This window comes from Camellia sinensis, chromosome 1 (genome assembly GCF_055761805.1).
Source record: "Camellia sinensis isolate YWXY chromosome 1, ASM5576180v1, whole genome shotgun sequence".
NCBI lineage: Eukaryota > Viridiplantae > Streptophyta > Magnoliopsida > Ericales > Theaceae > Camellia > Camellia sinensis.
In genome coordinates, this window is record NC_138961.1 from 67,295,851 (window position 1) to 67,367,939 (window position 72,089).

Genomic DNA, 72,089 nt, shown 5'->3' on the forward strand with positions numbered 1-72,089 from the left:
GGATACGGGTACAACCAACATACATTCGTAAAATATATATATAATTTTTAGTATTGTATTATATATAAACTCAAACCATTTTTGAGCCAATGGCCAACCACTTTATGCTTTTTTAGTAGGTTCTACACAAATTTCATTTCAATATCAAATCTACATTGTTTTTATTTTCCTTGTACATTTTGTTTTTATTCTTTATATGTCATATGCAATAGTGTTGTACACAAGTTTACTTGCTTGTTTAACTCCAATTTTAGTGTGAAACAAATAATAAATAAATAAAAAATATAAAATTTCTGAAACCTCAATAGCATCAGAAATTTCGAGAATTGCTGATAATTCCCCACCTACAACTTTGAGTGTAAAGTCCATGTTTTTCTGTGGCAGAATCATAGGGGGAATTGTAGTATCAAAAATCAAGTGCATAGTAATTTTTCAAAATTTTATATAATTCTTTTTATGATGACATGATAAATATATGAATATTTGCACAAATTTGCGTGATTTATCATGAAGATGACTTCCAAAATGTTGGAAACTAGACTAACATTCCAATAAACCTAGATGAAAATATATACGAAAAAATATTAAAGTGGCATCTTATGGTAAAATTCCAATAACCGAACATTCTTTACTTTATATCATGTTATCCAATTTTTTAGTCACCTATTATTCTTCAAAGAGAGTGAAAGAGAACACATTGATTATCTATAAAATAAGTATTAGAAGTACTATACACACAAAAAATAAATAAATAATATAAATAAATAAATAAAATGTGAAAATAAAATAAATTTGAGAATAGTTTTTAATAGTTTTGCTACTAGGAAAAGTTTTATTGATATGAGAAATAAGTTGAAGATCACCTGTATAGGTAATCCAATGCCGATTCTAGTTTTAACATCAAGTATGATACTTTTCCTATATGGTGAACTGCCAGTCTCCTTGCTGTACTGGTTTACTGTATGGTGAACTGTTCTGGGTTCTGATTTCACGTAGGCTCTGTTGTTTTGAACTGCCATTCTGGTGTTGCTGCTATTTGAGGTGTTTTGTTTGCCTCAGTTTTGGTGTGGCCTCAACTGTTGGCCTTGTCTGGTTCTGCTAATCCGACTTCTGCTTATTTTGGTTTCCTTATCTATACCTCCTCCATCCCTTCGTCTCTAGCGGTTGCATTAGCAGGTGTGTTTTTTAATTTATTTGCTTTTAATTAATAGCAGGGCACTAGCGGGTGTGCTATTTTATTTATTTGTGCTGTCTTTTTTTATAAATTTGTTTATTTTAATTGATAGCAGGGCATTGGCGGGTGTGCTATTTTATTTATTTGTGCTGTCTTTTTTTATTTATTTGTTTCTTTTAATTGATAGCAGGGCACTGGCGGGTGTGCTATTTTATTTATTTGTGCTGTCTTTTTTTATTTATTTGTTTCTTTTAATTGATAGCAGGGCACTGGCGGGTGTGCTACGTTATTTATTTGTGCTGTCTTTTTTTATTTATTTGTTTATTTTAATTGATAGCAGGGCACTGGTGGGTGTGCTATTGAATTTATTTGTGCTGTCTTTTTTATTTATTTGTTTATTTTAATTGATAGCAGGGCACTGGCAGGTGCGCTTTTATTTTGTTTGTTTATTTTAATTGATAGTAGGATATTTGCGAGTGTACTGTCTTTTTTTTAGAGGGAGATGATGTCACAAGAGAAAGATTGAATTCATTTTTGGTTGAACTCAAATTTGTTGAATGACATGTAAATGTTTGGAAATTCTGAACTGATACTTTTGCTTCCTACCCGCGACAAAAATAAACATAATTTTGAGGGACTAGAGAAATGTACATGTTTGAAAAGAAAGAACTCTAGGGCAAATACATCACAAGAGAGTCTGGTTCAAGTAAATTCATTAATTTTGCCAATAGTTGATGGCTTACATTTGTGATTTAGGATTTTTTTTGTGAGGTTAATCAATCCATATTTTTTTATTATAATTTCAGTTGGTGCATATGCAGGTGGGCTTTCACCTTCATGCCTGCACATTTGCAGCAGCATGAAGTCAAGAGAGGGAGATGTTAATAAGAGAACTTGGTTAGTTAGCAAATCTCCATGCTTGAATTGGGGTATGTTTAGTGTGTTTAGAAGATGATGGGGATGCCATCACTATGTTTAATAATCTTTTCCCCCCTGAATGTTTCTTCTAGAGCACATCATGTATCCCAAAGTTCACATTGCACTAAGAATGTCAGGTCATCTTCGACTGGGCGTTGTTCGGATATATTCAAAGAAAGTCAACTATCTGTACCAAGACTACAATTTTTTTCTGATAACCATGAGAAAAGCATTTGCTTCTGTAGAAGTTAATCTGCCAGAAGATGCAACTCATGCACCTTTTGACTCTGTCACTTTGCCAAAACGTTCAAACTTGATGCCTTGAATTTGGATGATGACTTCTCTTATGACGGGTAATTTTCTGGCTACGTATTGCACTTCCGCCTTTCTTTGAATCTATAGATAACACTCGATTTTTAATTCTCAGGGCTCGAGATAATCATCTCCGGAGCGAGGTGGAGATAACACTTACATGTGGTAGTATTTCACGTGCTTCCTTGAATTCATATTTTGTAAATTATTGCACTCTAGTTTATGATTTTTTTAGTTCAATAACACTTACTGGTGGTAGCATTACATGTGCTTCTATGTATTCATATTTTGATTTGATAGTTCAAATGGTAACTGATTGAACTGGAATTATCATATTGTAGATCAAATTTTGATTTGAAGAGACTTGTACATTACCGTTACTTTCTATTGCACTTGAATTATTTGGTTAGTAGTTAATAACCTCTACACTTCGTGATAAAAAGGTGTTGAATCCTTGGTAGGCGAAACAAAAAGAGGACAGTCAGTTAAATTTTCATTGTGATGAAATAAAAGTTACCAACTATTGTTGATTGCTATTTTTGTTAAAAGGTTTCCATTGATTGTTCGTCAATGATAACCTTGGTTTCCTTCTATTTGCTCAAAAATGCTCTTCATTTACTGGTTTATTAATCTGATATTTGAAATGGTTTTTATACAATCTCTAATGAATGAATTTTTTTAGTTGGGTAGCATGTAAGATTTGATTTAAATGTTGTGATTAAAAGGTATTCAGCACTGTTTGTAAGTTAAATTATAACTTTGGTTTGGTTTCCTTGTATTTGCTCATAAATACTATTCATTTACTGGTTTATTAATCTGATATTTGAAATGGTTTTGTACAATCTCTAATGAAAGAATTATTTTTGTTGGTTGGCATGTAAATATTTGATTTAAATGTAGTGATTAACACTGGTTGAAATTTATGGTTCAGGGAGCAATAATGGGACCGCTGATAACTACTGTTGTCATTGCTCTCAAGGATTTGTATGCTGAATTTGTTTTGGATGAACTGAAGAAGAGTGAGACGTAGAGCGCTGCTGGGCATGCTTTTAGTGCTTGCTTCCTGAGAAATGTTCATCGCTGCCTCAAAAACGCGTGTACATTATTGGTTGAGCTAATTAGAACCCAAAAAAGAAATATCAGAATTGTTTGTTTTAGAGTGGATGTGTTTTTACCAATCTGTTGACAGTGCATTTATCAAGTTTTGTTGGCTGCATTTTCTCTTTAGGACAATCTTTTTGTTTTTGTTTTTGTTTTTTTTTCTTCTATTTATGGTGTGAGCATGGTGTAAAAAGTAATCGATCAATCATGTACTCCCTTGGTTGTTGGTTGTGTGCTCAAAGAATTTTGTACAATTTCGATATATTTAATATATTTGTTGATGTAGAAAGCTTATTTGATCCCTTTTTTTTTTTTTGGTAATTTGGATAAAAAAAGGTTGGTACGTTTTTTGGGTTTACTTTTTTAAAATTATATTGAAATGTTTACTTTTTTTAAAATTATATAAAAAAAATATTTACTTTTTAAATCTATCTTGACTATACAATTTTTAAAAAAAAAATACTAAAAGCAAAAATAAGTCCATTTTTTAAACTCTCTTTTGACAACAATTGACTTGTGAATCTTTTAAAAATGTTAAATAACTAAAGATAAGGATAAGTCTAACTGAAAAAGCAACTACTATTTTTTAATATCAACTAACATGATCCTACAAAAAAATCTATTAAAAAAGAAATGAAAAAGAAAGCAAGAGGTAAAACCAACTTTTTAACCAACGATGTTCCAAAAGGTGAAACTCAATAGAGAGAATAAAGCAATTATTTTCCAATTTCACAGAACGAAACAACATTTAGCTATGGAATCTCATCACACAACAACTATTCACCAACAAAAATGATTGCTTTGCACCAAGGTAGAACACAGACATCAATCAATCAATTCTCGACAATTTCATGGAATGTTAACATATTACAATGGAATCTCAATTTCTTAAATCGTTTTCTTCACCTAATTCATACTTGCACGATCAAACTCTTTCTTAATAGTGAGCGCTACTAGATCTGATTCAATTCAACTGAACATGAAACTTAAAAGATGGCAAGTTCCTTCTTTATCTGTTCAAGTTCAAGCAAAAGAGCTTCTGTGTCATCCTCATCATCTTCATCATCGTCATCGTCACTAAACACAAAATAATGACACTTTCGTAATAACAAAATTCAAATAGTACATTTACACGTCAGTAATAACAAAATCAAGTGTTAGAAAAAACATTCAACTATATTCACATGCACATTTTGTAACGCCCTCAAAATAATAACATTAAACCCATCAGATAAGACATGCATTTACATATAAACTAACCACATTCCTTTATTATATTGAGTTTCATTACATAAGTATTACATGTTAACATCAAAACAAAATGCCCTACGGGCTTACAGCTTTCCAAGTTAACGCTTGGTTACAACAAAGAGTACTAACTCGTTTACACATTAAGCCCTTGGCTTGAAGTTACATGTAATACATCAAAAGTTAAACAACTACACTATGTCCGCCTCTAGCCTCCCAAGCTATGTCCTTGGAGGTGGCATGCTTCCTGTACCTGAAAATGATATTCCCATATAGGGTGAGCCACAGCCCAGTAGAAATACACTAAACCAACCATGGACAATGACTAAAACATTAGCAATTGATAGTTGGTCAACACTGATACAATCACATAAATTACATATTTATGTCAACGACTTACAAGTACCAATTACTTTTCATTTTCCCTTTTTCAACAGATAAGCATGCTAGCTCTATCATCATTTCCACAGATATGTATAAAAACTATATCTCACATTCAGATAAGCATAAAAACTATATCCACATTCTCAACAGATATGTATAACAACAATATCCACAGATAAGCATACAAGCTGTATCCACACTTCACAAAGATAAGCATATGAGCTCTATCTTCACTTCTCTAGACAAGCATATGAGCTGTGTCTACGGAGTTCATCCCCTATCTCCTCCCAATACCTATCCGGTTTAGAGGTACATCCCCTATCTTCCCCTAAACCGCGGAGTACATCCCCTATCTCCTCCTCTACACATAACGTATATAAACACATTGGTTCTATATACAATCACACAATACATACAATTAATGTATTCTATCAACCGTCAAGTTCCATGACACATTCCATTGATTAGTTTCCGTTTACCTAATCATCATGCATTGTCTACAACAATCTCGACTATCCCCCACCGATAGCCCAAAGCAGTTATTTCTAAAAACAGAAAATGAATGCACAAATGGATATTCAATCAACATTTCACTTCCTCATTTCTCACCAATTAATTATCCCAATTAATTAAACAATGTAATTAGGCCATTTTCCATAATTACCATTTCAACCCTTAGGTCCCATTTCCATCAATGAATTAACATCTATTCCATTTTTTCATGCCAAACATGCATCTAGGTTTATTATGAATAAAACCCCAACTTTTATAGAATTACACAAAAGCCCCAAACTTTCACAAAATTACCAAACCAAGCCCAACATCTCAAAATACCAAAATTTAAAGACAAAACCCATAGAGAGGAGTAGGATATCCCTACCTCAAATTCGGAGTTCCAAAGGAGAAGACGACAAAACCCAACGTGCTCCAAAACCCGTGATTTTCAGATTAAATGTAGCCCTCGACGATCAACAACTTTTTTGTAAAGGCCAAAGGTGAGCAAATCACTCCTACTAGATCAAAACCTAGAGAGAAGGTAGAGTCTAGAGCGAGAGGCTCAACAATGGTGTTTTTGGAAAAGTAAGTGAGAGAAGAAAAAGTGAAAAAGTGATTTGAAAAGTCACAATTTCGGGACTTTAACCCAGGTCTCCGCTCGAGCGTAAAACACCCCGCTCGAGCGGCCACTCACAGACTTCCGCTCGAGCGACCAACCTCCCGCTCGAGCGCAGAATGCACTCGCCCAGCACTTTTGCAGAACCAGGCCTCCGCTCGAGCTCCCAACCCTACGCTCGAGCGTACAACACTGCACAACAAATACTGGATGGGTGTATTCCCCGCTCGAGCGCCAAAACCTCCGCTCGAGTGGACAGACAAAAATCTGGGCAACTAGTTTTGGTTTCTAAACTCAACCAACCTGCAACACACCTGCCCAACACATCCTATAACTCAAATACTAAGTAAAAAGGATGCAAACAAGATAATAAACAACTACCAACATCCACGGACACATGTCCGGATCACGGTATAACAAGGGTAAACCCGGGATCGCTATAACCTCCCCCCCTTAAAGAATTTCGTCCCCGAAATTAAGCACAAGTTTTCAAAACAAGCTTTCCTCCATTTTAAACAATGTTACACTTGAACAGTCAACAATTCGACCCATTACCGGTCATCCCATCCCTTAAACAAGAGACATATCACAATATGTAAACAACATATGTACTTTCAACATGCATCAACATTATGCACTATCCTTCCAATTTCAACAATATATTCAACATAGGTAGTGTCACATACAACTTCCATATGAGGCAAGTTCCAAAACATACTTCCAATAATCAAAACATTCTCAATGTTTCACAACTTAAGACATATATAAAAGCTCTTAAGTTCAACAAAATGTAAAATTTAAATACAAGATTACATATCAACAAACAAGTCCGGATATTTCTCTCGGACTTCCAACTCACGTTCCCAAGTGGCTTCCTCCACTCCGTGATGTTTCCACAAGACTTTCACCAAAGGAATGGTCTTGCCACGCAGGACCTGATCCCGCCTATCCAAGACCCGAACCGGTCTCTCCTCATACGAGGCATCCTCATCTACCTCTAAATCGGTCCAATCCAGCACATGTGATGGATCTGGCTCATACTTCCGAAGCATACTCACATGAAACACGTCATGCACTCCGGACAACTGCGGCGGTAAGGCTAACCGATAAGCAACCTCACCTATCCTCTCAAGGATCTCAAAAGGTCCAATGAACCGAGGGGATAACTTCCCACTCTTCCCAAACCTCATCAGGCCTCGCCTAGGTGATATTTTCAAAAAGACATGATCACCTACCTCAAACGCCAAAGGTCTCCTCCTACGGTCAGCATAAGATTTCTGCCGACTCTGGGCTGTAACAAGCCTCCTACGGATAAGCTCAACTTTCTCCGTCGTCTCCCTAACCAACTCTGGACCCAACAAAGGTGCATCACCCACCTCGGCCCAACACACTGGAGATCTACACGGTCGGCCATACAAGGCCTCAAACGGTGCCATACCGATGCTAGACTGAAAACTGTTGTTGTAGGCAAACTCTACCAATGGCAAGTGCCTCTCCCACGTCCCACTGAAGTCCAGGACACAACCCCGAAGCATATCCTCGAGGATCTGAATAGTACGCTCGGACTGCCCGTCAGTCTGAGGATGATAAGCCGTACTAAAGGTCAACTTAGTGCCCAAGGCACTCTGCAAACTCTGCCACAACCTAGCAGTAAAACGAGGATCTCTATCTGAGACGATCGTCACTGGGACCCCGTGCAATCGCACTACGTCCCGAATATACAAATCGGCAAGATGATCTACCGAATCTCTCACGCGCATAGGAATAAAGTGCGCCGACTTAGTCAACCGGTCTACAACCACCCAAATAGCATCACTACCCCGCTGAGTCCTCGGAAGACCCACAACGAAGTCCATAGTGACATGCTCCCACTTCCACTCGGCAATAGGCAAGGGTTGCAACAAACCCGCTGGCCTCTGATGCTCGGCCTTCACTTGCTGGCAAGTAAGGCATTTCGATACGAAAACAGCCACATCTCTTTTCATACCCCGCCACCAAAACTGGCGACCCAAATCCTGATACATCTTAGTACCTCCCGGATGCACCGCAAGGCACGAATGGTGAAACTCTCGGAGTACTTCCTCTCGGCAAGACTCTGGTACAAACAAACGGTCTCGGTATCTCACACTCAGGTCGGGATACACCGTCAAACCCTTCTCAACTTTCCCACTGGAGATCTTCTCTCGGAGGGATTCTACCTCAAGGTCACCTCTCTGTGCCTCTAACACTCTAATCACAAGTGTAGGCTGTGCAACAACAGAAAACAAGGCCGCAGCCTCAACAGATTCGCCCAGTAGCAAATCAAACTCGCTAAGTGCTCCCAACATCTCCCATTCCCGGATGGCTATACAAGCTATATTACCTATGGTTTTCCTACTAAGGGCATCGGCCACAACATTGGCCTTTCCCGGATGATAATGCAACTCAAAATCATAATCCTCGATGAACTCCATCCATCTCCTCTGCCTCAAATTTAAGTCTCTCTGTGTAAACAGATACTTCAAACTCTTATGATCCGAGAATACCTCGAACTTCTCACCATAAAGGTAGTGCCTCCAGACTTTTAAGGCAAAGATCACTGCTGCTAACTCTAGGTCGTGTGTGGGGTAATTCTTCTCGTGTATTTTCAACTGACGTGAGCCATAAGCTACCACTTTCCCCTCTTGCATTAACACACAACCCAAACCCTCTCGTGAGGCATCACAATAAACTGCATAACCCAACCCTCTCTCCGGAATAATCAACACTGGAGCGGTGGTCAATCTAACTTTCAACTCTTGGAACGACTTTTCACAAGTCTCACTCCACACAAACTTGACTCCCTTCCGAGTCAGCCTAGTCAACGGTGACGCTAACCTGGAGAAATCTTTCACAAACCGACGGTAATACCCAGCTAATCCCAGAAAACTGCGGATCTCAAACACACTCTTAGGCTGTGCCCAATCTTGCACTGCCTCAACCTTGGATGTATCAACAGACACCCCTTCCCCGGATACCACGTGGCCTAAGAATTTAACTTCCCTCAGCCAAAACTCACACTTCCCAAACTTGGCATACAGCCTATGGGCTCTAAGTAACTCAAGCACCACTCTCAAGTGTGCCTCGTGCTCCTCCTCAGAAGACGAATAGATAAGGATATCGTCCACGAAAACAACCACAAATCGGTCTAAGAACTCCCGGAAAATCCGGTTCATCAAGTCCATAAAGACTGCCGGTGCATTGGTAAGTCCGAATGGCATCACCAGAAACTCATAATGGCCATACCGCGTACGGAATGCCGTCTTAGGAATATCTTCCTCCCTGACCCTCAACTGATGGTAACCCGATCTCAAGTCTATCTTAGAGAAACAACGGGAACCCTTCAACTGGTCAAACAAATCATCTATACGAGGCATAGGGTACTTATTCTTAATCGTAGCCCGATTCAACTTCCGGTAGTCTATACACAATCTCAAGGCACCATCTTTCTTTTTAACAAAGAGGGCCGGTGCTCCCCACGGTGAAACACTAGGGCGAACAAAGCCCTTATCGAGCAATTCCTGGAGCTGAACTTTCAACTCAACCAACTCTGCTGGAGCAAAACGGTAAGGTGCCATAGAAATCGGCGCCGTACCAGGCACTAAATCAATAGAGAACTCTATCTCTCGGTGAGGTGGCAAACTAACAAGATCTTCGGGAAAAACATCCGAATACTCACAAACCACCCTCGGTAACACAAGCTGGGTCTCACCACTCTCACCACTCTTAAAGCTGGCAAGTAGACTACTAAGCTCACTTCGCCCTCGCGAGTCATACCCCGGTGGCAAAACACTACCAACCCGGTCTCCCAAGAAATGGAACCACTCCCCGCTCAAGGTACATAATGTAACCCTCTGGCGGTAGCAATCAATAACAGCCCGGTATGACGATAGCCAGTCCATACCCAAAATAACATCAAAACCCTTCATGGGCATGACAACAAACGGAAAAGGAAGCCTATAATCGGTGACCTCAATATCACATCCTCTAACACCCTGCTTCAGGATCAACTCACCGCCCAAAGGCGATACCACACAAATAGGAGATGCTAACTGTGCTAACTCCAATTCCAAAACAGATGCAAATGCAGCAGATACAAAAGAATGAGATGCACCCGTGTCTATCAACACATTAGCAACTGAGTTGCAAAACAGAAAAGTATCTCTCACTACCGATGGAGCCGGTACTAAATCCTGCGCGGTAACAGCATACACGCGCCCCGTAGGCCCCTGGCCTACCTGCTCACCTCTCGGAGCAAAAGACTGCTGCACAGACTGGGATGACGAAACTCCCGGATTGGCCCTCGAGGCCTGCACAGACTGAGCTGGCTGAAAACCCTACGTCTGCCTAGAACCAGACGCTCCCGAAGTGGCACTCAACTGTGGGCAAAACCTCTTCAGGTGCCCAGGCTGTCCACACTGATAACAAGTCAAGGGCTGCCCCCTGCCCAAACTCTGACTCTGCGGTCTAGCTGAAGAAGAAGCAGCTTTCTGACCCCCACCCTTCTGCGGGCAAACTGAAACCTTGTGACCCAACTGGCCACACTTGTAACAGGTGAAATCCCCCTGACCACCTCTCCCGGAGCCTGCACTCGGCACTGGGAAGGTCGTTCTAGCAACACCACCCTGCGACTGCTGAGGGTTAGAACCCCTCTGCCTCCTGCCATCACCCTGACTATCCTGGCTCCTCTTGGAGCCTCTCTGCCCCTCATCCTCCTCCTGCATCATAAGCTCCATATGAGCTGCAGCATCCACTAGGTGTCTATACTCTCGAATATAAGACCCACCAACTCTCAACTTGAGGCCCCGCCTCAACTTCCGCTCAAACTCATAGCAACGGCGTTCCTCAGACGCCACCAGTTCAGGTGCAAACCTAGACAGACTGGTAAAAGTAGCCTCAAACTCGGCCACTGACAAGCCCTGCTGATTAAGCCAGCTAAACTGATCCCTCAGCTTCTCCCTAGCTGCTGCAGACAAAAACCTCTCCTGAAAAGCATTCACAAACGCCTCCCAAGTACCACCAACACGAGCTTTCTCGTACTTCCACCATTGACCCGCATCTCCTTTCAGCTGGAAGGATGCCAAAGTCACTTTCAGTGCTCCGTCCTCGATGCCAAGCATCTCAAACGTCTTCGTTGTCTGTTCGAGCCATTCATCTGCCTTAAGCGGCTCTTTAGGATCACCCACAAATTCATCCGGATTAGACCGGAAGAACTCCCTCTTCAGAAAGGATGGTCCTGCATCAGCAGCAACATCCCGAGCTTGATTCTCAGCTCTGAGGATGCCTACTGACTCCCTAAATGCCCCTGCTATCTCTCGAGCTAAAGCGCCCATAGCCTGCTGGCCTACTGGCTCGGCCACATTGGCCTGGCCAATTCCCTCCTGAACTACCGGAATCTCTTCTGGCACAGGCACCTCCTGCCTACCCGGCCTACCACGCCTACCGCGTCCTCGTCCTCGTCCTGACATCCTAATAAAGGCAACACAGAACGTTAGCACATTCATAAATGTGCCGCAACTAAACACTCACGTCCTAATACATGGACAACTGTAATTCACTCCACATAAGCACATAAACACATAAGCACTTACGAATTTCATTTCCGGATAATGATAGTCCCGAGACGTTACTAGAGTTCCGGTTAGAAACAGCATTGATCAAGTGCTTTTCCAACAAGACTCCCAGAAACTCAAGGATCCAATCAACATCCCAGAAATTAAATCCCATACCCACATAGTCACATAAGCATGTTAGCATTTAAGCACATAGCATATGATACTACATCTAAGTCTCTATCAAGCGAGACAAACCCATTGTGATACTAATCACTTCCCACGTACCCAAAGTATTCGAACCCGGCACGCTCTGATACCAAGTTGTAACGCCCTCAAAATAATAACATTAAACCCATCAGATAAGACATGCATTTACATATAAACTAACCACATTCCTTTATTATATTGAGTTTCATTACATAAGTATTACATGTTAACATCAAAACAAAATGCCCTACGGGCTTACAGCTTTCCAAGTTAACGCTTGGTTACAACAAAGAGTACTAACTCGTTTACACATTAAGCCCTTGGCTTGAAGTTACATGTAATACATCAAAAGTTAAACAACTACACTATGTCCGCCTCTAGCCTCCCAAGCTATGTCCTTGGAGGTGGCATGCTTCCTGTACCTGAAAATGATATTCCCATATAGGGTGAGCCACAGCCCAGTAGAAATACACTAAACCAACCATGGACAATGACTAAAACATTAGCAATTGATAGTTGGTCAACACTGATACAATCACATAAATTACATATTTATGTCAACGACTTACAAGTACCAATTACTTTTCATTTTCCCTTTTTCAACAGATAAGCATGCTAGCTCTATCATCATTTCCACAGATATGTATAAAAACTATATCTCACATTCAGATAAGCATAAAAACTATATCCACATTCTCAACAGATATGTATAACAACAATATCCACAGATAAGCATACAAGCTGTATCCACACTTCACAAAGATAAGCATATGAGCTCTATCTTCACTTCTCTAGACAAGCATATGAGCTGTGTCTACGGAGTTCATCCCCTATCTCCTCCCAATACCTATCCGGTTTAGAGGTACATCCCCTATCTTCCCCTAAACCGCGGAGTACATCCCCTATCTCCTCCTCTACACATAACGTATATAAACACATTGGTTCTATATACAATCACACAATACATACAATTAATGTATTCTATCAACCGTCAAGTTCCATGACACATTCCATTGATTAGTTTCCGTTTACCTAATCATCATGCATTGTCTACAACAATCTCGACTATCCCCCACCGATAGCCCAAAGCAGTTATTTCTAAAAACAGAAAATAAATGCACAAATGGATATTCAATCAACATTTCACTTCCTCATTTCTCACCAATTAATTATCCCAATTAATTAAACAATGTAATTAGGCCATTTTCCATAATTACCATTTCAACCCTTAGGTCCCATTTCCATCAATGAATTAACATCTATTCCATTTTTTCATGCCAAACATGCATCTAGGTTTATTATGAATAAAACCCCAACTTTTATAGAATTACACAAAAGCCCCAAACTTTCACAAAATTACCAAACCAAGCCCAACATCTCAAAATACCAAAATTTAAAGACAAAACCCATAGAGAGGAGTAGGATATCCCTACCTCAAATTCGGAGTTCCAAAGGAGAAGACGACAAAACCCAACGTGCTCCAAAACCCGTGATTTTCAGATTAAAATGTAGCCCTCGACGATCAACAACTTTTTTGTAAAGGCCAAAGTTGAGCAAATCACTCCTACTAGATCAAAACCTAGAGAGAAGGTAGAGTCTAGAGCGAGAGGCTCAACAATGGTGTTTTTGGAAAAGTAAGTGAGAGAAGAAAAAGTGAAAAAGTGATTTGAAAAGTCACAATTTCGGGACTTTAACCCAGGTCTCCGCTCGAGCGTAAAACACCCCGCTCGAGCGGCCACTCACAGACTTTCGCTCGAGCGGCCAACCTCCCGCTCGAGCGCAGAATGCACTCGCCCAGCACTTTTGCAGAACCAGGCCTCCGCTCGAGCTCCCAACCCTACGCTCGAGCGTACAACACTGCACAACAAATACTGGATGGGTGTATTCCCCGCTCGAGCGCCAAAACCTCCGCTCGAGCGGACAGGCAAAAATCTGGGCAACTAGTTTTGGTTTCTAAACTCAACCAACCTGCAACACACCTGCCCAACACATCCTATAACTCAAATACTAAGTAAAAAGGATGCAAACAAGATAATAAACAACTACCAACATCCATGGACACATGTCCGGATCACGGTATAACAAGGGTAAACCCGGGATCGCTATACATTTGCATATTGTCTTCAAGATTATACTTTAAAAACATTTCATCCTTTATAGTAACTGATTTGAAAAAAATGGAGCAGGTCTATCAAGTATAAATCGACAATCACACCACAAGTTGACAAATCAGGCCATTGGTATAAGCTTTTTGTTAACATATGAATTAATTCAGGTAAGTTTGCAATGAGTGACAACCTTCCATCACTGCTCTTAAGTTCCACATCAGCATCATCGGCATCTACACTGCGTGGAATGAGGCGATCTTCCACATCTCTCCTTGCCCCTGTAAAATAAGTAGGAAATCAGTTGAATAATTACGTATGCATAGCTAGTGTTTTTGGTACACAAAGCATGGAAGGTAGTACTCACCTTCCAATAGAAGGTGGCCTCCTTTTCTACGATCTCTATCGTCTGCACCCATAAATAATTTGATACAAAACAATTGGAAAATACTGTCCAACAACAAAACAACAACAATAGTAAAGGAAGAAACATATAGCCAAAAAGGTTGTCAAAAGCTTCTCTACCACTATAGGACTTATCCTTCAACAAGAAATGCCACCGTTCCCGCTCCTCCAACTCATCACGGAGATTCCTCTTCTGTAATTCCTCTTTAGTGTCTTGCCCATCCTTTCTGCAACAAATATTCCAATTAGTGAACAGTTTCTGTAGATAGGCGTTAGAAAGAAAAATAGCTGCATGCATATGCAGATGACATAGAAGTATTACCATGGCCGCATAAATAAAGAATTAAAAAAAGAAAAAATAAACAAGAACGGATAGGCCTGGTTTGAAGTACTACCAGAACCCAAACAAAAAATCACGACGCCTGGTATTTGAAATAGAGGGGCTCCCCATACCCCACATCAGTTGTCCACCACAATATTTTTGAAACTCTTTCAAATTCAATTTTAGAACACCCCCAGCTCCAGTTGTGTGTTCGTCTTTTGTGCTGGGAAACTAAACATGTGGCCCTTATATTCAAATATGTTTATCACTTCACTAAAAAATGTTTGCCAAATAATTATTTTCACAATCCCCCTGTTGGCAGAGAAAGGGACAAGGGGCGGAAATTGTAAAGAACCAGAAAGAAATTAAAGCCAAATTTCTTAGTTAAGTCCCATCCCTAAGTATCATGATTGGGTTGACAAGGCCAGACCATCACCGTCTTTATCAGCACATGGTTATTAAGCTTTCTTATTGTAGAAACTATCCTCAAATTTCAACTTCTCCTAAACAGAGATGTCATTGATTTGAACCTTTTGAGGGCATTCCCTCACTACAAGTGAAAATTTCAACTTCTAAGCAGAGGTGTCATTGATCTGAGTCTTTTGAGTGCATTTCCTCACAATGAGTGAAATAATGACTGTTCATGTTTCTGTTTGCTGTTGAATAAAGATTTCAAGTTATATCTTGATTTAACTGTTTTAAGTAAAAATTCTCCATACCAAGATCTGAAAATATTGCCATAATCAAAATAGTCTAGAGGTGGCAAATGGGCGTGTTTGGGCAGGTTGAAATGGGTAATGGATCAAAAGAGTGTTAGCCCAAAATCATCAATTTAGATAGCGGGTTGGATATGGGTGGGTCGGATACGGTCACTCTTTGGTTCAACTCAAGACGCAAGCAATGGAATTTACGGGTTATTACCTTTTTTGGCTGGGTGTCCAATGGGTTAACTTAGGCCTTGTTGGGAAAATGGCTAAATGACAAAAGTCAACTTTTAATCTATTTTTGATCATATCATCTCTCTATTTTTTTATATATTTCTTATTTTTTTTTTTAAAAAGTCAAAAAATCAGTTTTTAACCAACTTCCCAAAAACCCATTTAAGCCCAAATAAAAACAAGTATATTTGTAATAGGTCCTTCCCAAAAAATAGAGATGTAGCATCTATTTTAGGTTTCTATCCTAAGTGGCATACCAATTTCCTCAATTTCATGAGCGTCAATTTCTGAAAGCACATGCACAAATACCTTCTGGCTTTTCTGAGTAGCATTCTGCAAACATATCCAATTGTCTTCATAAATGTACATTTCTATAGAAATCATGACTTATAATGAACTATTAGTTTTGAAACTTCAAAACAATTCATAAAATACACAGCCCAGTGCAATCATTACTACATATTATGAGGAAGAGCACTATCAATTGATTAGAGAACATAGTTGCCAGAAAATGGATATAAGAGCATGCCTGGAGATTCAGTATGACTTGGCGAAAATTGCAACTTCCTCTGCTGGATTGCCCGTCATCAAGCATGTCTTTCTTCTACCTTTGGGCTGTTCAAAAGCAAACCAAAGAAGAAATGAAATAAGATTCAATGAATAAAATTCAACAAATGCTTCTCCAAATTAAACTCAGGAGTCAAAACTCCATTCTACATCACTTGTGAGTCAAGATTTCACACTTGAACTTAAAAAAAGCTATTTTTTATTTGTTTCTTGGGTGATGGAGCCAAGGTTGATATACTAATTTGTATGCAAACAATTAAACAAAAGCTAAATTTGTTCAATAAGGATTGAGAATATGTAAATTTTATACGAAAGGAAATTACAACAATAGTTAAAATTTCAAGTTGACCGGGTTCCTTACCCCCAACTCTCCCATACTTCCAATCCATTTTGTCCATGTATACAAGAGACTAATCAATAATAAGTAACACAATTGGTGGATGGAATATTTTAGTGTATATAGTAGACTAACCAATAAGCTAGCTTCCGATACACATGTTTGACAAATTAATAATAAAAAATATTACTAAATGTTAAAGTTGGGATGCAAAATACAATTTTCTATGTGGAATCAATTTAGAATTAAAGTAATAAACTTTAAGCATTTGGGAAGAAATAAAACCAATAAATGTTATTTTTCTTAGCAGTACCTATTAAATTAAATTGATGAGGTCCAGTAATGCTCTATAGCAACAAAAATCAATGTGGTTGTTGTGTACCTAATGGGTGATGATACATAGTTGTGTTTCTTATGAAACATACAATTGCAGAGAGAAGCTAATCGAAAAAAAGCATTCAAACCTCATATCCATAAAGATAACCCAAAGCATCATGATTCATGAACTTTCAAAGGGTATTACCTAGATTTTCACATGTTACTTAATCAGTAGCAACAGTTTAATAACATCAAAGACAATTCTACATTATTCGTTCACATTGCAACTACTATAAAATTCACCAAAGCCCCATAAAAAAAAAAAAAGAAAAAAGAAAAGAGAAAAAAAAGAAAAGAATTTAAATAAATTCTCTCACTAAGAACCCCAGGATGGCCTTAAGCACAACCAGAAGAATTTAGCCTATACACTAAAGATTTAGAGGAACTGAGAATAACCACCAACATAGAGGAACTAACACAATGGAGCCATATAATCTTTAAGCAATTCTAGAATATATGTACATCTACCTGCCATTATTGAGCCAATAGAGGAACTAACTTGTGAATGACCCTTATTCAATGGCAGGGAAAAGGTTTGTGAATGACAATTTGATATAATTAATTTATATATAAAAAAATCAGATATAATTAAAATAGCAAATGGAATAAAAAAATCTACCTCAATATCTCACCATATTGTGACCAGAAGTAACTGGATGAATTTCCTGCAAGCGACTGTCTTTAATTTTAAAAGCATTTGGTTTAGTGTTCAGTTTTAGAGTAAAACCACAACTAAATTTTAGAATCCAAAACTTGTATACAAAAAAATAAAAAATAACAAAATAAAAAAATAGAAGCCAAGTATGAAGGAGAAGATTAAGATTAGGTATAGGAAAACACACCACCAACCTTGGCCAATTATTATGTTTGCTCTATAATCCCTCTTTAAAATCAGTAATCTCCTTGGTAGCTTCCTTTGATATTCTAAATCAAGAGTTCAAAACTCAAATCTAAAGGTATGTGATAAAACAAAGTAGACAAACACATTTGAGTAAAAGAAAGTACTATTTAAGTACTATATATATTTTCTGTTAGGCTTATTGTTTCTAGGGTAATTCTTTTAGTGAATAAACATAATGCCCGAGTCAAGTTTCCTCATTGAATCTTAAGAGGACATTTTTTTTTCCATTCATAGTCGCATGAGTTGGCAAAAGCCAGGAGTACTTTGGCAAGAGAGGTCTTGAATCACAAACCCACCTAACCTTGTACTTACCCACCTTGCTGGTATGTGTCCACAGATGCAAGCTAGAATAACTATAGAACTCTTGAACAAAAATACTGGGGCTGGTGTGCGTTTATGTCAAGGGGTACTACGACATTCTTATCTCTATCATCAACATGGAGACATGGGACAATGGAAAACTTAAAGCACCCATACAAATTTTAAAGCAAATATAAGCTTAGAAAAGCCATCCATTTAAAAAGAAAGTTTTAAATTAAAATTAGCTCCCATGGAACACTTTCATATGGCAAGCCATGATGAACAACCTTCAATTGCGAGAGAGAGAGAGAGAAAACTATACCAAAGTGAATAAGATTATGACAAACATAGCAGCTAAGGAAAAATTATATGTTCACCGTTAAAAAGTAAACAGAAACAATAGTACCTATCAATTTGTTTTCTTCTTAAAAAGTAACTAGCACAACAATGTATGCGTTTTTTTCTCTAGAAAGATAGTTATTAAGTAACAAAATATATAAATAAAGCACGATTAGAATGTACCATACAACATTGATTACTTGGAGATTTCGGGAAATCCAGAAGGCACATTTCAAAAAAAGGCCATATGCTTTCAATGTTCAATGCATACAAAATACTATTTTAAAATGGAATCCAAAAGGCTTTGACTAAAAATTAAAATAAAACATTTCTACAACTTACACTAGAATGTTGAATTGGAGCACAAATTCCCATTAGTCCACATCCAAGATGCTCTATACCATCTTCAAATAATTGGACTATGTTATAAGTCAATTTTTACCTAGTTCTTTCAATAATCAAACAATAGCAACATGTTTTCTGTAAGAAAAAAGTACAAAATCTACAATAGCACAAATGAATAGAACATGCAAGTGATGCAGACATATTTTCCAAAACCATAATTAAATTTTTTTTTCTTGCCATACCTATTGAAAGGTTTTAATTTGCAATTGCAATCACTACCAAACTTCCAAAGCATGGGTAAGTTCTGTCAATTGCCTATTGGCATAATTGATGAGTCATAGGTACTAACATTTCAATAAGAATAGTTGAAAACAAAAGAAATAACAAATGGCATACTACCACAAAAGTTGCTATTTAAAAGCAACTTTAACTTAGAAGTCAAGAGAGAATGTCAAATAATGTTTCCCTGAAGAGTAGGTAACACAAAACCATTTACTAAGGGCTATTAGTCTTGGGTCCTCCAGGTACCACTCCTCATTTCCCCATTATGCTACCTAATTAGACACTGCAGATTCACTGTAAATCTAAAATTGGTAAAAAAAAAAAAATTAATACAAGAGATATAATAACTAATTTATTAAATATATGATTTCAAGGTCTAAAGACTGATACAAACAATCAAGAAAACTAATGGGTATAAGGGTAGATTATATGTATGCATATATACATACCTATATGCATATGATATGCTATCTCTATGTGTGTGTATATATATAAACAATCCCCAAATAGTACACATTAACATGTGTTAGGGAAGGAAAAGATTGGATACACACCTAACCTTTGACATAGTACACAGAGTGGCCACCTCGAGACTTAAACTCATAACTTCAAGGTTATTAGGCTAAGATTTTTACCATTGAACCAATGGTCACCCCTGTGTGTGTGCGCGGGCATACATATATATATATATATATGTATATCTTAAATATACAAATATGAGAAAGTAACATTTCTCATAGGAAAGTAAGTTTCCAGTAAACCAAAAAATGGGTAAACAAGAAGTATTCTCATTGAATCTGTAAACAATGTTCAAGATTATCATTATCAAAGGGTTCAATAAAATCACAATACACATACACACAATGAAATGATTTTCTAGATAATAATTTTTGAAGAATTCATCAAGAAAATTGGTTGCACCTGTCTTCAACTAGCCTAAGTTGAAAGAAAAGAATTCATCAAAAAAAAATTATTCATATTTTTTGGAAAATTTTGATAAAACTCTAATTTGAACAAGAGTGTTAAGATGAGTTGGGTTTTCCCATATCACACTAATCTTGCACACAACTTTCAAATCCAAAATTTCATATCAGGAAGTACTAAACAATCCAAGAAGGCTCTTTTGATTCCAACATATTAATCAGAAACTCAAACAAGGTCTACAATTTCTTACATATCTATTGGTTTTCATAACAAAATCATATGATCAAAACTAGACCCAGATAAATTATTCTATCAAACAACACCATTCAAGCTCGATCCACAGATCATTTTAAGATAAGTAAATACACCAATTAGATTATATTATTTTATTATAAATTTTCTTTTACACATTATTATGTTAAAATTAGTGTTTGTTTTATATGTCTAGATTTTTTATTTTACTTGTGTCTAATAAAAATTTGGATCTGCCAAACTTAAAAAAAAAAAAAACTAAAACTTAGAAGTAATTTTGTAGCTTAAAAACAGAGAAAATTTATTTTATATAAAAATTTACATTGTAAAAAAAACTCGTTTACATTTTTCTCTTTAGGTGAACTTTTAGATTTTCTCAAAAAAGCTTGAGCTGGGTCGCCTGTGTGTTTAATCAGCATGTAGACGTATAATGCTATAGCAAAGAGAAAGCAATTAAACAAATGCCAATATGATTGAGAACCAATGTTAATTTTGAATGTGAACAAAACTTAATATCATCAACTATTGATATAGAAATTCTAAATAAGTGGAGATGGTTTGAGAAAGATTTCTAAAACACGTAGAATATTTGTTAAGCAAGACACTGTTGTTGTAAATAGATCACATCACATGGATATGAAATTTGTCTATTAAATATTTTTATAACATTGGATAATTAACTTGGGCATCGGATGACTTTCAGCTATTCAATGGCTGGAGGTGTTATCTTGAAAATGGTGATCACGTGGTTCTAATCATTTTCTTCATTGAGTTTCTTCATCATCAAGTGTCACATTTTCTATGTCCATACAATATCAATCAGAAGGAAGTTCAAAAAAATAAAAAAGTGAAGTTTAGGAGAGTCAATATTCTAATTTACCACTAACTAAAGTTTAACACCTTAATTGATGTTTCGGGAGCTAATACTAATGCAAATTATTAGATTATAATGTTGCAGACAAAGTTGAATTCGATTTGGAGGACTTTGAACTTGGTAAAACAACAACAACAACAACAACAAAATAATAATAATAAAAAATTGGGACATTGTACTTAAAAAACCTATCAACATTTTTCTTATATAATAGATATTATTTAAACAAATATTATCTTAGAGTTGTTTTAGGAATATACTATTTTAGTTGATTTTTTAAATTTTTACAAAAAGACATAAAAAAAAAATAGAGATAATAGTTAATTTTTTAATAATAACTTTTTGATTTTTCAATTAAAATAACCTATTGCTAAACTTGCTAATAATCTTTAACAACTATGTACCTAAATATTCACCACTTTCCGTCAAAGCCTACCACTCTTAATTAATCACAGCCACCATTATGGGCTGCTTAATAATTACTATTAAATAAAATTTTCAAACCATTTGGTGTCACAATAATGTTACAATAATATTAGAGACACTAATTATTTTACCACATAATCTCATAGTGATGATGGGTCGACTTATTGTTTTTGTGTAAGAGAAAATTTATACAAAGAAATAGTTTGTATACTTAATTTTTGGCACCATCTAATCTTATATATGCTAAACTTATTATTTTGATATCATCTAATCTTATAATCTCCTGAAGTTTCTAATATCAACAATTACAAAGAATGATTAACAAAGAAAGAGTATGAATATCATTTCTTTATATAAAAATGTATATTTTTTGAGATACAAAATCAGTCATAGATGGTGCCAAAAATCACTTTTTAGGGTTAGGGTTTTGAAATCAAAGCCCTATCTTGGGTGATTACAGATGTTAATTTTGACTGAGAACAAACCTTAATATTAGATATTCAATAAGGGTTAGGGTTTTGAAATCAAAGCCCCAATGGCACAGCTATCTTGGGTGGCTGTAAATAGGAACATACCTGACCTACAGAAGAGAGCTCTTGTAAATTTTCAATTTGACTAGAAGGGAAAATATTTGCTGACAAACCCATGGTAGAGATGGGAACAGAGTGATGGCTTGTGAAGAAGATTTCAACAACGGTGGCGTGGATCGCCGACGGGGCTGGTGCTCTTTGGCCATCGCGGAAGCTTCGGCTATGGTGGAAGAGAAGAGAAAGGTGAAGAGCAAGAGAGAGAGGCCAATCGTTCTTCGCTCGCTATGGTGGAAGAGAAGAGAAAGGTGAAGAATGGTGGCCTCGACGCTTGACCGTTGGACTTCGACAACTATGGTGGAAGAGAGGAGGGAGGAGAAGAGGAGCAAGAGCACGAACCAGAGCAAGAGAGGAAGGCAACTGACTTGGGACTCTTGGAATTCTGATTACTTTGCTTGTTTGGCAACCGGTGAACGGTTGTCAATTCAAAATTAAATTATTAAATTAATTTAGTTATATGATAGTTATGAGATAATAGGGTATATATAAATAACTAAATATAACTAAGTGATGAGTTAATATGAGAATAGTTATGATTTATATGATATTAATTATGATCTCAAATCACATAATCTCATAACTGATGTATGGTACATCCAAATGTACCATAGCATCACCCTTGTCGGTTGAGTCTGATCAGAACAAGCTCTATTATCAAATTTGAGATTTACTCATCTGAGACCGGCTCCTGGAGGGCTTGTGGCGAACCTTTCACCGCTAATCGAAATTCTGAATTTCGTAGCGGGGTCTATTGGAACGGTGCGATTAACTGGTTCAACTCATTGGGGGACTCATGTATTTCAACATGGAGGACGAGCGTGTTAGAACTATTCCAATGCCTCTGATTCCTCACGGGGATTGGAAAAGGAGGCCATTTGGGTATTACGGGGAGTCGAACGATCATTTGCATTTTGTTGAGATATACGGTCCAAGGACTCAATTCGATGTTTATGAGATAGAGAGAGATTACTCTGGCTGTTTTGTGAAGTACCACGTTGATCTTGGTTCAGTTAGAGTTGCGTTTCCCCAGATGATGCAGAGGATCTCGCGGGACACAATGTATTACTTGTTCGCTATGCTTTCGATTGTAGGAGAGAAAAAAGATGACGAGGACTCGTTTATGGTGTTGCACATACCGGGTAAGATTTTACGGTACAATCTTGGTCATGAGAGTTTCGAGAAGATATGTGATGTTGGTGCAGAGCATTATGATGGTAATGGCATGGTTGAGGATTCTTTTATGTATTCCTGGTTTCATTCCTTCCAATACATTGAGTCTGTCTCTTGTATATGAATGTGGTTTTTTGCTTTAAGGCGATGCGGTACAGTTTTGAGGATAAGAGTTTGAAGAAGCTGTGTGATTTTGCTGCTTCAGCTCCACGTTGACCTGTGAGTTTTGGTGGATGGTCAATTTGTTTTCCATTTATTGAGTCTATTTTGTTGCGTTTGATATTGTTGAGACAAAACATGGATTGTAAATTAGAATTTGTATTTGTTCAAACAAGTTTTATGTTAATACAATATTTATATTTGTATATAGTTTTTGTCATGTGCCCATTTGCAAACTTGTTTGTTTGTGTTTGAAATTTTTCTTAACAGAGTATAAAATCTCATTCCCTAAAAAATAAAGTAGAAAGGAACAAATGTGATTTTTTTAATAAAATTGTCGGTTAAGGTAGAAGTACATGTAGTAATGACATTGGGCACATAATCGTTAACTCTAAGGAAAAAAAAAAAAATTGACGTAATTAATGCCATAACTCTGTTACGTAGCTCGAAAATGAGTTGGCTCGAATGGCTCGAGGTGTCAAAATGACGTCGTTTTGGCATTTTTTTTTTCTCTCTTGTCTTTGAAGCATGGGAGGTTTGGGAGAGAGAGAGAGAGAGAGAGGAGAGAGAATCCATTGATGAACAAAACCAAAAAAAACAACACAGAGAGAGAAGAAGAGAAGGAGACAGATCATACACACAAAGAAGGGTTGCGATCGACAGTGATGGTAGCTAAAATCGAGTTTCTCGTAGGTGGCGCCGTCACCGCAGATAGTCCCGCCTCCGCCGCCTAAAATCCCATCTTTCATGGCAGTTTTCAGATCCAAGACATCACACTTCACATCCCCATCTCTCCGACGACTAAATGGCTAATACATAGGCATTTTCACACACCCTTTTGTTGACAAAACTAGGAAAAGAAAAGGCTTATTAGAAGAGGAAAAAAAGAACCCAAAACAGAGCAACCCTTGAAAATCACTTACTCTGAACCAAGCAACAAAAAACAGTAGTATTCTTTGAGGCACATTAGGAAGAGTTTTACACTCTTTTATCTCTCTCTCTCTCTCTTTTTATTTCTCTCTCATTGACAATTACTGTACGGGAGCCAAATATTCGTTATCACCCGTATTCCTCACGTCCAAGTTGCGCCTTCCTCCGATCGACCTGCGAACACAATGAGGGTGAGCTACCCAGTGGTGCGTTGCCAGAAAACCCCTCCGACGATCAAGTCAGCTCACACTCAAAGAGAGAGAAGACAATGTGTTAGTGTTTTTCTCACCAAAAGATGTTCCATCCTCCGCATGGGGGGCGTAGTCACGTTTATATACTTTCTGCGCGTACCTCTGTGACCATTCGCTCTTTGACGCGGGGACCCACTCTCTCACGTGTCAGTGCAAATACAGCTAAACACCACCTAATCAAACTGCCAAACAACGTTGGCGAGAACGGACAGCTAGGCGGTGCTACCCCAGCTTCCTACCACCGTATTACTTTGTGAAACAGTGTTCCTAGCCGAGCTCCGTTATGACCGAGCTTAGTAGCCCTCCGTTGTGACCGAGCTCTTGCTCGGTTGGGCCGATCTGCAGAGGATCTTGCTCGCCGAACGAACAATACGAACCGGGCTGGCAGAGAATTATCCCAGCCAAATCGGGCCTGGACTTTAACCGAGCAAACTCCCCCTGGATCGGCCCAGCCCAGGTCGACCCAAACACGCTTGGACCAATTTTAGCCCGGCCATTACCACGGCCCAAAGCCAGATTATGAAATCTCCCTCTCAATTGCCCCTTAATTCCGTTCGCACTAGCGTGACTGGGATTACATGCTCCGGCCGGGGTCGATCCTCTGCCCCGCCTTATACCGCAAGACATTAACCGCACTAATCCCCCTACTCGGTCTCTTGACTTGTTCGGTCGGTGCCTCGACTTGCCAACCTGTCTCTTTAGTACTGACGCTGCCATCATTACAAACACGCATCATTCATTCATTGGCCTCGAACAGCCAACCCCGCCGCCTCTTCACGTTCGAATTTTGGCACTTCTTTTTCCTTTTTATACTCATCATCCCTCATCTCATTCCCTTTCTTATTCTGTTCGTCTTCACCTGCAAAACCACCCTATGATTGAGAGGTCTTGCTCCCACTCATCCTATGGAGATTAGAGCATCCACGCAAGTACATTCCACACCTTTGCTGTCGCTGAGGGCCCCCGTCTCACTGCTTCAAGCTACCATCCGATCCCCAGCCTGTAAGTCTTCGACTCTCCTCCGCTCTTCTTCTGTTACTCGTGTTCTTACTGTACAATTGGGCATGTGATTGTCATAGTTGAGTCTAGGGCTTGGTAATAGTAGGTTTTAGGACTTTGAATGAAGTTAACTTAGGATGTAGCCCCCCAAAACCAGCTCTGCCCCTTCTCCCTCAACTGTTCATCATCTTCTGTGATGAACACGCGAGGATCTAGGGCAGACCGGGCTCCAGGTCTTCATTTGATCCCAAAAAATACCAAAATCGAGCAAGTTGCAAGTTTGTGAGACTTGTGTAGGAACCAAGGTAACAGAATGCTAGACCGCTCGACTGGGCTAATATCTGGTCCGCTTGAGCGACCGAGCTTCTGGATATACCACTGTGACTGAGGTGGTGTGGCACTTCATGTGTCCGAGCTAAAGTCGAGCTCGTTTGCGCGATTGCGCTTCCACTTACACTTGACTTTTACTACAGAATCCTAGGGGACCAGACACCAACACCAGGGCTTTCAAAGGCCGAGCAGCCATCGTACGAAACTTTGTCAAACCAAAACCGCTATACTGAAACAAGCCAGATTCACATGGGGCATTACCGCTTCCTCGTTAACATGCCGGGAGCATTAGCCGTGTTCCAGGAGGAGTACGGCGTCCCTGAAGACGTCCACCTTGAGCTCGGTGTAGAAGACACCACACCTTGGGGTAGACTGGATCAATGCCCCTTCACTATGTTGTCCATAATCGAGGGAGGTTTATGCTTCCCTGTTCAGCCCCTAATATGTGAGTTCTTGAGGCGTACTGGGCTAGTGTCAACACAGGTTTCGACCAATACATACAGAATAATAAATGGGGTAGCTGAGCTGAACAACCAGCTTGGCTTAAACCTAGGGTTAGCCGAGATCTTGCGCCAGTACACCCTCGGGCACACAGCTGACGGGTTTAACTACTATTTGAAGATTATACTGGGCAAGGAAAAGCTGGTAACCGGCACCCGAGATAAAGATATGCATGATGACGACTTCTTTTAGGTGTTCGGGAATTTTGAGACGGCTGATGTGCCTGGCTGGTACATCAGTAAAAACTTCGGTTCAATATGTAAGCCGTGCTCACTGACCAGTCAAATTACTTTCGCTTAATATTTTGTACTAATTGCTCTTTTCCTTGCAGCTATCGAAGCCTTACAAGCGAATTACTTCAACCCAGATGAGGCCGTCCTTAGAGTCGTGCTATAGTGTCGTCACCGAGATTGCCACGACCTTCTCGGTTACGTACCGAGCTATCGATACACGACACCTTGCAGAAGTAGAGTCACCGACTTTCTGCGAGCACCATCCCCACTGCCTGATCCAATGCTTCCGGACGTACCTCTGATCTGGCTAACCGAGGAAGAGGAAATGGCCAAACGGAGCCGCATCAATAATCTCATCACTGCCACGTCAACCGAGTTACCAAGCATTCCCCCCCTCCGCACCTCAACGACCGGTCAAACATTTGGGACCGTGATTGCCATGGCGTCGACCACTACGGCGCTGACTAGCAAAGAAAATCGCTGAGCGGGAAAAAGGCCTCGTTTTGCCGACCCAACTACCGAGCTTGTGGCCGAGTTGAGCACCGAGCAACTGGCGGAGGGATCTGAGCCCACTCTCCTATGGCAGCCACAGTTGAAACACTGGGGTAAGGAGATCTCAGCCAACGCCTCGGTCAAAGGCGATAAAGAACATCTCCTGGCCTTTGACCTGACAAAAGCATTACTTCTGTTGAGCGATGTGACCGGCAGTGACCATGTGCCCGACACCCGGCTCGTCAAGTCCTAGGTTAAATCTATGACCCGGGTAGGAGCTCTGTACATTTACTCTAACACGTCCTCTTACAAGCTATCCAGAAGCAACATCTCTTGATGGACCGGATTCATAAACTCCGGCAAAAGGTGACCGATGCCACCAATCTGGTCACGAATCTGGAAACCGAGCTTGGGAGGTCTAAGGCTTCACTTGAAATGGCCAATGCTGACAACGCAAGACTCTTTAGCTAGCTTGGCAGGGCCGAGCAAGAGAGAGACGAGCTGAAAGCTCAACTCGCAGCCAAAAAAGAAGCGAAGAAGGCTGCCGTGGATGAGGCCAACAATCTCGGTTTCCAGGAGGCCGAGGACAACTACACCAAGCAAGTCGAAGCCACCAAGGACATTTATTTCAAGTCCGGTTGGAAGGCCGCTTGCGAAAAACTCAGCCAAGGATCCGAGACCGAGGTGTTTGCTTCTTCTTCCCCAGCCTTCCTACCGGTCTACCTGATTCCTTACGCCAACGAAGTCTTCAACGCTTTGCAAGAAGAGGTAGAAAAAGAAGCCGAGGACAAGGGTAGCCAGCAGGAGCTTGGCAAGAAGGAAAAGGCTACTGTTGTTGACCTAGAGGTCGCGACAGAAGGAGCTGGGGATGAGTTTGCCGACCTCTCCCCATTAGCATAGTTTAGACTTGTCTCTTTTAATTTTTGTTTGAATTTTGTAATCGGGCTACAAGCCCCACTGCATGTACCAAATTTTCCAATCAATGAAAAGTTCTCATTTTGCTTGTACTCTTGCAATGTTTTGCTGTTGTCCATCTTGCAACCGCGCTATTCTTGCCTGGCATGTGACAGTCGGATAGAGCGAGCAAAACATCTCAGCATAAATATGAGTTGTACAAAACATCAATTCTTTAGCCAGGATAAAATATCTCGGCTAAAATTCAAGAGTTGAGCAGATCTTCAATTCTTTAGCCAGGATAAAACATCTCGGCTAAGATTCTAGAGTTGAGCAGATCATCAACTCTTTAACCGGAATAAAACATCTCAACTAAAATTCTAGAGTTAAGCAGATCTTCAACTCTTTAGCCTGGATAAAACATCTCGGCTAAGATTCTAGAGTTGAGCAGATCATCAACTCTTTAACCGGGATAAAACATCTCGGCTAAAATTCTAGAGTTGAGAAAATCATCAACTCTGTAGCTGGGATAAAACATCGGCTAAGATTCTAGAGTTCAACAGATCATTAACTCTTTAACCGGGATAAAACATCTTGGCTAAAATTCTAGAGTTGAGCAAATCATCAACTCTTTAGTCGGGATAAAACATCTCGGCTAAGATTCTAGAGTTGAGCAATCATCAACTCGTTAGCCAGGATAAAACATCTCAGCCAAAACCTCAGAGTTGAACAAATCATCAACTCTTTTAGCCGGGGTAAATCATCTTCGCTAAAACCTCAGAGTTAAGCAAGTCATCAACTGTTTTAGCTGGGGTAAATCATCTCAGCTAAAACCTCAGAGTTGAGCAAATCATCAACTCTTTTAGCCAGGGTAAATCATCTCGGCTAAAACCTCAGAGTTGAGCAAATCATCAACTCTTTTAGTCGGGGTAAATCATCTCGGCTAAAACCTCAGAGTTGAGCAATTCATCAACTCGTTAGCCGGAATAAAACATCTCGGCTATGACCTCAGAGTTGAGCAAATCATCAACTCTTTTAGCCGAGGTAAATCATCTCGGCTAAAATCTCAGAGTTGAACAATTCATCAACTCGTTAGCCGGGATAAAACATCTCGGCTAAGACCTCAGAATTGAGCAAATCATCAACTCTTTTAGCCGGGGTAAATCATCTCGGCTAAAACTTCAAAGTTGAGCAATTCATCAACTCGTTAGCCGGGATAAAACATCTCGGCTATGACCTCAGAGTTGAGCAAATCATCAAGTCTTTTAGCCGGGGTAAATCATCTCGGCTAAAATCTCTGAGTTGAGCAATTCATCAACTCGTTAGCCGGGATAAAACATCTCGGCTAAGACCTCAGAATTGAGCAAATCATCAACTCTTTTAGCCGAGATAAATCATCTCAGCTAAAAGCTCAGAGTTGAGCAAATCATCAACTCTTTAGCCGGGATAAAATATCTCGGCTAAAATTCTAGAGTTGAGCAAATCATTAACTCTTTTAAATCATCTTGGCTTTAGAGGTAGTTACCCCTCGTTCACTACATTACTTTGAACACAACAAACTTCCTAAGCATAAATAATTCATTTCTATTACACTGGCATATGGAGTATTACATTCATAAATAAAGGGGAAACTTGTCCCTTCACAAAAAATTACACACAAAAGATAAAAACTAAAAATTATACAGTTTGAGGTTGGTCGTATTCCATGGCCGGGGTACGCTTTTTCCATCCAAGTCGTCTAAGTGGTATGCCCCCTTGCCTGCCAGACCGATTATCCTGTACAGCCCTTCCCAGTTTGCCGCTAGTTTGCCTTCACCCGGCACCAGTGTGTTGCCTATCACCTTCCTTAAAACCCAGTCCCCGACTTTAAACGGTCTGGGGTGCACTATTTTGTTGTATTTTCTGGACAATTCTTGTTGATATGTGGCCACGTGGATTAACGCATTTTCTTGGCGCTCGTCAGTTAGGTCCAATTCCAGGGTGATGGCTTCAGAGTTCAGTTCGGGCTCAAAATTTTCGCTGCGGATAGTGGGCATGCTGATCTCCAATGGAATGACCGCCTCCATGCCATATGCCAAGGCAAAAGGGGTCTCCCCGGTCGAGCATCTCGGGGTTGTCCGGTATGCCCAGAGGACACTAGGGAGTTCCTTGGCCCATTTGCCTTTGGCTTTCTCTCTTCTTCAACCTATCTAGAATGGTCTTGTTCGATGCTTCAGCTTGGTCATTGGACTGAGGGTAGGCCGGGGTGGAATTGTAGAATTCTATTTTCAATTCCTCACAAATCCTCTGAACAGCCGCCCGTCAAACTGGGTGCCATTATTAGATATCAAAGCCTTGAGGACGCCAACCCACGTGATCACGTTCTGCCAAACAAACCGTTTGACATAATTCTCTTTGATGGTCGCTAAGGGCTCGGCTTCAACCCATTTGGTGAAGTAATCTGTCACTGCAATGAAGAACTTTCGGTTGCCTGGCGTGGTTGGGAGTGGTCCCACTATGTCCAGCCCCCACATTGCGAAAGGCCAAGGACTTGTGAGGGAGAGAAGTTCTCTGGCCGGCTGATGAATTTAGTGGGTGAATTTTTGGATTTTTTGTATTTTCTAACATATTTTTGCGCGTCTGCATGCATGCACGACCACCAGTATCCTTGCGAAATAGTGCGGTAGGCCAAAGATCTCCCCCCGATGTGACTTCTGCACATGCCTTCATGGATCTCGTAAAGGAAAGCTTCCACGCTGTTTGGATAAACACACTTGAGGTACGGACTGGTGAATGACTTCTTATATAAAGCGCCAGATAGAGAGACCCAAAACCGCTCTAACTTTACCCGGACTTTATGTGCTTCTTTTTTATCAGCCGGAAGGGTCTGTTCTTTCAGGAAAATGATGATTGGGTCCATCCAAGAGGGACTAAGCTCGGTGCAAAATACTTCCGTCTGCTCCAAGTCCTTAATACTAGGTCTTGGAAGAAACTCGATTAGGAGAGGACTAGGAGTTAAACTGTCGAACATGGAAGCTAGACCAGCCAACTCATCCGCTCGGCCGTTTTCTTCACGACCAATTTGTTGGACCCTTATTGCTTGGAATTCCTTGATGTGTTTTCTTACTAGAGCTTGGTATTTGGCCATTCTGTCATCTTTGGCTTCGTACACTCCAAATACTTTGTTTACAATGAGTTGAGAGTCACTGTAGACCATCAGCTCGGATGCGTGCAATTGGAGCGCGCTTTTAAGTCCGACTAGCAGTGCTTCGTACTCAGCCTCGTTGTTAGATGCTGGAAATCCAAGTGTGATGGAATGTTCAATGGTTAGATCGTCCGGTGAGATCAAAACTATACCCAGCCCGGCGCTGTGCCGGTTCGAGGCGCCATCTACAAAAAGTTTCCAAATTTCACAAATGAAAAGTTTCTAACATTTTGGGGGATCCTGGGAGGCTTGAAGGTTGATGGGATCACGGTCGCTCTGCTGCTCGGCTATGTTTGCTACAAGCTCGCCTTTGATGATTTCAACAGACACGTCTTCGTCCCTCCTTGGCGATGCAGTGCCGGACCCAACAGGTTGATATGTTATTCCCAAGTCCATCGTCGTACTGCTGGGCTGAAGTACACTTCTGCCAGAAGGTTTTGTGGACGGGCGCGCAAGTTCCGCGTCGCCAACATCACTCTGCTGTGCAATCTCCGTTGGGCTTACACTCGCCTCCCCGGCTGCCACAGTAAGATCCACTGGGCATACCGGGTGAATTCCAGGTGAGAATTCAGCAACAAAGTCGGCCAATGCTTGGGATTTGATGGCGGTTCGGGGTTGAAACTTGACGTCGAATTGCCCCAGTTCGACTGCCCACTTCAGAATTTGACCGGAGAAATCCGCTCGCTCAAATAAGGCTTTCAGAGGGAATTCGGTCAACACCACGATTGTGTGTGCATGAAAGTAGTGCGCCAATTTCTTGGAGGCCATCATTAGCGCCAAAGCAAGTTTCTCCAGCGGCAAGTATCTCGACTCTGCTGGTAGCAAGGTTTTGCTCACGTAAAAGATAGGGAGATGTTGCTTCCTTTCAATTTTGCTCACGTAAAAGATAGGGAGATGTTACTCCCTCTCAATTTTTTTTAACAGAGTATAAAATCTCATTCCCTAAAAATAAAGTAGAAAGGAACAAATGTGATTTTTTTAATAAAATTGTCGGGTAAGGTAGAAGTACACGTAGTAATGACATTGGGCACAAAATCGTTAACTCTATAAAAAAAAAAAAAGTAAAATTTTGATGTAACTAATGCCACAACTCTGCTACGTAGCTCGAAAATGAGTTGGCTTGAATGGCTCGAGGTGCCAAAACGACGTCGTTTTTACATTTTTTTTCTCTCTCTCTTTTGTCTCTGAAGCATGAGAGGTTTGGGAGAGAGAGAGGAGAGAGAATCCATTGATGAACAAAACAAAAAAAAACAACATAGAGAGAGACGAAGAGAAGGAGACAGATCATACACACAGAGGAGGGTTGCGAGCGACGGTGATGGTAGCTAAAATCGAGTTTCTCGTCGGTGGCACCGCCGCCGCAGATAGTCTCGCCTCTGCCGCCTAAAATCCCATCTTTCATGGCGGTTTTCAGACCCAAGACATCACACTTCACATCCCCATCTCTCCGACGACTAAATGGCTGAACATAGGCATTTTCACACACCGTTTTGTTGACAAAACTAGGAAAAGGAAAGGCTTATCAGAAGAGGAAAAAAAAACCCAAAACAGAGCAAACCCTTGAAAATCACTTACTCTGAACCAAGCAACAAAAAATAGTAGTATTCTTTGAGACACATCAGGAAGAGTTTTATATTCTTTTATCTCTCTCTTTCTCTTTCGCTGTTTATTTCTCTCTCATTAACAATTACAATCAACAATAGACATCAAAAGGGACATCTTTTCTTCAAGACTACTTTTTATTTTTTTGCTTTACCTAATCACTTTATCTGGTCATTTGCATCATCATCACGACCTAACACATCATGAACATGTAATCTTCTTCTCTAATACCAAAGCTCACTTGCTCTTTGTCACGCCCCAAGTTCCGTGACAACGCCGCACACTCATTTAAGTGAGCATGCAAGGCTAAGAGTCCAATCACATAACCTACAATGTAAAATACTCAAATTAAATCCTTAATTATCATAATGCTAAAATCCATAAAAATAAATAATTCTTATCATATGAAATTGTCCACCAAGGCCACTAGTATAATCCACTAACAAAATAATAATCCAAGTACTTAAATCATAGTTCTACTCTCAACACTCCCACAAGTAAAAATCCCGCGCAGCTCTACTCCTCAGAATCTGAAAAAAAATAAAATAAAATAAGGATAAGGTAGACAGCCCAGTAAATAACCAACCATCACTGCTAACTGGATCAAGTATACCAAAAAAAATAGTCAATAACCAATAAATATATTTTTTGCTACCATTCAATAAATAAACAATTATTTTGTAAGATGGTTTCATAGCTGAAAATACACAATGTAGCAATACATTTTAATTGAAAAGACAATGAGGTAATTCGACGGAATTTCGTTGTTCAAAATTGATGGTTCGATACTCAATGGTTCAATGATGCAATTCACAAAACCCAAGTCTTGGTGACTACGGTCACTTAGCCCGTGACAAGGCCCAAAACCACATATAGGCCGGTGGTAAAGCCCCAAAAGAAACTAGTTTTTGTGCCAATAAATAACCCCCATTGGCTAGGGTCTAAATCATAGTCAGACAAGAGTGATGTTCCGCATTCAAACAATACATAACTTTTAAATAAAATATTCGAAATTTTCAAAATAAATATTTGGTACAATTTTCAGAATAGTTTCACCAAATATTCAAATAATTTTTGTAATAATATTCAATGTTGTTTTATACTTGACCCATATTTTATTTTAAGAGAACATGAAGGCTATAAATAAATATTTATGATTTTAAAAGATTCGATAGGAATAAAAATGAACCAACAGTGATAGAGGGTTACTTACACAAACGTTTAGAAATAATATTTCAACACCAACTTCAAACACCCAGCTCCACCACTTCAATCACACAAACCAAATAACAAAACCTCAAATAAATTAATATTTTTACGTGTTACATACACCCACAAAATCCCCACCATAATAGATTAATGTATTGCTTTAATATCCAAGTGATCAAACCATTCAACCCAACTTATAGCCAAACACACCCTTACCCATGATACAAAACTCCATTGTTTCTATTACCCACCCAAAGTTACACTTACACATTCCACCCAATTCTCAAAACCTAAGTAAGCACCTATAGATCTTCCAAATCCCCTCAATGCATTGCTTCTTAAATTCCTCAACATAAACTTAATAATTAACAGTAAAGACAGATTTTACCTTAACCAATGGGTGTCCCAAAATCACCAATGTGCTACCTTCAATCCCCATTGCAGCCTCACTTGAACCTCTCTTCTCTTTTTCTTTTCTTTTCTTTTCTTTTTTTTCTTTTACCTTCTCAAACCCTAGCTGCCTATGGAGCAATTCCCAGCCTCTGTTTTGTTTGTTTTCCAAGACTTAAAGCCACAATATGTGGGCTTATTAACCTAATTTCTCAAAGTTACAAAATAACCCATCTAAGTAATAGGAATTATAATGCCATCTCATAACTAATTCTTTGATATTAATAAATGACCCATATAAATTAATTTAATTACAAATCTATCCAATAAAATGATCCTACACACAAATTGGGTTTTACATCCTTTCCATCTTAAAAGAAATTTTGTCCTCGAAATTTGACATACCTGTAGTCTCAAAAAGTTGTGGATACTTTTGTCTCATTTCATCCTCAAGTTCCCAAGTAGCTTCTCTCTCCGAGTGATTACTCCATTGAACCTTAACGTAGTGGATGACTCAACGCCTCAAAACCTGCTCTTTCTTATCAACAATTCTTACAGGGTGTTCCTCATAGGTCAAATCCTCCTTAAACTGCAACGGTGCATGATCAATCACATGATTGGGATTCGGAATATACTTCCTCAACATCGAAACATAGAAGACATTATGAGCTCCAACTAGTGAAGGTGGTAGGGCAAGTCTGTAAGCTACCTCTCCAATTCGATCTAAAACCTCAAATGGTCCAACAAATCTAGGACTCAATTTACCCCGAACACCAAACCTCATTACTCTTTTCCATAGGAGACACCTTAAGGAACACATTGTCTCCAACCCCAAACACGTCTCCTATTATCTACATAACTTTTCTATCTACTCTGTGTAGTGTGAAGTTGCTTTCTAATAAGATTGATCTTGTCTACTGTTTGTTGCACAATCTTAGGCCCTAACAACTTCCTTTCGCCCACATCATCCCAACAAATAGGTGATCTACACTTTCGTCCACATAAAGCCTCATATGGTGCCATCTGAATGCTCGCATGATAACTATTATTATAAGAGAATTCCACTAGGGCCAAATGCTCATCCCAAGAACCTCCAAGATCAATAATACAGGCCCTCAACATATCTTCAAGAGTCTGAATAGTTCTCTCTGACTATCCATCAGTTTGAGGATGAAAGGCCGTGCTAAAATTCAAACTAGTACCCAAAGCTGTATGGAAACTCCTCCAAAACATAGATACAAAAATGCTATCTCTATCAAACACTATGGTTACCGGAATACCATGCAACTTCACAATCTCCTTGATATAAAATTTTGCAAACCTCTCTAAGGAGAACCCTACCTTAAAAGCTAGAAAGTGAGCGGATTTGGTCAATCGATCAACAATAACCCAAATAGCATTGTTACCACCTTGGGTCCTAGGCAACCCTGTCACAAAATCCATAGTAATATGTTCCCACTTCCACTCGGAAATAGGAAGAGGTTGCAACTTACCTGTAGGTCTCTGATGTTCAACTTTCACCTGTTGACATACCAAACATTGAGCAATACATTGAGCAATTTCCCTCTTCATATTATTCCACCAAAAGTTCCTCTTCAAGTCTTTATACATTTTAGTGTTCCCTGGATGTACAGTATACCCTGAACTGTGAGCTTCTCTCAGGATTTCTCTCTTGAGCTCTAAATCATTAGGCGCACACAATCTCTCTCCAAATCTCAAGTTTCCATCTTTATGCATACAAAATTCCATCTGTAGCCCTATTTCCATTTCAGCCTTAAGTTTTTGCAACTGAGGATCTCTTTCTTCAGTATCTTTAATTCTATCAATCAATGTGGGTTGAACTTTAAGGTTTTCCAATTGCACTCCATGGTTATGCCATCTAATCTCAATATTCAACCTTCACAAGTCCTCTAAGATATTCTTTTGGTCAGTGATCAAGGTAGCCAAATTACTTGGGGTCTTTCTACTCAAGGCATCAGCCATTGCATTAGCTTTTCCTGGATGATAATTGATAGTCAAATCATAGTCCTTTAATAGCTCCAACCATTACATTTGCCTCATATTCAATTCTTTTTGAGTGAAAATATACTTCAGACTTTTATGATCAGTGAATATCTCACATTTCACTCCATACAGGTAGTGCCTCCAGATTTTCAATGCAAACACCCCTGCAGCCAACTCTAAATCATGCGTAGAATAATTCTGCTCATATGGCTTCAATTGCCTAGACGTATATGCCACTACCTTATCATTCTGCATCAGGACACAACCCAAACCCATCTTCGATGCATCACTGTAGATGGTAAAACCTTCATCTCCGGACAGAACTATAAGTACTGGAGCACACACTAATCGACTCTTTAGATCCTGGAAACTCTTCACACAATCATCAGACCACTCAAACTTACCCATTTTTATGTTAAACGAGTCAAAGGCATAGAAATTCGGGAAAATCCCTTAACAAACCTTCTATAATATCCTGCTAAACCCAAGAAGCTAAGAATTTCAGTGACACTAGTAGGCCTATTCCACTCTACCACTGCCTCCACTTTCTTGGGGTCAACAGAAACCCCATCTCTAGATATCACATGACCCAAAAATGATACACTCTCCAGCCAAAATTCACGCTTCTTTAATTTAGCAAATAATTTCTTCTTCCTTAATATCTATAACACTATTCACAAATGTTCTTTGTGCTGCTCTTTACTCTTCGAGTACACAAGAATGTCATCAATAAAAACTACCACAAACTGATCTAAGAAGGGTTTAAATACTCTATTCATTAAATCCATAAAAGCTGCAGGCGCATTGGTCAACCCAAACGATATCACTAAGAATTTATAATGCCCATGCCTAGTTTGGAAGGCTATCTTAGGTATATCTTCCGCCTTAACCTTCAACTAATGATATCCAAAACGAAGGTCAATCTTAGAAAAGACTTGTGCTCCTTGCAACTGATCAAATAGGTCATTTATCCTAGGTAAAGGACATTTATTTCGAATTGTCACCTTGTTTAACTCTTGATAATCAATGCAAAGGCGAAAACTACCATCCTTCTTTTTCACCAATAAAATGGGCGCACCCCAGGGAGAAACACTAGACCTAATAAAGCCCTTATCTAGTAACTCTTGTAATTGTTCCTTAAACTCTTTTAACTCTGCTAGGGCCATCCGATCTGGTATCAATTCGATGGCAAACTCAATCTCTTTATCTGGTGGCAACCCCGGTAAGTCGTCAGGAAAAACATTGGGAAATTCATTTATAACTAGAATATCCTCTAACTTCAATTCAGCCTCACGAATATCTCTCACAGAAGCTAAATAACCCTCGCAACCATTCCTCAACAATCATCTAGCTTGCAAAGCTGAGATTACCAAAGGAGGAGTGTTAACTCCACTACCCACAAAACAAAATTCTGGTTGATTAGGAATCTGAAATACTACCATTTTGCCTCGGCAATCAACAGAAGCATAATTGGTTGCCAACCAATCCATTCCAAGAATTATGTCAAAGTCCCGTATATCTAAAACAGTTAAGTCTGCAAGCAATTTCCTGTCATCTATACTAACCACACGAGATTTGCAAATTAAGTCAGCAACCATAACCCCTCCTATCGGGGTTTCAACACATAAGTCGATCTCTCTAGAGACACATTTCCATCCATGTTTCTTAACAAATCCCATAGACGCAAATGAATTTGTAACGCTAGAATCAAATAGCACATGTGCATAAACAGAAGACACTAAAACAGTACCTGACACCACTATGTTGGAAGTCTGAACATCGTGTCGCGTGAGTGCGTACACTCGACCCTGAGTCTTTGGCTTATGACCTCCATTTTTCTTTTGACTTCCTAAAGACCCTTTGTCTGTTGATGCTCCTTTATTTGTCCATGTTTTCTGTTCAATCTCATGCCCCTTTTGGTTAGGGCAATCAGCTATCCTGTGACCCTATTTCCCGCAAGAGAAACAAGCCCTAGTATTCCAACGACACTCACTATCCCGATGGAATCCATTACACCTAGTGCACTGTACCCGACCGTTCTGCTTGACAACACTACCACCCACAGTTCGACTTCCCCAACTCCCAACGGAAGAAGTGTTTTGTCTCTTAGCATTGCCCTTCGAATTGTTGTTAGTTTGAAAGTTGGTAGAACTAAGTCTCTTCTTATAATTCTCTTCTTTCTCTTCTTGGGCTCTAGTGAGGCCACTCTCAACCAATAATGCCTTATTCAACACTGTTCCAAAAGTAGGTAACTCGAAAGGAACCACCTATTGTATAATGTTCGTTCTTAGCCCACCTTCAAACTTTCGTGCTCTGCTATCCTCATCTGCTTCAAATGCTAATGCAAATTTAGACAACTTCGTAAACTCAGCTTCATATTCTGCAGCCGTCTTATTCCCTTGCTCTAACTTTGAAAATTCCCTCTATTTTTGTAGACGAACACTCCTAGGGAATTATTTCTCATTGAACGCATTCTTAAACCTTTCCCATGTATAGGGGTTGGCATCATGCTCGTGTATGCGCTTCTCCATCTGCCACCAATCATTAGCTATCCCTTGTAGCATAAACATAGCATAGGTCACCTTCTGATCATTCGTACACTCAAAAATGGGAAATAACTTTTCCATTTCTGTCAACCATTTTTCAGCCTCCAAAGGGTCTGTGGCTCCGTCAAATGCCAAGGCTATCTTCTTAAACTCAGTAATGTTACAACGTGGCCTCGGTTGTGGCCCAACACCTGGCTACATCCGTTGTTGTTGCTCCATAAGTCTAGTCAAGTTATTCCCTATGGTGGTTTGTTGTTGCACCACCCCGGCCAAAGTCTGAAGCACTTGAACCATTCCAATTGGATTGGGGATTGCAGCTTGTTCTTGTTGTCCCAACTCTTGCCCCTGATTTCCTCCGACTACTTGAGAACCACTACCATTATTAGTCACGTTCCCTCGCCGATTGTTATTACCAGTCCCTCGATTCATTTGACCCTGGCGTGTATTCCTAGCCATATTTGCCAATGTCTCCTCATGTTCCATTGCAACCTAAATGCATCAATAATAAAACCTCATCTTATTCTATTCTCAAGTCCCTATAACATGTAAATAAAATTAACATTATATCAAAATATAAGCGTTCCCAATCCTATATCTACCCAATCTCACCACTATTCTATACCAGCCTTTAAAATTAAAACCTGGCTCTGATACCACAAAATTGTCACGCCCCAAGTTCTGTGACAACGCCGCACACTCATTTAAGTGAGCATGCAAGGCTAAGAGTCCAATCACATAACCCACAATGTAAAATACTCAAATTAAATCCTTAATTATCATAATGCTAAAATCCATAAAAATAAATAATTCTTATCATATGAAATTGTCCGCCAAGTCCACTAATATAATCCACTAACAAAATAATAATCCAAGTACTTAAATCATAGTCCTACTCTCAGCACTCCCACAAGTAAAAACCCCACGCAGCCCTACTCCTCAGAATCTAAAAAAAAATAAAATAAAATAAGGATAAGCTAGACAGCCCAGTAAATAACCAACTATCACTACTAGTTGGATCAAGTGTACAAAAAAAAAAAAAAAAAAAAAAAATAGTCGATAACCAATAAATATATTTTTTGCTACCATTCAATAAATAAACAATTATTTTGTAAGATGGTTTCATAGCTGAAAATAAACAGTGTAGCAATACATTTTAATTGAAAAGACAATGAGGTAATTCGACGAAATTTTGTTGTTCAAAATTGATGGTTCGATATTCAATAGTTCAATGATGCAATTCACAAAACCCAAGTCTTGGTGACTACGGTCACTTAGCCCGTGACAAGGCCCAAAACCACACATAGGCCGGTGGTAAAGCCCCAAAAGAAACTAGTTTTTGTGCCAATAAATAACCCCCATTTGCTAGGGTCCAAATCATACTCTGACTAGAGTGACGTTCCGCATTCAAACAATACACAACTTTTAAATAAAATATTCGATATTTTCAGAATTAACATTTGGTACAATTTTCAGAATAGTTTCACCAAATATTCAAATAATTTTCGTAATAATATTTGATGTTGTTTTATACTTGACCCATATTTTATTTTAAGAGGACATGAAGGCTATAAATAAATATTTATGATTTTAAACGATTCGATAGGAATAAAAATGAACCAACAGTGATAGGGGTTACTTACAAAAACATTTAGAAATAATATTTCAACACCAACTCCAAGCACCCAGCTCCACCACTTCAATCACACAAACCTAACAACAAAACCTCAAATAAATTAATATTTTTACGTGTTACATACACCCACAAAAACCCCACCATAATAGATTAATGTATTGCTTTAACATCCAAGTGATCAAACCATTCAACCCAACTTTATAGCCAAACACACCCTTACCCGTGATACAAAACTCCATTGTTTCTATTACCCACCCAAAGTTACACTTACACATTGCACCCAATTCTCAAAACCTAAGTAGGCACCTATAGATCTTCCAAATCCCCTTAATGCATTGCTTGTTAAATTCCTCAACATAAATTTAATAATTAACAGTAAAGACAGATTTTACCTTAACCAATGGGTGTCCCAAAATCGCCAATGTGCTGCCTCCAATCCCTATTGCAGCCTCCTTTGAACCTCTCTTCTCTTTTTCTTTTCTTTTTTTTTTTCTTTTACCTTCTCAAACCCTAGCCGCCTATAGAGCAATTCCCAGCCTCTGTTTTGTTTGTTTTCCAAGACTTAAAGCCACAATATGTGGGCTTATTAACCTAATTTCTCAAAGTTACAAAATTACCCATCTAAGTAATAGGAAATATAATGCCATCTCATAACTAATTCTTTGATATTAATAAATGGCCCATATAAATTAATTTAATTACAAATCTATCCAATAAAATGATCCTACACACAACTTGGGATTTACACTCTTGAAGCTCAAAAAGAGTGAAATCATTCAAACCCAGATTTAAAAAAAAAAAAAAGAAAAAAAAAATAGAGAGAGATCATCAAAAGGGAGTAGTAATCAAAAGTGAAAGAGAGAGAGAAGAAGAAATCATCACAATCCAAGCATTCAAAGATGAACAACGTACACTAAAATTAAAAAAGGATAATGAGGGAATTGTTATAACAAGAAAGAGATTAGGATGGTGTGTGAGAGAGAGAGAGAGATACCAGTGCTGGCTATAGAGAGAGAGAGGAGGTTAGAGTGCTTGAATGGAGAGGAGAGGAGAGAGAGCACTTTTCGAGCCATTCTAGCCTTAATAAATTGAGCTACGAGGCATTTTCCTTTTTGGAAATGGATTTGAGATAAGAAATTTTAGCTCGAATCCCTGATGAGGGAAGATGATAATAGGAGAAGTAGGTTGTGTTCAAGCTGATAAGAGTAAAAAAAATATAAATAAATAAAAAATTATTCAGTATGTTTAATTTTAGTTTTTTGAAAACTGAGTTATTTTTTCTTTTTCTTTTTTGTTTTTAATAAATATTTTTAAAATTTTAAGCAATTTTTTTCTAGATACACCGTACTTAGATGTATCTAAATATTAAAATATTTGTAGAAAAATATTTTTAAAAATTAATAAATACACAAAAATTCAAAAAATATACTGAATTTTCATATTTTTTTATATTTAGTGTTTTTTTTAAAGATTTTTTCACAAATATTATACTTTTTAAGTGTATTTATGTTTGGTGTGTCTAAAAATTGAAAACAAATTGTTTAAAATATTAAAAAAAATTAATTGAAAACATTAAAATACGAAAAATAAAAAAGTAGAATTTTCTGAAAATTATTTTTTGAAAACCAGAACCAATTTTCTGATGTACCCAAAAAATTAAAAAAAATAAAAATCATCTTAAAATTATTGCAAAGGATCATAGTCCGTGATCAATCACACCTAAAAGCATACTGTTTGGAATCTGCTATAAAAGTTATTTTTTAAACAACAATGGTAGGTGGTCCGAAAAATCGTGATTTGAATGGCTCGAAACACACAAAACAATGTCATTTTGGGTGAAAAATGACGTCGTTTTGATATATTCGAGCCATTCGAGCCACAAAAATTCGGTCCACCAAATATTTTCCTTTTTAAAAAAAATGTAAAACTTGGATAGAACTAAAAAAAAAGCAATAATAATTGGCTTATCCATGAAATTGTTTTTTTTAAATGCTTCTTAAATATTAATTTTAATTTTTTTTTTTTAAAAAAGCCAAAACTTTTAGAACTTTTGAAAAGTACATCTCGTGTCTGAATAATGATTTGGTGCTCTGAAGCACCAGATGACGGTACTCCTCACCAATCGCAATACACTATGTCCCGTAGTTTGACATGGGGAGATACAAAGATAATGCACTAAATTCTTATCCTCCCAATTTGTGTTGTTTGTACCACTCTGGTTGGTTTTACTTCATTATTTTAGTTTCACTAGTGATTGGGTACGTGCGTTGCACATGGTACGTGATTTTTCATCAACTATTAGTATTATAATTATATGTCTCTTAAATTGATATGTGATATATATATATATATATAAAATATGGAGACTTGTATGGGTAAATTAATCTGTATTTAAAATACAACTAAGTAAGAAATGAATACATACTCGGCTGAAGAATTTAAATGAAAAATGAAAAATTTTATAAACATAAATATTAATTTATAGTTAGATTGTTGAGATCACAATTTTATCTTAAACAATAGACGATAAAAAGTCCTTTAAATATATAGTATTACACAATTTTTTTTCTATCAACTTGCTACTTCAATTTTTCATATTCCGTACCTTTAATACAATTGAATGTATGAAATTAATTGCACAATTACACAATTTTGTTTAATAATTCATCTCATAGTACAAATTCATTGAACTCACTATTGCATGCTATTTGCATACTATTGGTGTGCCAAAAATATTTTGCATGATAAAAAATATAATATTAGTCATTAGTATATTTGCATTTATGTACAAAATGTGAAATAGTTTTTTTAGAAAATAAAGTACCTTAGTATTTCGATCGATATAGGAATTTCATAATTATTTTCATGATATTTATAGATCCATACTTATAAGTATTTGTAAGTTCACTTTCATGAAACTGTCAAGTTACATAATTTATTATATCATCTGTTAGTAATCAGCATATGACAAAAATCAATCGAAACTTTTCGCCATCTTCATATTTTTCTTCTTGCTCACCACTATAACTCATTGTAATAAAAATATTTTGATGAGTAAGAGTTTGAGGCGATATCATATTGTTATGAATTTTAAAATCCATTTGTCATCCATAATGTGATCTTTTCTGTGAAGAAAAAAGAAAAGTACAATTATTGTTGTGATAGAGGTATTTTACAAAGTCTTGGTTTGTTATTGAAAGTATTTGTTGTGGATACTTATTGATATGACATGTATGTATATATGTATTCCGTACTAAAGCAACATATATAATTATATTACTAAAGCAATACATATTAAAAAGTTAAAGTACTCGATGATAATATAGCATTACGGATTGACAATCTATGAATATAGTAATATATACATATATATATTTATATTTATATTTTTTTATATATATATTTATATATGTAGTCACTAACATATATAAGATATTACAAGTGAAACCTTTTGCAACAATATAATATAGGTAACAATGAAAATTAATTATTCATAATTAAATAGTTGGTCATAATGTAGATATTTAGTATTATATTTTTATTTTTGTCTGTATGCACTATTTTTTTAATTAGATTATTAAATTTACATAAAAATTGAAAGGAATTTGTGAATAATTTGTGTAAAATTAGAGATTAGTGAAAAAAAATATTTAAAAAAAGAGAAGTTTATAGTATTTGGTTTGGTTTGTTTTTTTCAAAATTTTATTTTGAATTTTTTAGTTTTAATATTTTTTTTCGTCTTTGACACTACTTTTTTTTTTAATAACCCTTTTATTTTCTTTTAGAATTACTTAATTTAATAGTACTTTTTTTTATTTTATTTTGAGTGAAGCACTAATAAATCCCAAATAATTATCGTATGAACTGTTTGGTCCTCTCTTTTTTCTTATAGACCCAAAGGTCCCATTGTAGTGTGAATTACATAAAGGGCCAACCATAAACACGCGTGTGTTATATGCTGAGAGACAAATGTGAGTTTTCTCGTAATATTGAAATTACTAAACGTAACACTTCAAAAAAAATTCCTTAGTGTATTTTTTCCAAATGTAATGTAACACACTTAAAAACTCCTTAATATACTTTTCTCAAGCATAACAATGTAACATGCCAAAAAAAATTTCTTAGTGTACTTTTTTTAAACGTAACATTCTAATTAATGTAACACACAAAAAAAATTTAGTGTGTTTTTCCCAAACATAACACTCTAATGTAACACGTTAAAAAATTCATTAGTATACTTTTATCAAACATAACAATGTAGCATTCTAAAAAAAACTCATTAGTGTACTTTTCCCAAACGTAATACTCTAATCAATGTAACACATAAAAACTCTTTAACGTATTTTTCTCAATGGTAACATTCCAATGTAACACACTAAAAACTCTTTAGTATAATTTTTTCAAACATAACAATGTAACATTTCAAAAAAACTCATTTGTGTAATTTTTTTTTTTTCCAAACATAACATTTCAATCAATGTAACATACAAAAGCTCCTTAGTGCATTTTTTCAAATGAAGAACTCAAATGTAACACTCCAATATAACAATAGAAATGCAGATTTTCATGTTCCACAACCAACACTTCAGCCACAAACCCCCCCAAAATAATCTTTCACACCACACCTCACATTTTTATTCCCATCCCAAAAAACAATCAGAAAATTAGAAAAATAAATCACAAAAAGGCATTTACTTAAACTCAAATGACACCAAATCAAATAAATACAACTTTTCAAAACAAAAATGACTAATTGGTTTATAAGAAAACTCTTAGGACTAAATGGATCAATATATCCACATAAGAGATTTATAGATAAATTTTCCTTTTATTTTTTAATTTTACTTTTAGATTTATATTCACTTAATTTAAATATACCTAGAAAATAATTTGTTGTTTATTCTCTTTGAAAAACGATTATTAATATTAAATAATAATAATAATAGTAATAATAATAATAACAACAACAACAAAAAATATAATAATAAGAAAGAGTAATTATTTTTTATTCTTCAATCATCGTCAACATAAAAAATAGGGAGATGCTTTTTTTTTTTTTTGGATAAGAAGATGGTATGTTTATATTTATATGAGACTCTTAGAAGCATATATATCGTATTTGAATTAAATATCTATTTTTCCTCAATAATTTGATTTTTTTCTGAGAGGGAAAGAAAGTACAATTATTGTCATAATGAATGTGTTTTGCAAAGTTTTGATTTGTTATTGAAAGTGTTTGTTGTGGACACTTGTTTATATGACATGTATGCATATATCTATAGAACATAAGTTCATAGGAGAAAAATACACAATTTAGCAATTTTTTCATAGCAAATATAACTATATTACTAAAGCGATATATATTAAAAAAATTAAAGTATCTGATAGCAATATAGCTTTACAAATTGACAATGTATAAATGCAGTAATATATAAAGTTACATATATATATATATATATATTGATATATATAAGATATCACAAAAGTAATATGTGAAATCTTTTGTAACAATATAATACAGGTAACAATGAGAAGTTAATTATTCACAATTAAATGGTTGGTCATAATGTAGATGTTTAGTATTACATTTTTGTGTGTATGCACTATTTTTTAATTAGATTATTAAATTCACAAAGAATTTGTGAATAATTTGTGAAAAATTAGATAATAGTGAAGAAAGATTTAAAAAAAGAGAAATTTATAGTGTTTGTTTTTTCAAATTTTTGTTTTGAATTTTTTCATTTTCAAATTTTTTGTCTTTGACACTGTTTTTTTTAATAACCCTTCTATGTTCATTTTAGAATCACTTAATTTAATAATACTTTTTATTTTTTAATTTTACTTTTAGATTTAGATTCACTTAATCTAAATATACTTAGAAAATAATTTGTTGTGTGTTCATTTTGAAAAAAAAAATATTAATATTAAATAATAATAATAATAATAATAATAATAATAATAATAATAATAATAATAATAATAATAATAATAATAATAATAATAATAATAATAATAACAAAAAAAATTATAATAAAAAAATCAGTACATGTTTGAATTTATAAAGTTTTTTTTTTGCCAATATTTTACTTTTAAATTTTATTTGGATTATTAGATATTATATTTTCATGTACAAGTATAATTTAAGTAAAAGTATAATTTAAATATAAAATATGAGAAAATTTTAGTATCTTTTATCATCAAAACTGAGAAAATATAAAATTCTAAAAATAAAGAGATGGTTTATATAGGATTCTTCATGTCTTTTAGAAAATATGGTAACTTTGAGAGGGTAAAATGGAGATTTAAAAAAAAGTAGAAAAGATATAGTATTTTAGTATCTTTTATCATCAAAACTGAGAAAATATAAAATTCTAAAAATAAAGATGGTTTATATAGGACTCTTCATGTCTTTTAGAAAATATGGTAGATTTGAGAGGGTAAAATGGAGTTTAAAAAAAAGTAGAAAACATATAGGTTCTTCACACTAACTGAAAAAATATAAAATTCTAAAAATAAATGGTTTATATAGGACTCTTCATGTCTTTTAGAAAATATGGTAACTTTGAGAGGGTAAAATGGAGATTTAAAAAAAGTAAAAAACATATCGGTTCTTACTTTTAAATTTTATTTAGATTATTAGATTATTAGATATTAGATTTTCGTGTACAAGTATAATTTAAGTAAAAGTATAATTTAAATATAAACTATGAGAAAATTTTAGTATCTTTTATCATCAAAATTGAGAAAATATAAAATTCTAAAAATAAAGAGATGGTTTATATTGGACTCTTCATGTCTTTTAGAAAATATGGTAACTTTGAGAGGGTAAAATGGAGATTTAAAAAAAAGTAGAAAACATATAGTATTTTAGTATCTTTTATCATCAAAACTAAGAAAATATAAAATTCTAAAAATAAAGAGATAGTTTATATAGGACTCTTCATGTTTTTTAGAAAATATGGTAACTTTGAGAGGGTAAAATGGAGATTTAAAAAAAAAAGTAGAAAACATATAGGTTCTTCACACTTTTATGATAGTAGTAGATTATTTGAGTGTTTTTTGGGATGATTTTTCTGGTTCGCTATCTCGGTTGGGATTAAACCAAGTTATGGAGGGATCCATATTTTGAATAATCTTAGTCTATCATTACACTTTTTATGTTTTAACTTTTGTGTTTTAGCATAAGTCTTGAACATTATATTAGGAGAATTTGGTATTGATGATTTTGTCTACATAATATTTGCACTTTTGATATGAACATATACCATATATTAGTGGGAATGAAAATCATTTGTATTAGACTAATTTTCGACACATATCAGTTTGTATTTGATTATTCTCAATGGATACAATCTGTTCACAATCGAAAGAATAGGTTCAATCAAAAAAAATTACAACTGTAGCACTCAATATTCCTGATATCACTTCATGCGACCAATACCAATTCATTTCCTGAAACTTAGCCATTAAGAATTGTAACACCCTCAAAAATATACATAAAACCCAACAATATTGACATGCATAGACATGAGTAAACAAAACTTAATTCCATTCATCGGAGTATTCCTTACAAATGTATTACATCAACTTTCCAAACCAACACTTGGTTACACAAAAAGAGAGTACTAACTCAAGACACATTAAGCCCTTGGCTTGAATTTACATGTAATACATAAAAGCTATCACAAAAAGTCTTTCAGCCTCTAGCCTTCCAAGTTACGTCCTTGGAGGTGGCATACCATTTGTACCTGAAAATGATGTCCCATATAGGGTGAGCCACAACCCGGTAGAGAGATGCTAAACCAAATATAAGCAATGACTAAAACAATAGCATTTGATAGATGGTTAACACTTATAAACCAGTTATATCGCAATACAGTCCCATGACAATTATGTCCATGTTACAATCCACTCTCCTTTACTTATCCAAATCATTTCATATACATGGCTCAGAACCTGGCCAAGCAATTCAATGAGACTATAACACATATACCAACACTTCCATATTCCACAATAGATACGCATATTTGATGCATCATTATCATATTAAAACACTTCCATACTTCACAGATTTGTTGTATCAATACTTCAATTTAATACACATATTTGCTGTATTAATGGAGTCCTTCCCCTATCTCCTCCCAAATAGGTTTGAGAGTCCATCCCCTATCTTCCCTCAAACCATGGAGTACATCCCCTATCTTCTCCCATACAATACACATATTCCAAGTATATGAACAATTATCATATACAAGAATAATTCAATACACACATTTGATGTATTATCCTAGCCGTCATATTCAATGACATATTCAATGTGATTAGTTTCATTTTTCTAACATACAGTGTTTACAACAATCAAGACTATCTTCCACCGATAGCCCAAAGCAGTTATCTCTAAACAGAAAATAAATACATTAAACAAATATAATATCAACATTCTCATAGGTGAGTGATAAACTAATCCAACTACACCATTTAATTCCATAATTTCTCAATTTCATTATCCTCAACTCAATTCCACATTTCCCCAAATTAATTATACAAATGAATTTATTACAACAATTAGGGCATTTTCCCCCTTTCTCAATATCAACCCTAAGGTTTGATTTCACCAATTTGACAACAATAATACCATTTTCCATTTTCTCACATACACATGGGTTTTAATATTTGAAAACCCCTCTTAGATAAATTACATAACAAATCCTAACTTTCCCCAAAATTACCCAACATCACTAACTAATCAAAATAGCCAAAATTAAAGACAAAACTCATAAGATGGAGTAGGGTATCCCTACCTCGAAATTAGAAGCCCAAAGAAGTAGATGAGGATAAACCAAAGTGCTCCAAATCCACTATTGTTCAGATTAAAACGTAGCCCAAACAACCCTCTATCTTTCTTACAAAGAACTTAGGGTAGAAACACACTAAAAATAGATGAAACCCTAGAGAGAAGGTGTGTAGAGAGAGAGAGAGAGCTCGGATTCAGGGTTTGAAAGAAAAAGAGAATGAAAAAGTGAAGTGTTTATCCGCTGCTGTCTACTGATATAACACAGTCTCGCTTGACCGAATGATTGGTTGCTCGAGTGACCAGACACAAAGAACCCTCGCTCGAGCATAGAAAGCCTCGCTCGAGCCAACAATGCGAAGCTTCAGGTCTGCAACCCAGAAGCACGCTCGAGCAACAGAATTCTCGCCCGAGCGAAGAAACCCAAAACATAGACCTCGCTCGCTCGAGCGATGGAAAGCTCGCTCGAGCCAAGAATTGCCACTCTCAGGTCCAGAACCAGACGCAGACGTAGGCTCGAGCGAAGACACCTTGGTTCGAGCCACCAGACACAAAACTCAACTCTCGCATTAGCGAAGGATCTAAAACACAGAGCTCCCTCGAGCGACAAAAGGCTCGGTCGAGCGAAGGACCAAAATTCTGGGCAGCAACCATTTGCTCCCAATCACACCTAACCTGTAACAAACCTGCCCAAAACATCCTATAACTCAAATACAAAGCATTGAAGGACGGAAACAAGATATATACAGCAACCAACATCCACGGAACCAAGTCCAGATTACACTAATCAATGGAGGGAAAACCAGGGTCGCTATAAGAATTGTGCTTCAATGTTTTCTTTATAGTCTCTTTCTGCTATACCCTGCTTTTTCGTGCTTGCCGAACAGAGAATGCAGAAATTTCCTGAGGAAGCTTGGGAAAAGTATACCCTGATGTAGAATTAAATTAATATGGAGCAAACACCACTGACCTTGTCAAAGGCCAATTGTCAACGACTAAAATATTCAACACAGAGCATTCATAGATACACAACACTCACAAAACCAAGTTCTATATACAATAGCTTAATCTGCTCGATCAAAAGTAATTCATACCACATACTGAGAGTTGAAGCAAGAATGAAACATACTCCCCCAAGCCCCTCATGTCTGTGCACTCATCCCCCATAGATAAAGTTGCCGCTAATGATGACATCTTAACCCAAATCCTGATAAAGTTACCAGTAAAATCTCTCATGTGATTCAAGTCCGTATCCAAACAGTGGCTCTCTCTCATCACCAAGTCTGTTTCCAGCCTATTCTTGTACTCCTCACATGAGACGCCGTAATCCAGAACTCAATTTCATCCCTCTTCAAAATAATGAAATCCTGAGCAACATCAATGATTATGTCTACTTGACACCTTTCACAACAATTCCAAGCCTATCAGGTAAAGGGATTTTGAGCTCGTGCCATGGATTATTATGTTGTTCTAGCTATTCCAACCTTGAAGGAGGCGACTATCAATTTTGATATCATATCCTCAATCCTACCACCAAGCAAATCAAGTCTTCCTTAACCCTATTGTAGACACTTAAATTTTTATGTGTTTTGATCACTGTCTGATTAATCAACAAATAAATTTTCTTGATTAATCAAAATTAAGATGGTCAAAATTTTCAAAAGGATGTAGGTCCTTGTAAAATTATGGATCTTAACTTATTTGAAATTATGGGTCATACTAAAAGAAAAGTGAATCTATTTTGACAATTGGATCAACCTAAATATGTGGGGCTCACGAAAATATTTTATAAAAATTTAGTGGAAAAATTCAAATTTAAATTTAAATTTGAATGCAAATCATGTCCATAAAATAAGAAAGAAATTGCTATTTTCTTGGAAATAAAAATTAATTTTGGAGTTTTCCAAAATTGATCATTGTCTCTTAAGCCTATAAATAGAGGCTCTCACCATGAGGATGGGGACATTTTTTTGGCACAAGGTCTTGCAAGCTCGTAAGTGACCTGAAGACTCTGTCAAATTCTCTTCTAAAAATTTTCTCTAAAGTTCCTCAAACTTGAAAGAAAGGATTATCAAACACTCCAAACTTGTGCCAATCCTTTCAAGTTACAAATACAAATTTGGTCTCTCTTTTCAAAAAGATCATTTCAAGACTCGTTCGAGATCAAGTCGTTCAAGCCCTCGATCAAGCATTTCTTCTCCAAGTTTCTCCATTCGAAGGCTTGAAGAAATTCATCAACTTGTCTAGTTCAACAACAAACTTTTACAGTCGTTGAATTATGCCCATTTTGGAGATCGAATTAGAGGATCCACTCTTTTGTAATAGAGGAAACTACAGAGGATTGTACCCATTTATTATAATCAAATAAAATTATTTTTTTGTGCATTTATTCCGTGTCTTAATTGCGGGATACGAAATTTGTGTTTACAAATTTTGGCACACCCAGTGGGACCTCTCTGCCTCTCATCTCTTTCTCCTAAAACATCTTCCCGGAGCCTTGTTTGATCAAGCATAATTGCTTCAAATAAAGTTCAAATTGTTCTGATCAATAAGAATGCCTGCAAAAATGCCGTTGTCATGAACAACAACAACAACACTTCTACGGGTCTGATCACCCGTAGCAAGACCAAGGCTACCATTACTCTTGCCACTCATGGGGTCATGCTGACCGCCAATGCAACAAAGCAAGCGCAAGGCAAGTCTCACAAATCTATCACAGTATCCACGTCCGGAGCTAAGCAAAAAGAATAGAGGGAATGGAAGAATTCCACTTCTGTCTCAAAGGATTCTCTACCAGATGGTTTCTTCCTACACCCAACACCTGTAGTTTCTGATGCAAACTCAAGTACAAGCTCACACTCAAGATCATCTCCTAGTAGTCCTTAAAGTTCAATCTCATCGAATCACTCAAATTTGTCTCGTTTAGTGGCTATGCAAGGCATGACCTTTGGTACCACTTCAGTGGAAGACCAATTGGCGACCATGGCTCGTGCCATTGACAAGCTCACCAAAACTGTGGAAGATAAAGATCTTTAGATTGCCACCTTGATGAACAAGTTGGAAGCACGAAATGTTGACGAGGCAAGTCAAGACAATTCTCATCCACCTAGCTTTACACCACAAGCCATGTTTCTTGAGAAGGTGAACCCTACATCTAAGTTGTTGGTGAAGAAACTTTCCATACATCTATTGTGAGGCAAGCGATTGGTACAAGTAGTCAACCAACATCTATTACTTCTTTTTACGTTCAACAACTCCAAGACAAGATTGCAAATACCATCCGATCACAATACAATGGGCCCTCGTGAAGCGCTTTCATGTACTGTAAGCCTTACACAAAGAGGATAAACATTCTTAGAATGCCTAATGGATACCAACCTCCCAAGTTTCAGTAGTTTGACGGAAACGGTAATCCTAAACAACATGTCACTCACTTTGTTAAGACTTACAAGAATGCCAGGACAGATAGAGATCTACTTGTCAAACAATTTGTTCGGTCACTCAAAGGAAATGCCTTTGACTGGTACATTGATTTGAAGGCTGAGTCAATCGACAGTTGGGAGCAAATGGAGCGTGAATTCCTTAATCGTTTCTATAACACCCATCGTATGGTAAGCATGATCGAATTAACTAGTACCAACCAATGGATGGATGAGCCTATGGTAAACTACATCAACTGTTGGCGAGCTCTAAGTCTAGATTGCAAAGACCGACTCTCTAAGATCTCAGCTGTGGAGATGTGCATGTAAGGCATGCACTAGGGGCTTCTTTACATCCTTCAAGAGATAAAACCACGAACATTTGAAGAGTTAGATGCGCGTTTGTAGACACCCCATTTTTGACTGCCGACAAGACTTGGGCGCTTTATTCTGGGCACTCGATGATGAAAGTACATTTTGTCATTGGTTTGAATTCTCAACGAAGGAATCCAAATTTGAGCTCTAAACAATCCCAACCTTCCATACCCACATTGTTTTTACCTCAGAAATTCATTTTTGAGCACTGTGCCAACCAACATTGAGCCTGAAACAGAGGAAGAATGGAGCCACATTGGGGCCTGGCCGTGCCTCATTTAGGGCCGGCCGTGACCATTAGAGCTCGCCCGTGCCTTTTGGGCGATAAACACTATTCTGGGCAAGAATCTGCCAGCTATCTATTTTTGAAGATATTTGTGACCTATTTAGCTCAAATTCTATAAATATGAGTTGATGCCTCTATGTTGAGGGTTAGAAAAGTTTTCAAGAGCCAAAAACACCTTTGAGAGCTCCTTCTTCCTTTGCAACCTAGCTTTGTGTCCTTATATCATCCTTGAACCATATACATACACCATATACACCCTTAGAGCTTAATCTTGGAGCCTTGGTTGAGAATTTAAACCCATAATTCAAACTTGAGAGTGCCTTAGGAGTGAGTTTGGTTTACAACAAAAACTTTCACTCTTCAAGAGGGGCTGTTTAGGGGCTATTTTAATTCATTTAATTAGTTTATGCTTTAACTACTTTGCTTGTTGTGTTGTAAGTCCTCATGGCTTCGGTTGTTTAGGCCTTAGACATCGAGTCGTTCGAGTTTATAGCTTTTTTAAATCTAGTTTTCATGTAAAGAGTCTCACTTTTGTAATAATCACCTTTGCATAATCATCTCTGCAACCTCCTATATTCTTTGTTTTTTTTTTATTATTAAAGAGTTGTGTTTAACAAAAGGGTGTTGTTCAAGCATAAGAAAGATCCCTTCCATACTTAATGGTTTAATCTCTTCGGAGGTTCATTACCAAGGCATCACATCTCTCTTATGCTAAACACAACCTTTTGTTTGTCACTCCCCTTTATTACCGGTGTTTTTACTTCTAAGGAACTAATTTTCTAGTTAGGCCCTTCGAAATCACAAAAGAAGGCTTCATTATAGCTTCTTATTGAGTTTGGGTTGAGAGTCCTTATCGCTCATTGTGGGTTTGGATATATCATTATCACTCTTTTGAGTTTGACTAGTCCTTATCGCTCACTTTGAGTTTGACTCCGAATCCCTTATCGCTCGTAAATGAGTTTGACTCATTTTTTGTAATTTCCCCCGAAGAAAAGGGTTTGAAAGGCTCATTTCTTGGGTTAAGTTGATACTTGCTCATTTACATTGCTTTTGGACTTAGTGGACTTAATATCACCTTTGGACAAAATGGAATCAAAGATAACGAAATGGAAAGGTAAGTTAAAAAAGGTTAATAAAATTGACTTAAAATTGGATCAACTGACATAAAGAAGATTAATAAAATTGGTTGGATTCAGTCAGACATTATATTGAATCCAACGCTTCTAGAGTCATCAGATACTAATTTGTGATGCTTGATGATTCTTGAAGCATGTCTACCTCTCTCCTTGAACTAACTTCATGATTGGAGGAAGGAGTGGTTTGTCTTTCATTGCATTCATTGATTTTTTGTCCAATCATGTCCAAAACCATCACGCAATCAACTTGCAACCATTGATGGTTTCAGAACCAAATCCGTTCTTCTCTTGAATTTCTCCATGATAGAGAAAAGCAGAAGGGACAAACATGATTTAAAACTGCTTTATCTGCACTGTTTTCATCTCAGAGCACAAAGGCATTTTTTTGCAACAAAGCAGGGCATGGCCAGATTTATTTGGACCCGGTTTGGCCTCATTGGGGGCTAGTCGGGCTCCAATGTGTGGTAAACAGAAAAGTTTTGGTTGAAATAGTGGGCAGTGGCTGAGGGTGAGACAGAGCAGTTGCACAGAGGGCAGACAGAGCAGTTTCTGCAAACCATCTTCATTAACACGTATGCGAATATTTTGTTGTAATATTGTTGTTCATATTATTGTTGTAAATATTATTGTTGTAATATTTGTTGATTAATATCATTGTTGTAATAACTTAGATAGCTAGTTAGTTATTTATTATTCATTTGCATTTGTAATAAATAGTTAATTCAAACACTTGGACATTTGGACCCTCTTGCATGAGGGCAAAATATGTAATAATTGTGTATATCTTCCAACCCCCATTTCTTTCTCCCTTTTATTTACTCGTTTATGATGGATAGCATAGAGCATCATGTTTCCTTAGCATTTTCCATGATTTACATTCGTTCGTCTTGCATGCAATAGGGTTCGGCTCATCATACTAGTCAACGTCAATTTCAAATTCTTTACTTGAATACGTTCTTTATTGCATGCCTTGAATTGACTCACATACCATGCTAGTAGCCAAGCCTATTAATTGCATGATTGCATGCGTTGCATTAGTCATGTTGTATTGTTTAGGAGAATGCATTTCTTCTAATTATTTTAGTATTATTTGGCTTTGCTTGGAGTACTATGTGAGCATTTCTTGCTTTAGCATATTGCATGTATGTTTGTGTTGCCATATTGAGCATGTTTCCATAAGGCTAAGTGCTTAAGTGATATACATGTTTGAATGCCGGTGGATGAAGACCTTTTTACTTAAATTGGAATAATTTGATTAATGTAAATATGAACTCACTTTTTCAAGTGACATGTATGGAAAACACTTTTTTAAAACAAACATAAAATTAATGCATTCCAAATTTTGTGAATTGGTCTGTACTTGTGTGCATCATCTAATAAAGATAGCATAATAACCGAAATACGAGCATATAATGTAAATAAAAATCACATCATGGTTAGTAGAGGCCGATCTTTGATCTGATGAGAGGGGTGCTCAATTCATGACCTTTCCTCTCATACCTAAGTTCTCGAGCCAAGACACTTTGGTAATGACCAATAAGTGGCCTTTGGTATGAGTCACAAGTTTCCCAGATTTTCCAAAAATATTTAGGTGGCGACTTTGAAATCTGGCAATGTAGTCCATTTTTGACATTTTGATTCACATCGATTTTCCAAAAGATTTGTTGGATTTGGACTCATTTGTGTTTATCTATTTCACATTGCACTTGTGAAATCAGATTCAGAATCATGGGAATCCGAACTGTAGGGCTATCGTATCCGAAAGGAGCACGAAAAGCAAGCTACAGCGTTCACATGACATGGAAAATAACATAGCCAACCATGGCAGGAAAGACCTTCCCATTCTTGAACAAAGGAAAGATAACAAAGAAGTGAAAAAAGAAGGCAAGCCTTTCAAAGGTACCACAAAAGAAGCAATGGCGGTAACCACAACTCCAATCAAGATTTCAACGAAAGACAAGAAGAAAGAAGAAAGAAGAAAGGAAGGAAACATGCCCATCTCTAAAAGAACTACAAAAAAATAATTATCCCTTTCCTGACTCTGACGTACTAGGGATGTTAGAAGATTTACTTGAGAAGAAAGTCATTCAACTCCCTGAGTGCAAACGTCCTGAAGAAATAGGTCATGTGAAGAATCTGAAGTACTGCTACTATCATCGGATAGTTAGTCATCCTACTGAAAAATGCTTCATGTTAAAGGAATTGCTTGTGGACTTGGCCAGGAAGAACAAAATCCTCTTGGACCTTGACAGATCGGCATAATCCAACTATGCGACGGTTATTGTAGGACCTCCAAATTCACCATCCTCAAAATCCAAGACAGAAACATCATAATCTACAATCACAATAGTGAAAGTAATTCCCAAAGTCATCCAGTTTGGTTCACTTGAAATTCAAGTTCCAAATCAAGACATGCATGTCCATGATGGTTTTAAAGAAGTCTAAAATATTGGAGAAGATGAAAGTTGGACTCTCTTGACATGAAGGAAGTCATGAAGAAACAAGTCCAAGACTCAACATTTTTCACTTAAGAAAATAAAAGAAAAGAAGAACTCCCATCGACATTCCAAGAATGAGGTGATGGACAATAGGACGAACGAAAAGAAGATGCAATAAGAAGACAAATTTCCTGAAGAAAACTCGCGTACCCCAATCATCTTGCAAGACTTTTTCCCTATTGGGTATTTTGGGGATGACTTGGTCAGACGGTCTATATGGTTTCAACCATTGAAGCAGATATGGAACAAGTTCACACCATTAAGGCGACGCCAAATAAGAAGGAAATTGATGTCCTGGCAACCTTGAAAGAACTACCCCCATGCTTCAGTTTGTGTGAAGCGTCTCAACTCCCTCGGTCTGTACAACTTGCACTTGTTCGAGTGTTAGAAGATCTTGGAAAATATGAGTTTGTTGTTAATGAACTAGACTATCCCAAGGTGAACTCCATCACCTTTGTTCCTTGTTGCACAGCATTCACCTTCACTGATGAAGACCTTCAACTAAGTTCAAAGCCATACAATCGCCCATTGTTTGCCTCTGGTTTTATTAGTGAACAAAAAGTTAACCACATCCTTATTGATGGAGGCTCAGCGGTAAACATCATGCCAAAATTCACAATGAAGAAACTTGGAATCCTAGTGGAAGAGTTAGCCCGAAGTCGTTTGGTTATTCAAGGTTTCAACTAAAGGGGGCAATGTACGATTGGTATGATTCGTTTGAACCTCACCATTGGAGAACTCCCAGCTAGTACTTTGTTTCACATCATCGATGCAAGAATATCTTATAATTTGTCGCTTGGGTGACCTTGGGTCCATGGAAATGGTGTAGTTGCGTCAATTCTCCATCAGTGTTTTAAACTTGACAAAAGTGGAATAAAGATGGTGGTAGCAAATGACAAACCATTGACAGAAACTGAGGCTCACTTCACTGATGCAAAATTTTATTTGGATTCCAATGGGATACCTAAAGTTATCACAATTGAAATCCTTTCTGCAAGAAAAGAGAAAATGAATGGAGAAAAGCAAGTTGTGTTGGACTTTTCAATGGAAGACATATCAAGCGGCAACAAAGCACCTAAGGTCACGTCACCACAAAAAAAGTCTTCATCCTTGAAAGGCCATGTAATGACAAAAGTCTTCAAGTATGTACCGAAGGCTCAACGGAAAGAAGGACAATCACCGTTTGAAAAAGTCACGACATCTGCAAAAGTTAGAGGAGACCTTGCTCACCTGACAATAAAAGAAGATCTACAGATACTAAAAGCAGATGCAACAATACAAATTCCACATGTGGGATTGTCAAGCCTAACTAAACCTCCAAAATTCTATCGAACACGACTTTTTACTTGAAAGACGAATGGAAGGGTTTGATCCACAAGCTTACAAGCTTCTAGCCAAGTCAGGTTATGACTTTGTTGAACCCTCATCATTGAAAGAGTTAAGTCCTGAACTTACAGGTGAGAAAGTTCATGGTCTCAATGAAACTCAGAAAAAGTTAAGGCAACAAGGATACAAGGTGAGCCCTCCAAAGACTAGAGTCAAATTCATACCAACAGAACCCATTCGTATCTCTACTAAGAGAAAAGGGACGAAGGAAGACATACAACATATCATTGTGGAAGAAGTGAAGGAACACAAAAGTCCAAGCCCAACTTCTCGAGTCTCACTGTTTGACTGCATTGAAGCTCCTGCATCTCAAACCTCGATTTTTAATAGGTTGAGCACTATTGATAAGACAAATGAAGGTACGACTTCAAACCTTCAGTTTTTAAAAATTTAGGCACTACTAAGGAAGGAGATGAAAAACAAACTTCTTAGTCAGAAAAAGTCCATTTTTGCTCAACTTGGTGATATGAATACTTCACCTAGAAAAGGCAAGAACAAGAGAAGCACAACAACAATTGAGTTGAATTCTACAAAGGAGGATGATGAGACTCAAAGTTTGATTCCTTCTCGCATGAAACGCATGACGTCACTTAAAGTTAGTGTTGAAAGTCCGCTTAAGGTCAAAAGGCACACTATCACACTAACTGGAGAAATTAAGACTCAGGCGAAAAGTAAAAGAGAATAAGAAATTGAACATGTTGCTTCTCACCATGTAACAATTGAAGAAGATTCTAGCTCAAATTCGGAGGATGATGATCTCCAAGAAACTCCTCCAGAACTTGAAGATGGGGGGGCAATCAACTATTGACAATTTGAAAGAACTCAACTTGGGAACTCCTGATGACCCTCGACCAATCTTTGTGGGAACACTCTTAACACCTAAAGAGGAAAAGACATTTTTCAAACTACTTCTCAAACATAAAGATGTCTTCTCATGGACATACAAGGAGATGCCAGGTTTAAGTTCAAAAGTTGTTGTCCATCACATTAGGATCAAACATGGTATGCAACCAGTAAAGCAAGCTCATCGATACATCAAACCTGAGCGCATCCTCAAAGTGGAAGAAGAAGTCAACAAGTTGATCGAAGCTAGGTTCATACGTGAAGTAAAATATCCTACATGAATATCAAGTATGGTCCTGGTAGTCAAGAAGAATGGACAAATTAGAATATGTGTTGACTTTCAAAATTTGAACGAAGCATGTCCCAAGGATGACTTTTCGTTTCCTATTATGGAATTAAGGATAAACGCCACCACTGGACACGATTTCATGGATGGGTGTTCAGGATACAACCAAATACGGATGGCACCTAAGGATGAAGAGTTAACTGCATTTCGTACCACAAAAGGCATCTATTTTTATAAAGTGATGCCTTTCGGACTCAAGAATGCCAGTGCCACTTATCAACATACTATGCAAAAGATCTTTGACGACATGCTCCATAAATTTGTTGAGTGCTATGTTGATGATTTGGTGGTCAAAACTAAGAAAAGGGAAGATCACCTAGAGAACCATCGTGCAGTCTTCAATCGGTTGAGAAAGTATGACTTGAAGATGAATCCACTTACATGCGTATTTGGAGTCACGTCTGGAAAGTTCCTTGGTTTTATTGTTCGACATAGAGGCATTGAGGTTGATCAGTCCAAAATCGATGCTATACAAAAGATGCCACCGCCAAAAAAACCTGAAGGAATGTAAAAGCCTCCAAGGTCACTTGGCATATATCCATAAATTCATTTCAAACTTGGCAAGTCATTGTCAACCTTTCAGTCAACTGATGAAAAAGGAGGATCCATTTTCTTGGGATCAAGCATGTCAAGATGCTTTCAACAGTATTAAGAGATACTTGGTTCATCCACTAGTATTAGGAGCTCCTATTTAGGGAAAACCATTGATACTTTACATTGCTACTCAAGAAGAGTCTCTTTGAGCGATGTTGGCCCAAAATAACAAAGAAAATAAAGAGCAAGCACTCCAAACATGTGTCAATCTGTTCAAGTTACAAATACAAATTTGGTCTCTCTTTTCAAAGAGATCATTTCAAGACTCATTCGAGATCAAGCCGTTCAAGCCCTCGATCAAGCCTTTCTTCTCCAAGTTTCTCCATTCGAAGACTTGAAGAAATTCATCCAACTTGCTAGTTCAACAACAAACTTTTACAGGCATTGAATTATGCCCATTTCGGAGATTGAATCAGAGGATCCACTCTTTTTTAATAGAGCAAACTACAAAGGATTGTACCCATTTATTATAATCAAATAAAATTAATTATTTGTGCATTTATTCCGTGTCTTAATTGCAGGATACAAAATTTGTGTTTACAAATTGGGAGCCATTAGTTGAGAAGTGCTAGGAACGCAGATCAAATGATTCCACATCATTTAAAGTAGTGATGTTCCTTCCAATGGTGCCAGTACCAGATTTTCTCCCTAAGTGACGCCAATTACGGTCACTGTTACTATGGTCATCATCTGTTACTCCACCAAAAGTCCCATCAACACTTCCTTGAACCATTTCCTCGGTCTTAAGATTAGAATTTTGCTTAGCGATTACATTTTTCTTCGCTTTAACCATCTCTTGATTTGGTGAACCTGAGCGTTTACTCCTTGGGATAAAATTTTCTTTGTTGGTGAAATAGCCTACATAAAGCTGGGACCACCACTCCAAATAAGCCTTCGTACTGGAACGAGATGGGAAATCAAAATGCGCTGGTAACCTCAATACAGAATGAGTACCATCATGAACACAAGAATCCCAATGCTAAACAATGTTCTGTAAACTACCATCCCAAAGATCAACCTTAAGTTTACCCTGGATGGCTTGAATAAAACCAAATTGCCTGCTAAACCTGTGAGGACTGTATGGCTCAATGACCATAGTGGACGAACTTCGCAAAGTCAAATAGCTTGAGCGGATACTGATGAAGTACTCCAAATCTAAGTTAGAAAGATGACCATCATTAACCAATTCCTTGGGATTGCCCTCGCTATATGCCAAACAATGCAAGGCCATATCTTTGCATGATTTGAATAAGTCATAGGCTTCTAACTCCTCAAAATGTTTGGCCATCCTTTCACCAGCATATCTCGTCATTCGGGGCTTTAGAGCAGAATCAATATTAAAGTGTGTGTTGAAATACTTTACTAACCAAGCATAAACATAATGGACAGGGAAAATGGTGTCGCACTTTCCAAGATCAAAAGAAGAAGTAATTCTATTAAGCCCTTTGTAGATGCTAGCAAGTACAAGAATGACAAAGCTGATTGAACAACCACGAGCCATCATACTAGCAACCTTAAACACCCCAGGTCTAATCAAGTCACCATCCCCACGTGGTAGAACAAATTTGCATAACCAACAGACAAGGAAAGCTAACAGAAAAGTCTCACCATTTGCTACACCAGCAATCCCTAAGTCACTAAAGAATTTGTCCCTTTGCACAGTTCGAGACTGAGTTGTGTTAATAATACCATAAGGGTTGCTAGTATCCTTAGGGCGTTAAGTCTTGTTCCTCGAAGCCCACTTGGTTGATTTATGGTACCTGACTTCCCCTTTGAACCAAAATTGTATCTAGCTAGTAATCCTCACCACATTCTTCTTCGACTCCTTATAAAGTCGATGGTAAACAAGGAATAAATGACCGCAACTGACAGGAAGAAGGAAATTCGTATCCCTCATATTGTCGGCCAATTCTTGGGCATTTTGCACCACTTCATCATATATTGCACCCCTAATAGGAAGACCACAAAGCTGATGCAAATCCCATAGCGAGATAGACATTTTGACTATGAAAGTGTGTAGGGTATTAGTAGACGGACACCAAAGCTCACAAAAGGCTCGCATAACACTATGCAGTCGGTCATACGAGAACAATGAGGCATAAATTGGATCAGAAATACCTGCCTTATGTAGTACCTCATGATGTTGCCCCAATACATCCTCCAGCCACTCCCAATATCCTTCACAAAAAGAAGGCTATACTATGGCCTTGAAAATAGTGCCCCATGCCACCTTCTAGGCGCAAACCATGCGCCTAAGGGTGGGAAATGAGCTAAGATCCTCAATTTTCTCGTGGTTAGATGACTTTAATAATAAAACCCTAGAGTGTGACAAGCCTTCAACCAATTGACATGAAGTCTCATGAGCCCATTGCGTCAAATGAAAAGAACCATCAAGCAGCTTGAACCTCAAGCCCCAAGCACCAAGGAAAGGAAGGCGAATTGGAAGAGTAGTCCCCTCCTCAATAGCGTCACTAGAGTCCTCGAGAATGGTTAAGTATCCCTTCTTGAAAGTCTTGAAGTACACCATCATTGAGTGACAAAGCCAAACAATTAAAAAAAAATGCATGTGTTGTGGAGAGACATATATGACATATGATCATGACATGAGTCAAAATAATCACCCATGGTCAAATGGGTGGTGGTGGAAGTGTCTACTTCATTAGTCCAATATCCAAGCTGCTAGTTTGATAGACACATTCCCCCACATAAGTCAAACTAATCACCTATGGTCAAATGGGTGGTGGTGGAATTGTCTACTTCATTAACCCAATATCCAAGCGGCTAGTTTGATAGACGCATTTCCCCACATAAGTCAAACTAGTCACCTATGGTCAAATGGGTGGTGGTGGAAGTGTCTACTTCATTAGCCCAATATCCAAGCAGCTAGTTCGATAGACGTATTCCCCTACATAAGTCAAACTAATCACTTATGGTTAAATGGATGGTGGTGGAAGTGCCTACTTCACTAGCCTAATATCCAAGCGGCTAGTTTGATAGGAGCATTCCCTCACATAAGTCAAATCAATCACCTATGGTCGAATGGGTGGTGGTGGAAGTGTTTACTTCACTAGCCCAATCTCCAAGCAGCTAGCTTGACAGGTTCATTCCTCCATATAAGTCAAACTAATCACCTAGGGTCAAATGGGTGGTGGCGGAAGTGTCTACTTTATTAGCCCAATATCCAAGTGGCTAGTTCGATAGGTGCATTCCCCAACATAAGTCAAACTAATCACCTATGGTCGAATGGGTGGTGGTGGAAATGTCTACTTTATTAGCCCAATATCCAAGCGGCTAGTTCGATAGGCGCATTCCCCCACATAAGTCAAATTAATCACCTATGATTGAATGGGTGGTGGTGGAAGTGTCTACTTCACTAGCCCAATATCCAGGCAGGTAGCTCAATAGGCGCATTCCCCCACATAAGTCAAACTAATCACCTATGGTCGAATTGGTGGTGGTGGAAGTGTCTACTTCACTAGCTCAATATTTAGGTGGCTAGCTCAATAGGTGCATTCCCCCACATAAGTCAAAATAACCAACTATGGTGAAAGGATAGTAGAGTATATTACTCAATTATTCTTACAAAATCATTATTTTTATAGGTAATAATAAATCACAATTTCCAAAGAAGGTTTACCTCATCAATCGAAAAATACGAAGTAACAATATGAGAAAGAAATTGCTATAAAAAAATTTATATATATATACATATGCTAACTTTCCAAGTCGTGGTCATGTTGTAAAAAGAAAAAAAAAACGGTGATTGACACGAGCACTGGTACAAGGTTCCAAATATCAAATATGTATGAAGGCCATCAAGTCATGGTGCATAAGTCGATGACATAGTGCAAAAAGTAAAGAAAAGTATTCAAGACATGTGAAATTTATGGTGACATCACACCAAGGTGACATCGTGCAAAAAAATAAATAAATAATAAATAAAAATTGTTTGTGTTGTTGAAGCATGCTCACATCAACAAGTTTTGGGCATAATGAATATTATATACATATATATATATATATATATAAGTCTCACCTTGTTGTAAAGTAGAAGGCAACAGTTCATAGTCTTTAGCTTATTAACGTGGCTGGAGGGTCAATGGACAAAACAACAACTCAGACTTAGCCAGGCATAAAGCAGCCCCTCATCAATCATTTATAGAGAGAAGTAATGCATATTGGGCGGCGGAAAGAAAAGCTAAAACCTAGTTGTGCTTCCTAAACATTACATTCCATATGAGGGAGAAGGCTAATCAGGCTATGCTTTAAATATATATATATATATATATATGTTGCATGGCAAACCTTTGCAATTAAATCCTTGCATCGTGAACATGACCAAACTACTTCAAACCTCACATTTGATGCTAGCAAGTACGCATCAAACTAGAATCTTGAAGTAGGGGCAATTTGTAGACACTTAAATTTTTATGTGTTTTGATCACCGTCTGATTAATCAAGACAAATAAATTTTCTTGATTAATCAAAATTAAGATGGTCAAAATTTTCAAATGGATGTGGGTCCTACTAAAATTATGCGTCTTAACACAATTTAAATTATGGGTCACACCAAAAGAAAAGTGAATCTATTTTGACAATTGGGTCAACCCAAATGTGTGGGGGCCATGAAAATATTTTATCAAAATTTAGTGGAATAATTCAAATTAAAATTTAAATTTAAATTTAAATGCAAATCGCGTCCATAAAATAAGGAATAAATTGCTATTTTCTTGGAAATTAGAATCAATTTTGGAGTTTTCCAAAATTGATCATTCTCTCCTAAGCCTATAAATAGAGGCTCTCACCATGAGGATGGGGACATTTTTTGGCACAAGGTCTTGCAAGCTCCTAAGCGATCTGAAGATTCCCAAATTCTCTTCTTAAAATTTTCTCTGAAGTTCCTCAAACTTGAAAGAAAGGATTATCAAGCACTCCAAACTTGTGCCATTCCTTTCAAGTTACAAATACAAATTTGGTCTCTCTTTTCAAAGAGATCATTTCAAAACTAGTTCGAGATCAAGCCGCTCAAGCCCTCGATCAAGCCTTTCTTCTCCAAGTTTCTCCATTCAAAGACTTGAAGAAATTCATCAACTTGTCTAGTTCAACAACAAACTTTTACAGCCATTGAATTATGCCCATTTCAGAGATCGAATTAGAGGATCCACTCTTTTGTAATAGAACAAACCACAGAGGATTGTATGTACCCATTTATTATAATCAAATAAAATTAATTATTTGTGCATTTATTCCATGTCTTAATTGCAGGATACGAAATTTGTGTTTACACCCGTGATAGCCATAAAGGTTTGAATTTAGTGTTTGACCCGTCAAGATCACCTCACTACAAAGTCGTCTGCATTTGGCATTTTGATCACGTTGATTCAGTTTTGTCAATTGATTCTGATCGAAACAAGCTCTGTTATCAGATTGAGATTTACTCATCCGAGACCGGGTCTTGGAGGGCATGTGTTGAACCTTTCATAGCTAATCAAAATTCTGAATTTCTTGGCGGGGTCTACTAGAATGGCGCGATTAACTGGTTCAGTACATCAGGGGACTCATTGTATTTCAACGTGCATTAGAACTATTCCAATGCCTCCAATTCCTTATGAGGATTGGAAAAGGAGGCCATTTAGGTATTATGGGGAGTCGAACGAACATTTGCATCATGTTATAATATACGATCCGAGGATTCAATTTGATGTTTACGAGATGGAGAGAGATTACTCTAGGTGGTTTGTGAAATACTGTGTCAATCTTGATTCAGTTGGAGCCAATAATGGATCTAGGGGGGCTAAGGGGGCGGCCAAACCCCCCAAAATTTGAAAAATATCATATATTATATTAAAAGTTTTAAGATAACTTAAAATTATAAGAGTTCTCATCCCAAAATTTTTTGTAGATAATTTCAAAGTTATATAGAGTAGCCGCCCAATTTTTTAAACTATAGAATAGCCCCCCAAAGACATAATCCTGGATCCGTCCCTGGTTGGAGCTGCGTTTTCCTAGATGATGCAAAGGCTTTCGTGGGACCCAATGTATTACTTGTTTTCTATACTTTCACTTGTCCGAGAAAAGAAAGACGATGAGGACTCATTTATGGTGTTGCATGTACTGGGTAAGATTTTATGGTACAATCTTGGAGATAAGAGTTATGAGAAGATATGTGATGTTGGTGATGAGCCTTGTGATGGTAAAGGCGTGACTGAGTATTCTTTGATGTATTTCTGGTTTCATTCCTTCCAATACATTGAGTTTTCACTAGTATCTAAATGTGGTTTTTTACTTTAAATCAATGAATTAATTCACTTCTTGAATTCTCATTTTGTAGTTTCAGGTATTAAAAATTGATTGTGTTTGTTGCTGTAATGTGATAGTATACACCGTTTGGTATTTAATGTGACAATCATGGCAGTTTTGATCTAAACATATTCAGATAATATCTTGTAAAAAAAAACATTTTGTGACCATTCACACTAATTCAAAAATTCACTTTATACATCTACAAAATGAGTAGTCTGGAAAGAACATAATCTAACAAGATGAACAATTCTGGCTCATGTTTACAAAACCTAGCATTGTTTAACAGAAATGATCTGAAAGTTTGAGCTGAGTCTTTTTTTTTAAACTATTCCATGGGTGTCATTTTTGTTGTTTTCATTATTTTGTTTCTTACATCTTTGATTTTTTTTTTTTTTTTTTGGTTTTTGTTTTTGTTTTTATTTTCTTAAACTCCATAACAGCCTCTTGTAAAATTTGTTGTTCCCATTACTGGTAAGAGCCATCTTATGATTGTGAGAAGATGCCCTTATCATCAAGTAGTTCAGATGTTTTTTTTTTTGTTTTTTGTTTTTGTTTTTTTTTTTGTTTACAAATTACGATAAATAGATTACGCAAGTTAAAGCCTAGTTCTAATATAACTCTAATTATGATTCTTCTTGTTTCTATGACAAAGATTATATAGCGTGGGACCTTTTTGGTATCAGAACCATAACTGTTTTAGATTTCATTTGAATTTCTTCTATAGTCTTTAATTAACCTGTGTGACACCCAAGTCGCAGAAGGTAGTAAACGGTCTTTAGATAGAAGGCCGTCAATGAGCATTAGAACTTAGGCTGAACCACCTGTTAACCATCACAGTTAATTATTGCTATGGCTAAATATTCAAGTCATTCTCTAATTTAAGGTAGTTAGTGAAAGTTCTTCTAAGATTGAACTAAGTCATTTAAAATTACAATAAATAGATTTTGCAAGTTATTGCAAGGTTGTAATGCCCCAAATTCTGAAATTATAAACTATCCAATACAGAAAAAATGTACATATAATATTCAACTCAAATTCACAACAAATCTCAAAGTTTCTCTTTCTTATTGAACTATAATTTCAAGGTTACAAAATACATATTCAAGCATTCACAATTCAAGAAGATAGAGAAAGTTTAACAGATGCCCCATGATGTACAATATTAAATACATAGTCTTCAATGAACAAAAGGGGGCCCATGATCTCCAAACTAAGTAAAAGTTCAACAATTACATTACAAATTCAAAATATCATTACCTTTCTAAACAAGAGAGTTGGGCAGCTTCTTCTTCATTGGGCTGGTTGCGATTCACTAAGTCCTGAAATTTGTTAGATAGGAATGAACAATTACCCAGTAAAGAATTTATTTAACCATGTATATAAACATTTTATTTAAATTATGCATAACTATATTCCTTAACTTGTGGACATTAATTTCTCAACCTCATAACCCAATACACATCATTCCACTGAACTCCACATTTCTCCGTCCTCACACAAATGGACAGTGGGCACCTCAAATCTTCCACGTTTATCGTCTTCACATGATTGGGCATGTGGATATCTCAAACATTCTCACATTTATCGTCCTCACATGATCAGGCAAGTGGGCATCTCAATTTTCCCGCGCAGGTAAACCATATCATATAACAAGCAACAATTCAAAAATCAAATTTCATCTCAACACAAGGGATCTCAACAGTAACCAGTTTACCCATTAATTCCTCTCACATTACTCATTCAGACCTAGGAACAACAATTTTAGATTTCAAAAGAAATTTAGAGCTTTTCTTTCCATTCTTTAATTTTCCAAGATTATTGATGGACACATTATTTTTAACTAAGAAATAACCAAATCTCCCACAAAACTTAGAACAAAACTTGCTATCACCATTACTTTATATATATATATATATATATATCACACATTCCAAATCACACTGTAACGCCCCACTTTTCTTCTCATGGATAATATTACCAAAACCATTATTATAATACAATTTCAAAGATAACGAACGAAAGTTCTATACACTAATAAAAAAATAAAAATAAAAGAAGATTCTCTCATTTGAATACATAATGGATGCACCATATGATATAATTAAATAAATTGCTCATAGGCTTGTATTATTACATGAAAGGGAAAAGGTTCAAACCTTTTTGCAACAATGGCGTTCCGCCAACAAATAAAAAGCCCCGTGGCCACTAGATAAAGAAGATCCTTGATCTTGAACCACTTCTTGACATTCACCTGAAATGGATTAGCAACGTGAGATGAACATAAAGTTCAGTAGGGATCCCAACATGATTCTAAACAATAACTTATAAATAGCTATGATTATGAATGCTTCAACTCCTACTATATAAGTATAATGTGACGATTTGTAACCAAAGTAAATTTGCATAAGTACTTTTCTTCAAAATCATTCAATTCTTTCAACAATACAGACGATTCACATTTCTGCACTGCGGTACAGTTTTGAGGATAAGAGTTTGAAGAAGCTGTGTGATTTTGATGCTTCAGCTCTAGGTCGACGACCTGTGAGTTTGGGTGGAAGGTCCATTTGTTTTCCATTTATTGAGTCTCAGACAAAAAGATGGATTGTAAATTACAATTTTTATTTCTTCAAATAATAATAACATTGTAATGATAAATTACAGTTTATAATTAAATAAAATTTAATTATTTCTATTGGTGGTATTCAAATAGGCCATGTGACATAGCTTGATATTTTTACGACTCTAGATTAATGTTTAGTCTATAGAATTATAATCTTTGCTCTTTCGATATGGACATATATATCATTTATTGGTGAGAAAAAAATTATTTGTATTGACCAATTCTTGACATGTATCGGTTCATATTCAATTATTCTCCATGGATACAATTAGTTCACAATCGATAGGTAGGGATGTAATAAGGGCTCACCCTGGCCCATTCGGGCTTTGCGGGCTCCCTTTTTTAGCGGGCCAGGTCGAGCCTTCCCATGGGCTAAAATGTAACGCCCTCAGAATTAACCCATTTTATATATCATTGACATGCATTATTTAAAGAAAACACTTTAATAATTCATTATAATATCCATCAGAGTCTTACTAAACAAAAGCATTACATGTAACATCAAAGTAAATGCCCTACCGGCTTACATCTTTCCAAGCCAACACTTGGACACAAAAGTATGAGTTCTAACTCAAATATAAATAAAGCCCTAGGCTTGAGTGTTTACATGTACTAATCAATGAAAAACAAATAACTAAAAATAGTCTTCAAAATCCAAGTCCTTCCAAGCTAAGTCCTTGGAGGTAGCTTATCCCCTGAACCTGTAAATGATGTTCCCATAAAGGGTGAGCCACAGCCCAGTAGAAATATACTAAACCAAATATAAGCAATGAATAAAGCAATAGCATTCAATAGATGGTTAACCAAGATAATCAATTACTTCATTTTACAGTCTCATGACACTATTGTCTAAGACACGTTTTACTTTGCAACTTTATCAATATGGCTCAGAACCTGGCCAAACTTACAACAGTGAATTATATATATCATATTCACATTCTTCCAATGTCGACAAACAAATGAGACTCAAGCTCAAATAAAAACACTTCATACTTCCAGATTGATACACATTTTAGTGCTGTATCAATAAAAACACTTCTATATAAATAAGCACACATAAAAGTGATGCTAATGGAGTCCATCCCCTATCTCCTCCCAAACAAAATCCGGTTTAGAGGTCCATCCCCTATCTTCCCCTAAGCCGTGGAGTACATCCCCAACATATCAAAATACCAAAACTTAGAACAAAACTTATAGAATAGAGTAGGAAATCCCTACCTCGAAGAAAACAACCCAAATGGTGAAGACAGAGACGAGTGCCCAAATACCAATGTGCTCCAAATCGCCAAATGTTCAGATTAAATGAAAGCCCTCGACTCCCTCTATCTTTTTAATAAAGCAACTAGGGTAGAAACACACTCTAAATAGATCAAACCTAAGAAAGAAGGTGAGTAGGGAGAGAGAGAAGTCGGACCTAGGGTTTGGAATAAAAAAGAAGATGAAAAAGACTGATCAAAACCCGCTGCTGCGTATATAAACTAGACAGGCTCGCTCGAGCGAAGACTTGGTCGCTCGAGCGACCAGACACAGAGAAGCTACGCTCGAGCCAAGGAAGCCTTGCTCGAGCCGACAACCCAAAAGCTCGCTCGAGCGAAAGAAAACTCGATCGAGCGAAGAACTAAAACCCTCAGGTCTGTAACCAGACACACGCTCGAGCGAAGGAACTATCGCTCGAGCGAAGAAAATCTCGCTCGAGCCAAAAACCTCTGCTCACAGGTCTTACTACAAAACGCAATCCTCACTCGATCGAAGAAACCCTGGCTCGAGCGAAGGACCAAAACAAAGAGCTCGCTCGAGCGAAGAACTGCTCGCTCGAGCGAAAAGTCAAAATACTGGGCAGCAACCCTTTGCTCCCAAGCTCAACCAACCAGCTACAAACCTGCCCATTGCATCCCCCAACTCAGAAATAGGAAATTAAAGGACGGTAACAATCATAATACAATGGCAGGAGCTACGGAACCTAAGTCCGGATACAATAATCATATGGGACAAGACCGGGGTCACTATATAAAAAGTGGGGCCCAGGCTCAAGTCCACTCATAATAAGGTCGGGCCAGGTCTTAGGCCGGCGGTTCTTTTTTTTTTTTTTTTTTGAAAAATAAACGATAAATGCATTATCTATGTAGATTATTTATTCGAAATAAAAAAAATAAAAGAAAATTTGTACTAGAGTATGTTAGTCAAGATTAATGAGATGTTTTGTTTGATTATGTTTCATGGTGGTATTTAAATTTAATTATGTATGACTTATTTTTTTTAATTATGAACTTATAATTAAAAAAGTATGCAATTATGTAATTTTTATATATGAAAATGAAACTTTCAATATTACAATATTAAATTAATTATATAATATTTATTGAATGAATAATTTTTATTTCAAAATGAAATAAAATAGACTACAAATTTAAATTATTAAATAAAATAGGTGTAAATAAGTCAAGTATATCCCAATTAGGTTGGCACCTACTAGCCTACCAATCATTTGCATTATACTCCACCTCAATCTAATACCCAAAAAAAAAAAAAAAAAAAAAAACGAAATTAAATAAAATAGTAAAAAACAATTTGTTGATCAATCATCAGAGGAGACAGACATTTCAATTGGGTTGCCCAAGGATATGTCATCCAAATCATTTTGAATTTGCTCATTTT

At 37.1% G+C, this 72,089-nt stretch overlaps 2 protein-coding genes and 1 long non-coding RNA gene across 4 annotated transcripts; 1 reads left to right on the plus strand and 2 right to left on the minus strand.

Annotated features, from left to right (window-relative positions):
- Window positions 1-1,974: 1,974 nt before the first annotated feature.
- LOC114268011 (uncharacterized) lies at window positions 1,975-3,794 on the plus strand. Of its 2 annotated transcripts, none has more exons than XR_014335837.1 (4): window positions 1,975-2,103; window positions 2,185-2,445; window positions 2,520-2,569; window positions 3,336-3,794. It is a non-coding gene; the product is annotated as an uncharacterized LOC114268011 (long non-coding RNA). The 2 variants fall into 2 exon arrangements; XR_014335838.1 differs by having other exon boundaries at window positions 1,975-2,071.
- A 10,369-nt stretch (window positions 3,795-14,163) lies between these two features.
- Window positions 14,164-22,370, minus strand: LOC145800579 (uncharacterized). Its single transcript, XM_082890298.1, has 5 exons — window positions 22,299-22,370; window positions 16,056-16,131; window positions 14,659-14,826; window positions 14,501-14,542; window positions 14,164-14,414 (listed from the first exon to the last, which is right to left on the minus strand). The coding sequence occupies exons 1-5, from the start codon at window positions 22,368-22,370 to the stop codon at window positions 14,176-14,178; spliced, it is 597 nt and encodes a 198-aa protein (XP_082746424.1). The 3' UTR covers window positions 14,164-14,175.
- Window positions 22,371-28,320: 5,950 nt separating this feature from the next.
- On the minus strand, window positions 28,321-32,221 carry LOC114318622 (uncharacterized). The gene is made up of 3 exons (XM_082890358.1): window positions 31,681-32,221; window positions 31,199-31,638; window positions 28,321-28,332 (listed from the first exon to the last, which is right to left on the minus strand). Exons 1-3 carry the CDS (start codon window positions 32,219-32,221, stop codon window positions 28,321-28,323), a joined length of 993 nt encoding a protein of 330 aa, XP_082746484.1.
- Between the last annotated feature and the right edge of the window lie 39,868 nt (window positions 32,222-72,089).

Coding starts and splice junctions, on each gene's coding strand:
- LOC145800579 (XM_082890298.1), bottom strand. CDS start 22,370: ATGGGTTTGTCAGCAAATATTTTCCCTTCTAGTCAAATTGAAAATTTA. Junction 14,543..14,658: donor GAAGGATAAGTCCTATAGTG/GTAGAGAAGCTT, acceptor TTATGGGTGCAG/ACGATAGAGATCGTAGAAAA. Junction 14,415..14,500: donor AGGCCACCTTCTATTGGAAG/GTGAGTACTACC, acceptor CTTATTTTACAG/GGGCAAGGAGAGATGTGGAA.
- LOC114318622 (XM_082890358.1), bottom strand. CDS start 32,221: ATGGCCTCCAAGAAATTGGCGCACTACTTTCATGCACACACAATCGTG. Junction 31,639..31,680: donor CTCCCAGGATCCCCCAAAAT/GTTAGAAACTTT, acceptor AACTTTTTGTAG/ATGGCGCCTCGAACCGGCAC.